The 72,089-nt window shown below is 41.0% G+C and overlaps 1 protein-coding gene across 1 annotated transcript; it reads right to left on the bottom strand.

Annotated features, from left to right (window-relative positions):
- Nucleotides 1-31,709: 31,709 nt before the first annotated feature.
- On the bottom strand, nt 31,710-63,678 carry FGF9 (fibroblast growth factor 9). Its single transcript, XM_032838224.1, has 3 exons — nt 62,572-63,678; nt 53,674-53,777; nt 31,710-32,932 (listed from the first exon to the last, which is right to left on the bottom strand). Exons 1-3 carry the CDS (start codon nt 62,846-62,848, stop codon nt 32,687-32,689), a joined length of 627 nt encoding a protein of 208 aa, XP_032694115.1. The 5' UTR covers nt 62,849-63,678; the 3' UTR covers nt 31,710-32,686.
- Nucleotides 63,679-72,089: the final 8,411 nt, after the last annotated feature.

The raw sequence follows: 72,089 nt of genomic DNA, 5'->3' as shown, positions 1-72,089 counted from the left end.
AAATGGAATTAGGTATTCTGACCATGCTGAAAGATTATAAAGAAATAAATCCAGTCCACTAATTGATTGATCACATTCACACAGATCATTTTTCTTTTTCATGTTGGTTATGTGGATATTATTCATGGCACACAATTTTCAGAAACAACCAAGATGTCAGTATAACCAGAACAAAGCAAAGGCCTTTCGTGTATTAAATAAAAGACTCACAGCAAGTGATTTTTGCCTTAAAGCTCTAATGTTTTTTAACCATTTCAGACCACACTTAGACCAAGATGTAGCCCTTGAACCAAACAATGCTAAAAAGTTACAAGGAAGGTCTTTTGCTGACTGTAGGCATGAGTGCAGCTAGATTGTATGGTAAGATCTAACTAAAAGAGAACAAAATGGTGCCTCAGCTCTCCCCCACCCCAAGACAATGTAATCAGCTTGTGTGCAAAAAGAGCAGTGATGATAGTTAGAGCCCACTTTTAAATCCTAACACTCCAGCTTTGTCACTGTGTGAATCACTTTGAGCAGATCACCCAACCTCTGTACACCTTAGTATCTTCATCTGTACGAATGCAAATAATGAGACCAAACTCCAAGGTTTTTGTGAGGATTAAATAAATAAGGGAATATATTTATGGAACTTGGCATTAAATAGATGTGGAATACAAGAAGCACCTTCCTCCCTCAAGAACAGCCTGTTCCCCTCCTGTCTAGTCCCCACCTGGGACTCTCCCCAGGTAAGTGAGAAGTTTAGAGCAAAACCTACCACAGGTATGTCCTGCTTTCCTCCATACCCCAGTATCTTTATACAGATGAACCCAGATTATTAAGAACATCAAAGCAATATCTCAGTATGACTTCTGCCCCCAGCACTCTCCTGAAACTCCTCAAGAAATTCTAATCTCCAAAGCAAATAGCCTTTGGCTGAGATTCATTTTCCTCCCTTTTTTGGTAACATTTGACACTGGCTGATTTCCATCTTGAAATCCTTTTCTCTTCGGTTTCTATGACATGATACTGCTCTAGGTTTTCTCCTGACTAAATGATACTTTCCCTCCTTTCTGCATTACAGACTCCACTTGTCTTCCGATTCACAAATGTGGGATGCCCCCAGTGTTTCTAGAACTCTCCTCTTTCCAGTCTCTCCACTCTCTCCTACATCAGTCTCATTCATTTCAATGACTTCGACTCTCTCTTTCTAAAATCAAGGCCCAAATCTGTATCTGTGGCTCTGACATGTTTTCCAAACCCTACAGTAGGTGTTGAGTACCCACATATGTACGGAGGCCAGGCAGGAAGTATGAATAACTACACCAGGCTGAAGCTGAGGGAGTGGTGGAGAGCTCATCCTTCATGCTCAACGCAAGCCAATTGTTGTCTTGCAAGAAGGAGGCCCCAGTGATTCCAAATCTCAAGATTTTTTCCAAAAGAAGTCAGAAATGCGGATTTTTTTAATTAGTAGTTAATAATGACTAATTCAACTGTTTTTAAATCGTGCAGATTAACCGAATACAGACCAAAGAAACTGCACCTGAAAGCCAAATGTGGCTCATGAGCCACTAATTTACCATATTATTCTAGATCCACAAATTCAACTACTCATTTTAAACCACTTTTGGAAGCCTTACTGTAACCTCAAATTTAACATATTCAAAAGCTGCCATAATCTTCCCTGAACCAATTTCTCTTATTGGTCTACAGTGCAAATATGGCCAATTCCCTTCTCCCAAGTGCCCAGGTTCTGAAACCTCTGCATCATCTTTGACTCTTTCATCACCTTCCTCTCAACTGACCATCTTTGCTATATCATCTTTGCAATGAGTCTCGAATTTATATCCCCATTTCTATTCCCACCGTTATCATTTATTCTTCACTGCCATGTTGCTACAGACTTCCTGGTGTCCCCACCTTCTGTTTCTGCCCATGTTGATCCATCTACACACTACTGACAGAGTAATTTTCCTAAAATACTCCTTTGTGTGTACCTGCCCTAGTCAAAAGCTTCGCAGCGTCTTAAAACCTCTGCGTTTTAGTATCATCTTCTCCACCTGACACTCAAGATCCCGCATCATCTAGGCCAGATACCACCAGTTGTCCCTGAATATCTGTTCTCTCCTCCTTCTATGGCAATAGAACCCCTGTGTTTTTCTGGGGACATAAACACCTAAAAGAGAGAGTGTATTTCACAGGACCCGTTGCAGCTAGGAGAGACCACACAACTAAGTTCTAGGCAATGAAATGAACATAAAGTCCTATGCAGTCATTTCTGGGAACACTCTCTAAGAGCTAGGACACATATGCCCTCTACCTCCTGCTGCCTTGTCCCTGTCTTTATCCTGATGTCTACAAGATGATGCTGCAATCTTGGACCATCAGCTAAAGGCCCACCCTGCAGAGTAATGAGAGAGAAGAAACATGGGCACCATACCAGCCCTGAGGACTGCTGGACTTTGCATATTTATATCTTGCTAAGCCATTGTTACTTCTGGTTTGCTGCCAGTCTCAACAAAGCCTAATTCTCTCTAAAAGAGATCTCACCTAACAGGCCTCTTCTCACTCCCCTAACTATAGCCTCTCTGTTATTCAAACCCAGCTATCTATTGTCCCCACATGCACACCTACTTCCCTACCCCTCTACCTTTTCTCATTCTATACAAGATTGCTTTTCTCTTGTCGAAATTCAATCCCTCTCAAGACACACCTCGCATCTCATCCTTCACTTCCATAAAATCACTCTTCACCCCCCCAATAGCACATGAATTTTCTCTCTGAATCCTGTCAGCATCATGCTCATTCCTCTCATATTATATTTGCTGCAACACGTGCACACACATGGCTTACCCTGTGCAGATGGAACAGTGAGTCCATGATACAATATGTTTAGTTGAATTGAGAAAAAATCACCCACAAGGAAATGACAAATGGCTCAGAAGTGTGTGTCCTCACAGGTCTTAAGATGATGGGGACAGAGAGGTTTTGCAGATAGGCTCTGTGTACACATCAACTGGGGCTGGTGTTTGATGCCCCAGGTGGACAAACCATCTCCACAACACCTCTTAGAGCCATGTTACCCCCATTTTAAGGACCAAGCAATGGCATCAAATCACCACACTCTCCATGGCATCCCCCTCTGCCTTGCTCCTTCCCTACTAACCCCTGGTCAGGGACAGCCCTGGATGAAACACTTGATTAATGGGCCATTTGACTTTATATCTGATTAGAAGCACATCTGAAAACTTCTGACTCGGGCATAGTCTTTACTGCTCCTAAATTCCACAAACCCTTCTAGATTTTTCTTTTGGAAACTGCCTCTGAGTGACAATAAGAATAGCTTGGCTTGGCAGAGGGTCCTGGTTAGGATTACATGACATATGGCCCTGTTGGATGCAAGCCACACTGTCAGATTATCCAGAGGGCTGGTCTTTATGCCTGTGAGCTCCTTACCTGGGAACCCCCCATTCCCCCTTCTCACTAGATACCTCTGACAATAGATGACATTTGAATATAAACAGCAAAGAGAAGAGTTGGGAAAGACAGAAATATCCTCTGTCTCCAGGCCCCAGGCTACTCTGGAGACAGAGCCTGCCAGGGAGTCAGATGCTCCCTTCCGAAAGAACCTGCCCTCACTTCTCTCCCAGTGACATATGTTCTCTCAGGAGCCGCTCAGCTCTTCAGCAGGGCTGGGCAGGAAGTTTGCACCACCTCCGAAAGGAGAGGCTCCTTTGCCCCTGGCCTCTGTCCTCCCAGCTGCACATTTTAGATTCCCTCAGCACTATGTAGTGCTGAGGGGTGACCACAGACAGGAAGAAAGAAGACCGTGTCCATGTCACAGGCCAGATGCAAGACATGCCAGCACACTGAGGGTGGGCTAAGCCAGGACACAGGAAGGGGAGATTGGTGAAGAGCTGGTCTCCATATGTTAAAAACAAACTTCCCCCTCAGGTGCCGAAGGTCAACTGGCCCACAGCTCTCTCACTCCTCAAAGCAAACCTCTGATCGTGGCCGTGGATTCTGCTGTCACTGCAGACACAGAGCATTTTTCCAGGCACTTTCAAAGGGATTAATGCAGACCAAGACCTTGGCTTGGACCTTGGGTTTGTTTTTTCTTAACCAGTCCTTTGCTTTCGTTATTTTTTTTGTTTCTGTTTTTGTTTTCATGTGCTACTTTAAACTTCTTCCCGGTGTTTATTAACTGATCTCATCTTCTACTTCTTTCTTTTTTTAGTGAGAACAAGAAGCGACTGCTTAAAGTGTCAGATGCCATAGGTTGGTACCTCTGAAATGCCTCAGATCTGGGGTCAGCAAACTTTTCTGCCAAGGACTGGACAGTGAGAGTGCCGAGATTTTGTAGGCCACGGAGTCTGTGCCAAAACTATTTACTGTCACTGTTTTCATGTAAAAGCAGCCTCAGATAGTACAGACACAAATGTGCATGTTTGTTTGCCAGTGAAACTTTATTTACAAAAACAGTCAGCAGGCAGATTTGACCTGTGGGTTGTAGTTTGCTGGCTCCTGCCTTCAATCAGAGCTGATCCAGATATGGAACCCATGAAAAGAGCCAAGTCAGGGAACTAATCTCATCAGCCTTCCAGTCAGGTGCACATTCTTACTCCCAACCTGTTAAGACTTAAGGAACCTCTTTGCTCACATCTGACGCTCTTTGGAACCACATTTTCTGGTCCTCAAGAATCCCCCAGAGCCCAAAGAGTCGGACCATGGACTGAACACTTTCTTTGTCTTCTGTTATCAGCCACCGACCCTGCACATGGCCTCACTTTCCTCTCTACCTGGTGCCAAGCCACAGCTTTCATTTCTGAACCAAGTGCTAATGGGAGCATAAAAGGACAGAGCAACAAAAAAATGTACCTTTGGTGTCATGAAAGAATTTACAAAGGTGACATATGAGCTGGGACTTTGCCAGACAAGGAAGGAAAAAAAGTACATTCCAAGTAGAGGAAAGAAATTACTGAATAGAAAACCAGTACCATAAGATTTTAAGTTTAGAAAGATAAATGGCTTCAATATGGCAGGAAAGAAGATGATGTGGTCCCAGCAAGGAGATGAAACAATGAGCCGTGACAAGATCCCAGGCAAATTAGAAGAAAGATCCCAATGAAGGGAAGGGCAGGAGAGTCAGTGCTATGGACTGAGCAAAAGTTTGTCTTCCCAAAATTCATACATTGAATTTAACCCCCAGTGTGACGGTATTAGGAGACAGGGTGTTTGGGAGGTTATTAGGTCATGAGGGTGGGGTCCTCACGATGGGATTAGTGCCCTTACCGGGAGAGAGGTTAGAGAGCTTGCTTCCTCTCGGCCCCTCCATGTGAAGATCTGGTTCCAAGTTGAGAGGTTGGGCAGTCTGCCAACTAAGGAGAGGACTCTTAGCAGACACCAATCAGAACCTTGATCTTGGACTTTCCTGCCTTCAAAAATGTGAGAAATAAATGGTTATTGTTTAAGCCACCCCATCTATTGTATTTTGTTGTAGCACCCAAACTAAGACAGTTGGAAAGTCACCAGATATGAACAGTTTCTACTATAATTTTAAAAGAATTGAGTGATCAGGGGGAGAGAATAAGAGTTGGTTAGAGTTAAGAACAGATTATCCATAAGAGTAGGCAGTATTTAGGTTAAGATTAAAATTAAGGTTTGGCCTAGAATTAAGGTTATCACTGACTTACTTCCCATTTGAAAACGTGATTTGAAAGATTCTTGTAATCTCATCATAATTCACCAATTCTAAGACATTATTTTTCACGTTTTAAACATCTATTTTTACTCATTTATTTTTCACATCTCTATATTTAGGAGATGTACAAATATTCATGTGTGTCTTGATTTATTTGGCCGTGTATTTATTTCATAACAATAACAGTATATTAAGTAATGGTGGATCTTCCAATAAACAGCATGTGTTCAAAACATAATAGAAAATCAAATTATTCATGTTGGTTCAGAGACAGCAAAACCATCCCTGGTATATACTGTTTGCTCACCATATGTTTAAATCTCACGTCTTAAGCTTTTAAAGACTGTGAAATACTTTCTGGAAGAAAAGCTAATCAAGCTCACTTATGTATTCAGTGCACTGTGTTTTCCGGAGGGACTGAAGAGGGTTAGTAGTTCGGGCAGCAGTGCATAAGGACACATACAAATGAAGGAATAAAAATTGAGATGGCTTCTCAAAAACTGATCATGACATTCTTCAAAAATAAAGGTAAAATAAAACAGAAAATACTACAGCGAGAGGTATGGAAGTTTAATTCAGGAATTTAGCAAACAGGTGAAGTCAGCAAACAAAATAGCTATTTTAAAAACAACTTGTGACTCCTCACCAACCTACTCTATGATTCGAGTTCATTCAAATTGGTCTTTTACGGTGGTTCAAACCGGACTGTGTGAGTTATGTAATAAACAGAGTGTCACGTGAACATGTTAATTGCCTGAATCTGCAAGAGGTCTAGAAATGTTAAAAGGTGCCTAAGCACAAGACAGTAAAATCTCTCTGAACAGGAATTCTGTGTTCCTGTTTCCTGGCCACACATCTAGATGAATGGAACCACCTCCTGATGGGATTCCCCGACTCTGATCCTGCCTGCTCCAAACAGCTTCTTATCTCTGCCACACAGGTTCTTCTGAAGTACCATTTTCACATCTCTGTTGTACTCAAGAACCCCTAATGGCTCCCCAGTGCCTCCCAACTATTGTCCAAACATCTGTGCCTGACTTGTAAGGCCCCTGATCGAGTCTAAATAAACTGCCCCTGGTTCCCACTGGTCCTCTCCTTGTGTCCCCTGCTAACAAAAGCCGAATTCAGCCCCTCCTCTGAGCCTTTCCTAAGATAATATTCTCCCAAACTGGAATGCCCCTTCTAAAACTCCTGCCCACCAAATTCCACTCCTTCATACAGGCTTCCCCGGCTGCAGTCAACAGCCCAGTAAAGGTGCCTGCCATACCCAGATTTCCTCTGTGTGGAAATCTGGGACCCCAATCCTGGTGACACAGCCATCCCCAAGACTCTGCATGGATGACCATTTTCTGCATGACTAAGACCCTTTGGCCAAAGCCAGTTGGATTAGTATGGGCTCCTAATTTAGTGTAAACAGTCAATAGACCAGCCAGTGGCAGATGAGTTTGCCAGGTGCAAAAGCTCTGCTGAAAGAAGGATGAGGAGGTATAGGAAGATCAATGAGATCCCTTCTCCTAGAAATCTGAACAGCTGATAAGGATAGAGAGAGAGAGCTTGGAAGCACAGGAGTGAAAACATCAAGTGGTCAAGTTACATTAACAGTAGAGCCTTAGAGAAGAAGCCAGAATGCCCATCACTGCTAGGCCACAACATTGCCCTGTTACAACAGCAGCCTTGGATCCCATACAATTTCCCAAGTCCCTTTTCAATGGGGCACGTCTAACTCAATTTCCGTCTGCCCTAAGAACACTGTCTGTAGACCTCATCTAGGATTCAGACCACTGCCAGAGATTTCTGGTGCCCACATGTATCCATACATATTTAGGGGAACCTGAATAGGTGTGAAATCCAGAAACAAAAGAACCTAACACACACAGTGACCTCTACCAGCCCCTGTTCTCTGAACACCTGCAGCATTTCTAGCCTGAACCATGTAATTTGGCACTCACTACGGAATGTCTCTCAACGTTACTAATTTTGCATATGCATTAATTTTGTTTCCCAACAGATCAGATACTTCCTCAGGGCAGGGCTCCTGCCTCAAGTTTCTTGCTTCTTTTTTATCTCTCATGTCTTGTATGACCTTGAAAAAGTAATTTAATCTCTCCAAGAATCGGTATTCTCATTTTCAAGATTGGAATGATAACAGTACCTGCTTTAAATTTGATTGTGAGGAATAAAAGAGAACACATCTATAAACTGCTTGGCATAGTGACTGGCACACAATGAACATCCTATTAAGTGCTGATGGAGGAAGTGATGGCAGTAGTGGTTATGCTGGTAATGGTGGTGGTTGTAGCGGTGGTGATCATGGTGGTTGTTGTGATGGTGTTGGTAGTGATAGTGGTCCCAATGGTCGTGGTAGTGATGGTGATGATGGTTATGGTGATGGTCGTGATGGCAATCATAGTTATGGTAGTGATGCTGTTGGTAGTGGTGGTGGGATAGTGGTGGTGGCAGTGATAGTGGCCGTGATGGTGATGATGGTGGTGGAGATGGTGGTGCTGGTGAAGATGATGGATAGAATATATCATACAATTCTAACCACATAGTAGATAATTTGGGGATGTTCACTAATACGTGGGTCATCTGGCAAACCACCGCATGAATATAAAGGACAATAAGAGATAGAGATAAGCAGAAGTGAAAGCCAACATGTGTGAAGTACTTGCTCAGATGTAAAGCACTGTGAAGGGTATATTATCTCATTTATACTTCACAACAACTCACTGGCAGAAATTCTAATTTAAAGATGAGAAAAATTGGAATCAAATAAACTAAATGATTTGCCCAATTTTGCAAAACTAAGTGTGACACTGCCTAGTTCAAGATCTGCGTGACTCCAAAACCACACCTTTTCCACTATCCCATGCTACTGCTCAAACCTTTAAGGAATTAATCAAGGTGGGGGGGAAGCAATATTTTCCAATGCAGTAATAGTTCCAAAATGCAGATTTTGTATTTTCTCAAAAAAGACCATCTTTATGCACACTGCATATATGATTTGCATCTCAATCCCCCCCCATCAGACTCTGTTTTCCATACATACCTGATCAAGGTTTGCATAAGCATTTGAAGAAATAAAGTTAAATTACTTAACTTCACCTTTGACCTGAAAAGGAGAAAAACAAGAGTGAGGTGTCCAAAAGTGACCTTACTGCTGAGAGCAGGCAAGTGACCATTAGGATATACTTCAAGTAAAGATCTTTTCTGAAATGTCCTCAGAGGTTAGTTAATTCCATTTTGAATTAGATTCTGAAAGATCTCTTCTGTCAGGGTCTGTCTTCCTAAGCTTTGTGTCTGATTCCAGTTCCAATAACTCCCAAAGCAACTTTCTGGGCAATGGAGTTGAGGGAGGAGGCAAATGATGACATTTATTGAGTGTATCCTACATGCAGGGACTTAATGGTCACTCATTTATTTCAAGTTCTCAGTGGTCCTAGGCTGTGCCACATTTAGTCAGGATGAGGACACAAGACCCAGACCATGCCTGCCGTGATTTCTCAGTGAGGAACTGCTCAGTAAGTGCTCCTTCCAGGGCTCTGCCACACACCTCAGGTGCTCCAGGCAACACTGTTTGCCCCTCTGCCTCTCTCCCCCATCACCTGAGGCGCTGGTTCCCAGAGCAAAGGCTTGGTGGTCAAACTGGCCCAGGTTGACTCAGATTCAAACCCAGCTGTGCGACCTCTAGCTGGGTGACTTCCCGACACTTACCAATGTCTCTGAGCCTTGGTTCCCTCAGTCTACTTGACAGAATTGTTCTGAGTCCTGACCAGGAGAGTATATAAGTAAGTCTCATGGAACATAGCCCCGCACACACACAGTACCCTCCACACGGCAGCTGCTCCTGCTACCGTTAATTACATCACTAGATTTGCCCCACAAGGCTCTATTTGTGATTTTTTCCCTCTGATTCTTGGTGCTGTCTCCTGACTAAAAGCTACAAACCAACAAAACTGCCATAGGAATACCAAAGCCCATTCTCTCCACCAAGCAACTACTAAGACTGTGAGAAAAAGCTGGCAGGTGATGGTGAAAAGAAAATTAGATATGAGTTAGTAAAGCTGATACAGCAGCAAAAAGGCTAATGTAGTTTTGGGCTTTGTTCCTAATGGTTTCATCAGCAGAGAACAGAGGTAAGTGTCCCTCTCTAATAGCCTTTCTCAAACCCCACTTGGAAAATTACATTAAATTCCAGGCACTTCGATACCATAAAGATATACAAAAGCTGAGGGGAGTTCAGAGAAGAGTAATAAAAATGATGGGGAGGTTGGGAGAATTGATTTACTAGGAAAGATTAAAATAACTAACTATGTACAGCACGTCTGGGTGGTGACTGGTGAGGAGCAAAGGAGAAAACATAGCAGCCTATAAATAATGGAAACATGTAAACACCCGTGGGAAGTTATTTCGCATGGTACGAGGAGGCACAACCTCAAGTAATGAGGGGAAGATAAAGGCAGGGACAATTTATGAAGAATATTAGAAAAAGTTGTGTTGGGTTTTCTGAGGACAGAGAGAGAGGGGGAAGAGAGAGAGAGAGAGAAATTAAAGATACCAAGGGGTCATGTTCCAGTTCAGCGGAAGGAAATCCCACTTTTCGAAATTGTGTTGGTTTCCAGTCTACCCCAAACATCTGCTACCCAAATGTCAATAAAAGGATCATCATTCCCCACTCCCACTGGCCAGGAAACTCAGTGAGAATGGAAATCGGTTTTGCTCAGTGGTGACTTCCCAGCACCCAATGCACTGTCTGTCTTATGGTCATTGTCCCACGAATATTGGCCAAATGCAAGGCTAAATGAATGACCACTCTACAAAAAAAAAAAAAAAAAAAAAAAAAAAAAAAAAAATAGATTGAAATAAAGCCTTTATTACCAAAAATGATATGTAATAATGGTGATGTGAAAGCATCAAAGACCTAGTGGGGTCATGGTTACGGATGGTAGGATATGGAATTTTAGCGTTACAAGAGTCTTTCTATTAAAAGTCTTAGTTTTGATGATTCTCAACTTTTTTTTTATAGAACCAGTTCATGTGTGCATTTAGGGGTTTTATAAATATATGTTTTTATTGATCATTTTTTAATTTACACCTAGGATTTTGTGCAGAATCTCCAGCACAGTAATATATTTCCACCCCTTTCTTTCTGCCATAAAAAATCCTTATTAGAATGCAACTCAATGAGAGTGACATTGTCACATGGGTAACCTTGAAGCCACTCTAATCTATTAAAAACAAAAAAGTAAATAATTCACGGACTGTTTTGAGTAACCCTCCCCTAATGACCCTGTGTGTACTTACTCACAGCCTGCCTCCTCTAGTGGACTTCAGCCTCCATGTGGGCAGGGGTAGCCCAGCTCCAACATAAGTCTGTACATTCTCAGATGCAGGAGTTCATTTTTTGAGTTACTGAATTTTGAATAACAAGATTACATGTTCCGCCACTCATACCTGGTCTGTGTGTCGAGATGCAATAGACAAGATTGTTATTCCAGATTACTACCGTGTTTGTAGATCAGGTGGAGTGTGCCCCAAGTGACCCGATTCACAGCACAGCCAAAACCATAGGAATAGTTCTGTAGATTTGCGGAGCTTACTGCTGCCATCCAGTATGTTATGCTTTTCACAAACAGAGAAATGGAGTCTTCAAGAAGTTAAAAAACTGTGTAGATCAAGCAATGGAGCTAAGATTGAGACCACAGGGGCCACCTGCTGAGCCCCCCCTGCCCACCTACTCCTCTGCTGCCTCCTGAGGATCCCTTCCCATACTCCAGATTTCTCTGTACCAGCTCATCTAACAAAACTACAGAGCACCAGGGTGTGAAGATTTGTGGAGAACGGAGGACTTTCTTTGTCAGTCAAGCCCTTGATGAGTCCAGACAGTCCTTGATGCATAAATTTGTTTCTAAAAAAGTCAACCTCAAAACCTAATGTCTGTCTATGGAATCCCAAGCCCCCCATTAACACCCACAATAAAATGGTAAATATATTCCAGAGAGAAAGCAAAAAGGGGGAGCCATTTTTTCACTTGACTAAGTTAACTTGCTGAATGCTTCACAGGCCCCAGGCACTTCGTAGCCCTGGGGTATACAGAGGTAACCAAGACTCAGGCTTGCCCTGGGAGCCCAGGATACAAAAACAAATGATTTCAATATGATATGCTGTGTGGTCAGTGAAGGGAGGGGTCCTGTCTTGCCGGTAAAGACCTTGAAGGAGCTGATGTCCACAATGAGTCTAAGAATGTGCACAGCAGGGGATCTTGGACACTCCAGGGAGAAGGGAATCATGAACAAAGACATGGAATCAAGAAAATGCCTGGTGCCCTTGGGGAATCATGTCAGGGGCCCTGGGACAGAAGGGGAAGGAAGAGCAAATGTTAGCCTTGAGGAAGTGCAGGGATCCCAGGTGATAGGAAGCTAGGAAATTGTATTGGAATCTGTCCCTTAGGCCAAGGGGACCCATAGAAGTTCCTAAAGTGAAGGGAGCAGTTCAGTGAAATGTAATGGAAAGTGCACAGCGTGGAACCCAAAACGTTCAGATGGAGTTTAACACTTGAGGAGACAAAATCGACCCCAATCTGATCTTAAAGCCACAAAACCTGACCTGCACTGGTCTGAAGCTATGTATAGACTTTATTTTTCCAATTAATGTTGATACATTTTTCTGAACAGTAATATTAAACTTTTGGGACTTGAGGTGCTACCTCAGATCCTGCTGGGGGTGTTACATAATATTTAGTATGTATCACCTTTCAAAAATCTACAACATTCCAAAACCCAGCAGGCCTCTGGGGAGTGGGGTGGCAGACCTATCCCATTCCAGCAGCTCCATGAAGGATGGAGAGGAGGGACTGTGATTTGAGGTGGGGAATCGAGATCAGCTGTTGCGGTATGTTCAAATGATGTAGGGGGAGGGGTGGCATGGTAGAAGGATAGAGGAAAAAGAAATGATTTTGAAAAATGATTTGGAGAGAAGTTAGCAGGATTTGGTGACTGTGAGCAATAGGGTTAGGATAAGGCAGGGACAAAGACTCCAAGTCTTTTGCTGGGTACCCATATGGATGGTGTTGTCACCTTAGAGATGGTATTCACAGGAAGCAGGGCAGGATTAGGAAGAATCATTATAGGTTACATTTGGACACAGTGAGTTTGAAGTACCAGTGAGACATCAAGATAGTCTGACAGGAAGTTGGATATACATGTCAGAAACTCAGGGGAGACGTTTGGCAATGCATGGTGGTAAATTAAAATTTGATAGAGTGATCCCAAGCAGAATTATTTTCCACCTGGCAAGCAGAGGAAGGCAGAGAGCTTCTGTCCAGTCTCTCCAGAAACTCCCTAAAGAAAGGTACAGTTGAGGTACATTTGTCAGGTACAGTTGAGGCAGGTGCAAGAAAGCAGAGAAAAGGCTCTCAAGTTGCCCTAATTGTCTATTCCTCCTGCCTTCCTTGTGTTGGCTTGGTCACGTACAAAGCTTCTTGCTCCCACTGGGCCCCATTAGCACCAAAACACCTCTCCCTATACAACCTCCCCTACTCTCCAATGGTGGTCACTATCCACATCCTCTTTTGTTAATTCCAGAGAGACGAGTTATCATGCAAACAACATGGTAGCAAGCAATTCAAGTACCATTACAAGGCAAAAAAATAGAAACACATTGTTGAGTTTCTCTTCTATTGTTATAGAGGTAGAAGAATGTGGGTTTGTGCCTCTTCTGAAATTGGTGCAATAAACAGTTACAGAATCTTCTGAGCTGACTTTTCATTAAGGATAGATAGATAGATAGATAGATAGATAGATAGATAGATAGTTGATAGATAGATAGATAGATAGATGATAGATAGATAGATGATAGATAGATAGATAGATGATAGATAGATAGATGATAGATAGATAGATAGATAGATGATAGATAGATAGATAGATGATAGATAGATAGATAGATGATAGATAGATAGATAGATAGATAGATAGATAGATAGATAGATAAAATAATAAAACAGTCATATATTCTTCCACCACCACACTTTTCCTAGTGCTGGATTACTTGTATACATATTTTTAGTCTCCTCTAGATAAACACTGAAATGATTTCAAAAATTGTTTGTAAAACACAAGTGTGTCCCTTAGTAATAAACCACTGAATTCCAAACCAGAGAGAATGTATAACAGTGTACCCATCAAACAGTCACCAACAAGGTGGCTTTATTCAAAAATGTAGTTCTGGAGCAGAAGATAAACAATGGAATTGCCAACTGACTGCAAAGTCATTTTCTATGACACAAGTCCTTCCCATTTAATAAACATAGATGGTAGCACAGCAATTTTCTGTTTTTGTCATTAGAATTTGTTACTCATTTCAAATGGTCAGAATTCTGTTGTGGAACACCCACCATGAAGCTGCTAAAAATGAAGAACCTGGTCTTAGATAGAAAAAAAGACAAGATGAAATAAAGGCATTTAGCAATATAGTGTCAATAATATCTCTTGATTTCTCTTTTAACAGCCCAGAGTATGTGGGCTGGATGCTCTATTCCATGAAAGTATTTGAGGAACTAAGTTTTCTTCCTGTCAAACTCTACTATCCCACCAGCCCCCAGGACATTGGGCTTGTATTCCATGATTAAAGTTGAGTCTCAAGGTCCTATGTGTTTCAAATCATGGGAAGAAGAAAGGTGGGAGAATGAGTGTAGCATGTTTGCAGCCCAGGTCCAAAAATGCCATAAATCTCTTCTGCTTGCTTCATGGCTAGAAATTAATTAGGTGGGTCAAACCTAGCTGCAAGGGAGCCTGAGAATTTTGTTCTCAGCTCGGTAGTGATGAACTCAGCTACCCACTAGTTGGGAGAAGGGAAGAATGAACCAGAATCGACAGTGGTCCCCACCTATCTGTGGTTCCCACATCAAGCCCAGTGACAAGGTAAGCCCAGGCAGGCATTGTGTCAGGATTCCTGGACTACCCATAGGCCAGATCTCCTCTGCATGGAGATGAAGTAAATGCATTCAGAAAATTAAACAGAAAGAAGTGGGCATGTGATTGGGGTACATAAAGGGAAAATTAGATCACTGTCTTCTAAGGTGGACTGTCTCTCACTCCCAGTGGAAACAAAACCAAATCAAGTCACTTCACTTCTCTAGCTTACATTTGTTTCAAACTAGAAGAAGGAGGAGGAGGAGGAAAAAAGGAAGGAGAAGGAGAAGAAACTAATGTTGGTGTGTCAGGCACTATTGAAAATACTTTACAAATCCTCATGTCCTTAATCCTGACAAGAACCCTACACCCATAGGGAGAGAAGACCAGACTAAGGCACAAAGAAGTGTGCAATCTTATCCCAGGTTGTAGAGTTGGAAGAAGTAATGGAGATGGGGATTCAAATCCAGGCAACCGCATCACAAAGTTGATATTTTCAAACACCATGCTAAGTGGCTTGGTGGAAAATAGGTATTTAATAAATGTTGAAAATGATACTAATGGCAATTCCACTATTCTTAAAATATCTATCGTCTTGTTAATCTTCCGTCTCCTGATAAATTGCAAATAAGTATTCTTTAAACTGATAATACTCAAATGTGAATTGACACCAGTATGGTTAATATTTCCTTGGGCTCTCAACCTCTTTTTACAAATAAGTAAGCACAAAGTAAGTAAATAAGTAGCACAAAGTAAGCAAATAAGTAGCACATGTGGATTGGAACATGTGATTCTTAAGTCCAGTAGATTCCCATTTTGTGTAGGCATATTTGTACTTCAAGGCACAAAGTGGCCCAGTTTCTAAGACAAAGCATTGCTGATTTATTTACTGTTCACCAAGTGAAAAGTTCTCATTCTAGTTGTAGAAAACAAAATTGAAGCCCTGATTGGGTCTCTTCTCCTTTATATATAACTTGTTTGAAAACCATTAATCCACAACCCAAAGGTCTTGACCTTCATAAGATATAAGATATAAAGATATAATGGGCGCCTGGGTGGCTCAGTGGGTTAAGCCTCTGGCTTCGGCTCAGGGTCCCGTATCGGGCTCTCTGCTCAGCAGGGAGCCTGTTTTCTCTCTCTCTCTCTCTCTCTATGCCTGCCTCTCTGCATACTTGTGATCTCTCTCTCTCTCTTTCAAATAAATAAATAAAATCTTTAAAAATATATATATAAAGATATAAGATATAAAATATCTTAAATATAAGTAGAAAGGATAATTCTGTCATTGGATTACACATATTAATTCTTTCCTTTAATCTCTCACAAACTTCACAGTGAATTCTGGCATTTGCTTCAAATGCTCAGCCCTTTCTAGACAGAAGTAGCTAATCAAATGCGTTTATAATTTGTTCATACATTTGTCACAAAGCCCTTAATATAGTTCTTTGAGTGTGCTCAGAAACATCGGGTGTGGTTCCCAATTTAGCCTCGTGACAAGCTGTCACGTGTTTCTGAGATTAAAAACAGCTAAACAGGAATTTTGAAACTTAACTCCTGTTCTGAACTAAAAATATAGAATTAATGATTACAGAGCATCCCCAAAAAGGTATTCTATATGATATTACATATACACCTTGATTTTTTTGTTGGGTTTTTTGTTTTTTGTTTTTTTGTTTTTTTTTTTTGCTTCCACATCTCTTTTGTTGCATGTTTTAAGTCAAGTCACTCTCTCTTAAAGAACGGTGTGCTGTCTCCACGTGAAGGCTTCATTTAAAACTAGGATGGGGGATGCTTTTAGCCTTCACTCATCAGGAAATGCTCATCCCCAGATTCATCTGCCCCTCTCTGACAGATCACTCCAGTCCAAAACGGTCATCAAGGACAAATACCCTAACTCTCTTTCTCTTTCTCTGAATTCTCCTTTTGCCTGCTATACAGCAAATTTTAGGAGATCTTCCTTGATGGGAAAACAACCAACTATAGTTGTAAGTAAAGTTGTAAGTAAAGTAAAATCCTTTACTTACAGGATTCCCTGATGTGACAGGATCACATTAGTATCAATTATATCCTCTTATCTATGTAATGGCTCTGGAAGGTCGATATTATTTGTAATCATTTCACATTGTTTATATTTTTATTGTGGTGGAGTTGACATAAAATAAACTTCACAAAAGTATATAACTTGATAAGTTTGGCATATTTACACACCCAGTAAATCAAGATCATTAACACATCCATCATTCCAAAAGTCTTCCCATGTCCCTTGGAATTTCTTCCTCCCACCTCTGTCTACTCCTCTCCAGGAAACCACCAATCTACTCTCTATAACTCTAACTCAGATTGAGTTTTGTAGAATTTTACTTAAATGGAATCCTACAGTATGCAGATGCTCCTTTTTGTCTAGCTTCTTTCATTCAGCGCAACTATTTTGAAAGTCATCAATGCTGTAGCATATTTCAGTAATTCATTTGTTTTTATTGTTGGGCAGTATTCCAATGTATAGATAGATGTTCAACAGTTTAGTCACTCACCTGCAGTGTCCATTTGGGTTTTTTTCCAGTTTTTTGGCTATTATTTAAAAATCTGCATATCTTTATGAACAAATGCTTCTATTTCTATTGGATGCATATGTTGGAATGGAATAGCTGCCTCATACAGTAAATATATTTTTAATGTTTTAAGAAAATGACAAAATGTTTTCCAAAGAGATTGTAAAATTTTATATACACCAGCTGTGAATGAGAGTTCCAGTTCCTCCAAATCCTCACCAACACTTAGTATGGTCATTTTTTTTTTTAATTTTAGCCATTTTAATAGGTATGTAATGGTGTCTATCTCATTCTTGTTTTATTTTGCATTTCCCTAGTAAGCAAATATGTCAAGTATCTTCATGTATTTATTTGCCATTCATAAATTGTTTGGTGAAGTGTCTACTCAAATATTTTGCCCATTTTCTTGAGTTTTGATAGTTATATTCTGGATATAAGTCTCTGGACATACAAGTCGAGACATACTTTGCAAATACTTCTGCCAGACTGACTTTTTTCATTCTCTTAATAGTATCTTTGAAAGAAATTGTGCTCTTACTGTGTTGTATCTGAGAAATCTTTACCTAATATCACAAATATCTTTTCCCTTATTTAATTCTAGGAGTTTTATATTTTTTTTGTTTGATGTTTTAGGTCTATGATCCATTTTGAATTAATGTCTGTATGCAAGATGTGAATTTAATTTTTTGCGTATGGATATCCTATTTTTCCACACCATTTGTTGAAAAGCTGTCTTTCTCCACTGAATTTCCCTTGCATCTTTGTCAAAAATTAACTGTCCATGCTGACAAGATGTGGAGCAACAGGAACTCTCATTCATCACTAGTGGGAATGCAAAATAGTACACACTTTGGAAGACAGTTTGACAGCTTCTTACAAAACTAAACATACTTTTACCATATGGCCCAGCTATTGCAATCCTTGGTATTTTCCCAAAAGAGTTGAAAACTTACATCCAACCAAAAACGTGCACCTGGATATTTATAGCAGCTTTTTCATTTTTTCAGTTTTTGCCAAAACTTGGAAGCAGTCGAGATGTCCTTCAGTAGCTAAATGGATAAACTGTGGTACATCTAAGCAAAGGAATAACATTCAGTGCTAAAAAGAAGTGACTATCAAGCCATAGAAAGACATGGAAACTTCAGTGCACAGTGTTTAGTGAAAGCAGCTCATCCAAAAGCGCTATAGGTTGTATGATTCAAGTTACAACATTCTGGAAAAAGTAAAAGTATGGAGACAGTAAAAACATCAATGGTTGCCAGGGGTTTGAGAGGAGGAGGGATAAATTAGAAAAGCACAGATGGATTAGGGGGCAGTGAAAATGCTCTGTGTGGTAACATAATGATAAATACATGCCATTATACATTTGTTCAAACCCATTAAATGTACAACAACAAGAATGAACTGTAATGTAATATTTGGACTTTGATTATGAAGTGTAATATATGGACTTTGATTATGAAGTTTCATCAGTTGTAACAAATGTACAACTCTTACGAGAGATGTTTATAATGGGGAAGGCTATGCATATGTGCAGACAAGAAATACATGGGAAATCTCTGAAACTTCCCCTCAGTTTCATTGTAAACCTAAAATTGCTCTTAAAAGGGCTTAATTTTTTAAAGAGAATATAGTTAAAAATAATGAATATAGCATGTCAAATCTCTTTTTCAGTGATCTTGTTGCTAACATACATTTTCTTTATGGGTATTCGTTTTCTGAGATAAAATAGAGAGTAATAAATAATAACTTTTCTTAAAATTAGGTGTCTACTTATGTATGGTCTATTTATAGACTCTGTATTCTATTCTATAGCTCTATTTATCTTTTTGCCAATTCCAGTCCTAACTACTGTAGCTTTATAAGACTTGAGTTCAAATAGTGTCCGTCCTCCAACTTTGTTCCTTTTCAGAGTTGTTTTGGCTATTCCAGATCCTCTGCATTTCCATACAAATTTTAGATTCAAATTGTTTATTTCTAAAAATTTTTTTTAATTTAAAAAAAAAAGCCTGAGATATTTTGATTGGGATTGCCTTAGATCAAGATATCAATATGCAAAAAATTTACATCTTAACAATTCATAAATATGGTATATCTTTCCATTTATCTAGACCTTCTTTCATTTATCTAGATCCTGTTTTATAATTTGCAGTGAATTGATCTTAACTATCTTTTGTCATATTTGCCCCTAAATTTTTTTATCCTGTTAAATGTTATTTTATTTCAATATCTGATTATCCATTAGGAATTTATAGAAATACAATTGATTTTTTTGTATATTGATTCTGCATTCTACACCCTGGTTAAATTAATTTTTTTAAGTCTAGTAGCTTTTCTGTGGATGTCATCAAAATTTCTACATAGATAGGGGTGCCTGGGTGGCTCAGTGGGTTGGGGCCTCTGCCTTTGACTTGGGTTGTGGTCCCAGAGTCAGGGGGTCGAGCCCCACGTAGGGCTCTCTGCTCAGAGGGGAGCCTGCTTCCCCCCGCCCCGTCTGCCTCTCTGCCTGCTTGTGATCTCTGCCTGTCAAATAAATAAGTAAAATCTTAAAAAAAAAAATTCTACATAGATAATCATGTCATACTGAAAAAAGATAGTTTTACTTCTTACTTTCCAATCTGGATAACTTGCATTTCTTTTTCTTGCCTTATGACTCTGGCTAGGATCTCTAACACAGTGTTGGTTAGAAGTGGTTGGACTGGACATCTTTGTCTTCTTCCTGAATTTTGAAGTAAAGCAGTCAATCTTTCATAAGTATGATGTTTATGTAGTTTCCTTGTATACCTTTTATCAAATTGAGGAACTTTATTTCTATTCCTAATTTGCTAAGGATTTTATCAGGAATGATTTTATTTTTGCCAAATGCTTTTTCTGGTGTTTATTAAGATGATGATGTTGTCTTTTTTAGTTTGGTAATAAGATGAATTAAATTGATTTTTACTTGGTAAATCAACTATATATTCTTGGGATAAGTTTCACTTGGACATGATTTATGACCCATTTTATATATTGTTGAATTCAGTTTGCTAAAATTATGTTTAGAACGTGTATGTCTATGTTCATAAGGGATATTTTCTGTCATTTTCTCCTCTTGTCATGACTTTTCTGGATTAATAATAAAACAAATTTTAAACTAATTGCTTTACTTCAATTTTCTGAGCTTACCTTAAAATTGTTATTTCTTTTTCCTTAAGTTTGGTAGAATTTACCAGTGATGCCTCTGAGCCCACAGTTTTATTTGTGGGAAGTTTTTTAACTACTAACATAAATTTAATTATTAATCAAATAATGAATATTAATATATTACCATAGTTATATTTAATATTGATTTATTATATTATTTAATTTTAAATATTATATTAAATATTAATATAAGTAGGGTTACTCATGTTATCCGCTGCTTCTTGAGTCAGCTTTGTTATTTGGTAGTTTACATTTTCCAAGGAATTTGTCCATTAAATCTAAATTGTTTAATTTATTCAACATCAAACATCAGCGTCAATTATTTCTAATATTCCCTTATCTTACTTTAACATCTGTAGAATCTGTGGCAATGTCACCTCTTCCTTTCGATATCTATAAATTTGTGTTTTCTTCCCCCCCCACCATCAATTTGGCTACAGACATATTTTTATTAATCTTGTGAAAAAAACAGCTTCAGGTTTTATTGATTTTTTCCTATTGTTTTTTATATTTTCTATTTCATCAGTTTCTGTTCCAATCTTCATCTTTCCTTTCCTCTATGTACTTTAGGTTTATTTCCTCTTATTGTTCTAGTTTCTTAAGGATGGAAGTTGAGATCATTGATTTGAGAACTTTCTTCTTTTCTAATATAGGAAGTTAATGCTATAAATTTCCCCCTAAGTATTAATTTAGCAGTATTCCTCTCTTTTTGATATGTTGTATTTTAATTTGTATTCATTTCAAACCACTTTACAGTTTCACTTCTAGTTTCTTCTTCAAAACAGAGTTATTAGGGTGAGTGGGTGGCTCAGTCAGTTAAGAGTCTGCCTTAGGCTCAGGTTATGATCCCAGGGTCCTGGGATTGAGCCCCACGTCAGTCTCTCTGCTCAGCAAGCCTGCTTCTCCCTCTCCGTCTGCCTGCTGCTCCCCCTGTTGTGCTCACTCTCACTCTCTCTCTCTTTCTCTGTCAAATAAATAAATAAAATCTAGAACAAACAAACAAAATAGGGTTATTTAGTAGCATGTTATTTAGTTTTCAATAGTTGGGGATCATCCAGAGATTTTTCAACTAGTTGAAATCTATTGTGATTAGAGAACATACTTTGTATGACTTAAATTTATTGAGATTAGGGGCACCTGGGTGGCTCAGTCGTAAGTGTCTGCCTTTGGCTCAGGTCATGATCCTAGCATTCTGGGTTCGAGACCTGCAGTGGGCTCCCTGCTCTGTGGGAAGGCTGCTTCTCCCTCTCCCACTCCCCCTGCTTGTGTTCCCTCTCTCTGTGTGTCTCTCTCTCTGTTAAATAAATAAAATCTTTTTTTTAATTTATTGGAATTATTTTTATGGCTCAAATTATCTTCATAAATAATCCTTGTGCACTTCAAAAGGATATATACTCTGCTTTGGGGGTCGGGGGGAGTGTTCTATAAATGTCAATTAGGTCAAACTGATTGGTAGTTTTGCTTAAATATTCTGTATCCTGAATGATTTTCTGTCTACTTGTTCTATCAATTATTTAAGAAAGTTATGGAAATCTCAAATTACGATTGTGAATTTGGCTATTTCTCCTTGCAGTTTTGTTGCATTTCATTTCATGTATGTTGAAGTCTTGTTAGGTACACGAAAATTTTGGATTTTTACGTTCCCTTGATGAAGAGACTAGTTTATCTTCACGAGATGAACTTCTTTACCCTTGCTATCATTCTTTGCAGTGAAATCAGGCTTGTTTGACATTAAGATACCTTCTCCTGCTTTCTTCTGTAGGATGTCAGCATGGTATATTTTTCCATCTTTTACTTCTTATTTTTCCATCTTCTTACTTTTAATCCATCTGTGTCTTTAAAGTTCGTTTCTTATAAGTAGTATACAGCTGAATTTTGCTTTTTTAAAATCCAGTCTATCTCTGGAGATGTTTACACCATTTATGTTTAATGTGATTATTAGTATGGATGGGTTCAAACCTATCATCTCGTTATAACTCTTTTTTATTATTTTAGTGATTAATTTAGACTTTTATACCATGTATCTTTAACTTATTGTGGTATTATACCCCTTCATGGATATATAATATAAGAACCTTACAATAATATATTTCAGTTTATATCCTTCCAGGTTTATGTCACGCATCTCACTTTTACATATGTGATAAACCCTATAGTACATCATTATTATTTTTGTTTAAGCAGCCAATTATCTTTTAAAGAGATTTAAATATGAAAAATCTCACATATTTGCCCATGTAGTTATTTCTAGTGCTTTTCATGCCATGGTATAGATCTATATTTCCCTGTGATATCTTTTTTCTTCTGCCTGAAGGATTTTAAGATTTTAGAATGTTTAACATTAACAAGCCATATTAACAATTTAGTATTTCTTATAGTATGGATCAGCAGATGATAAATTCTTTCAGCTTTTGCATGTCAGAAAAAATCTTAACTTCACCTTTGTTTTTTGAAATACATTGCTGCTGGGTATATAATTCTTGTTCAATAGATTTGTTCTTTCAGTACTTTAAAGATGTTACTCCACTGTCTTATTGCTTACATTTTCTCTGAAAAGAAATCTGTGATCCTTAACTTTGTTCCTCTGTAGGTAATATGATTTTTTTTTAAATTGGTTGTCTTTAAGATTTTTCTCTTGCCACTAGTTGTTTGCAATTTGGTTATTATGTGCCTTGGTGCAGTGTTTTCGTTTTTGTTTTCACATTTATTTTGCTTTAGGTTCATAAAACATCTTGGATCTTTGTGCTTGTAGTTTTTATCACACTTAGAAACTTTCTGGCCATAATATATTCAGGTATATTTTTGTCCTCTCCCCCCTTTCTTTTGAGGACTCCAATTATATGTATATTAAGCTGCTTTAAGTTATCCCACAGCTCACTGATGCTCTATTCAATATTTTTTAATTCCCTTCTCCATCCTCCTTTTAGATAGTTTCTATTGCTCTAATTTTGAGTACACACATCTTTTATTTTGCAATGTCTAGCCTGCCATTAATCCCATCTGATGTATTTTTCATATCACACATTGAAATTTTTATCTCTAGAAGTCACGTTTTAATCCTGTGTTGCACCAACCCTGTCCCAAAATTCTTTTAAAATACAGAATATAGTTATAATAGCTATTTCAATTTATTTTTCTTTTATTCTAAAATATTTGTTAGTTCCACATCAGGTTGAATTGAATGGGTTTGGTTTTTTTTTCCTTTTCATTATGGGTTGTATTTTCCTGTTCATTTGGATGTCTGGTAATTTTAATTGGATGGCAAACACTGTGTACTTTATCTTGCTGGATGCCAGATACCTTTAAGTCTATAAATTTTATTGAGCCTTGTTCTGGGGTAAAGTAGGCTTAAAATAGTTTGATCCTTTTTGGTCTTTATGTATGTTAGATGTGGGGTCCCTGGGTGCTTTTGTCTCAGGTCTTGATGTCCAGGTCCTGGGATCCAGCCTTGCCTTAGGCTCCCCACTCCCTCCCTTCTGCTCCTCCCCCTACTCATGCTCTCTCTGTCTTTCTCTCTCTCCCTCTCTCTCTCAAATAAATGGAATCTTTTTAAAAAATACATTAAGTGAAAATAAATAAAATACTTTAGGTGGGACTGCAACAGTATTTAGTCTGCAGCTCATTATTCTTCACAACTGAGGCAAGACCCTTCAGTGAACACTACACAGTGCTCTATGAATCTTGAGGTTTTCTAGTTTGGCTGGTAGGAAGAGTCACTATTCTTTGTAAGCTCCAAATACTCTTACCTGTCATCCTTGAGGGTGGTCCTTTCTCAATCCTCAGGTTATTTCCCTATACTCAGGTACTGATCAGTGTACAGGCCCTTTCTAGAGGACAGTAACTAATCGAATGTATTTATAAATTGGTCATATATTTGTCACATGCTCCTTAATATAGTTCCTTGAGTGTGCTCAGAACCATTGGGTGTGGTTCCCAAATAAGATAGCCTCATGACAAGCCATCACATGTTTCTGAGATAAAAACAGTCACACAAGAATTTTGGAAACTTAACTGCTGTTCTAAACTAAAAATATAGACTAATCATTATAAAACATGCCAACAAGTTATGCTAAATGACATCATATTAACTTTATGCTTGTTTTATTTTTCAGAGACATTTTTTAATTCAAAGTCAAACCAAGAAGGAATTCCTCTGGGAACAATTTTAAGCACCCAGTTGAATGAAAACCAAAAGAAGATCTCCAAATGTCTTAAGTCCATTATTTAAAGTACCTGCTTTAAAGAGATGGTATTCTGCTTCAAACCACATCCTAGTCCTCTTCTCCAAGAAGAAGTGATATTTTATATAAGAAGAAAAACTTATGACAATTAGTTTAACACAATTTTATAAGGGGTAGGCATAAGCCAAGTGAGTCGACAAATAGTCATATTGTATATGAAAACAAATTTTAACAAGCCTGTTTTTATTTTCATAATCCCTAGAATATAGTATATATCAATAATTGCTTGCTGCATAAATTAATGAGTTTCAATGAAAAGTTCCCTTCCTTCAAATTTTGGTCAGGCTCTAAATCATCCATTGGATATTATATAGACATACTGAAAAATCATGGGTTTATCTAAGAATAAAACTCAATCATTGAATAATTTTTAAGTTTATTAAAAATAAAAGCACCAAAGATGGTATGACACAAAAAATAAATAAATAGAATAAATAAATAAAAGCACCATGACTTAAATAAATAAAATAAATAAGAGACAATAAAAAAATAAATAAAAGACATAAATAAAAGAGCCATGACTACAAAAAATAACTTTTAGTTATTCAAATCACAGTAATGCTTTCATTATTTCCATTTTATTTTTAGTTTTCCTACAATCTGAGCTTCTCCTACTTCAAAAAAAAAAAATATATATGACCCAAGTTTCTATACTAACCAGCTAATTAGGATGTAGCACAACTAATCTGAGATTCAGTTCAGCCATTTCAAGGTACTGATGCATTTGAGAACACATTTAGGACCACATGGAACACAGAATAGGGCCATGGCTCATGGATATGAGCTAGATGTGACTAAACTGTATTTTCAGGCAGGTTAATTCCCTTCCTTCAACACAAAGCATTGTTAAAATAATGCAACTCTCCCACATGATATCGATATATTTTTAAAAAATTAGCATTTTGCATCTGGAACCAAATGAAAGCTCTGAGATGAGCATAGTAGCATTCAGCCTTCTTGCTTAAAAATATTCCAGGAGGAAGAAACAGGAACCATATATACAGGCACATTCGAGTCACCACAAAATTTAAAGTTGCTTTTCTGATGCAGATCATCAAAAGAAATAGCCTGATTTCTAAGTTTTCACCCATTTACCCAAGAGTCATTTATAACTTGAATCTATCTCACTTCAGATATCAGGTGAATGGCAGCATCAGTTATAAATGCCCTGCTCTTAGATCTTATCCAACCAGGGATAGTTATGATGTTATCTCCTGAAGGGTGGAATTTCTCTCCTTGCCAATAATGGCCTGCTTTGGGTACTCCTCTAATTCAATTAGCCCTCATTTGCTAAGCCAAATTTGGGATCACAAACCTCTCCTGGGAAAATTCCAAAGACCATCCATCACATTCTGTCAGTTCTACTTATTCCGTACCATGTACCTAAACATGTGTACTCTTTAAGTGTTGGAATAGGGAGAAGGAGAGCCAAGAGCATGGGAAGTCACGCTATAACAGAAAAGGAAATCGAAGCAAGCAACACGGAAATGAGAAGCCGATTAACTACAGATTTGTAATTCTGATAAAGACAAACAATGAAAGATGTATAATTTCATCTCTCTGCTATTAAAGCTATGGTTATATGACCACTTATATTTCAGTGAGGTGAATTCTGTGGGAAATAAAGTATTTTACAAAGCTCTGAAAGTTCTTTTAGCGTCACTGAATTCTGGTACCCTTAAAAGACCTCACAAATCTGGGTGCCTGGGTGACTCAGTGGTTAAAGCCTCTGCCTTCAGCTCAGGTCATGATCTCAGGGTCCTGGGATTGAGCCCCGCATCAGGCTCCCTGCTCAGTGGGGAGTCTGCTTCTCCTTCTCCCGCTCCCCCTGCTTGTGTTCCATCTCTCACTGCTTCTCTCTGTCAATTAAATAAATGAAATCTTAAAAAAAAAAAAAAAAAAGACCTCACAAATCTACAACTGATAAACTTCTAGAATTCTATTGCCTGTTCCTTTGGATTTTCCTAAAGAAGGAAAAAATGAAACAGTGTTCTGGTTTTGGCTTTTCTTTGAAATGAAATCCATTTACTGTCAAGAAGGAGCTTATCTCCTGAGAGAATCTGTATCATCAAATCTGAGAATACTCTTAAAATGCTTTAAACAATAGGATTTGAATGGGATTGCCTCTGAGTTTTAATATATTAGTGTAAACTGACATAGCTGAAGAAAATGAAGTTCATGGAAAATTGGCAGTGTTGTCCTAATTGCCTTATAATGTGGACATTCCAGTCCTACAGTATCTTAAACAAATACTGTATGTTTGTATAATCATTGACATAGAATCTAGCCTGGTATTTAGGATTAGAATGTCTGTTTTCCCCCCTATCATATCCTCAACACTGTTCCATGTTATAGAGCAGTTGTTCAATACATATTTATTGAAAGAATGAAGTGCATATTTTAAAAATTATGTTATAGGAACACTGGGGTGGCACAGTCAGTTAAGCGGTGGACTCTTAGTTTTGGCTCAGGTCCTGATATCAGGATCCGGAATCAAGTCCTGGGTGGGACCCCACACTCAGCAGGGAGTCTACTTGAGATTTTCTCTCTCTCTTTCCCTCAGCCCCTCCCCACCCTGTTCTCTCTCTCTCAAATAAATCTTTTTTTAAAAAAATATGTTATACGGTACCTCTTTTATTATCCTATATATCCTATATACTATTCTACATATCCTATTATCCTATATTTTCATTGCTATTATGTTATGGATTTTGCCTGGGATGTAAGGCAAATGTGAGGAGGAAAACCTAAGTGAGTAACATTAACAAAAACGAAGAGCCACCTTCCTCTGGATAGAAACTGACAGTAACCACCAAAAGAGCATTCAGAGCATGGCCTCAGAAAGTACCGGGGCCACAGAGCTGATCCAATCAAAAACTGATTCTGGTCATCTCCATGAACCAATGCCCCTTCACAAGGGGTTGGAGACCCTCCAAGACCAATCAGCCAATCAGCCAGCACTTTTTAATATCATCAGGCTGAGTAAGTCACAGGTATCCAGGAGACACCAGTAAAAGATGCGATGAGTCCAAATTCTCCAAGGACAAAGCACTTTTTCGACCCAATTAGAATGCCAGTGACTACAACTGTCTTCTCTGTACCTCCTATCATCTCTCGCATTTCACCTTAGACATCACCAGCCGTAAGTCTGTACTGAGCACATTATGCCCCCAAAGCCCCGGTACCTTCCTTACCACGTCTTCATCCAATATACAAGGAGGCGTTTGTTGAAATTCTGTGGGTGCCATCAGGAATTGGGTCTATTTATTGCTGATGCCAGCTCCAGACAATAAAACGAAGGAAGGGGATGGGGAGGTAAGGAAGGAAAAGAAAAATAGAGAGGGAGGGAAAGAGACTGTGGTCAACCATAAAAAGATGTTTAGAGTATGGATTCCTTCTGAAAGAAGAGTTATAATTCTAATATTGGCACAGACTAGGTAAAGCCCTCTTTTCATTAGTCAGAAACAAAAATTTCACAAAGCTGTCATTTACCCTGTCCATATGCATACACTAGAAGCCAGAGGCAACAGACAGGTGGAGCTTACAGAATGTTTCGCAATAGCCCACAAAATGGTTAGGAAAAAGCCTGCATGAATGTTTTTGAAAATAAGTGTCTCCAAGCTGGCCCATGAACACCGTCAACATTGCTTGTCCTTCCCCTGCATAAGGATGGCAGGACTAAGTGTTCAGCTTTGAAGGTCCTCATTAAGCTTTTTAACTCTTTAGTTCCCAGTACCAGGTGTTCCTGGCTAAGTCCACTAATAACAATGAGAATCATAACCAAGAATGAATATATCTTCAGAAGGCACAGAAAAAAATAAAAAAAGAGCTTGTTCCAAGTGCAGTTTGCCAAAGGTTATTGAGATATTTGGTATGCCTACAACTTTTTTCAACTAAGTTTTAAAAATGGTTTCCAAGATGTCAGATGGAATGTAATTGGTGGGTAATAACAACTCAAAGAATCTTCTTTGACCATAACCAAAATAACAAAGAGACCTCACTCTGGTGTTTCATTTGCCTCCCTGGTAGCCGTCACAATAATCATCCAACCTTAGAGCCAAGTGTCTCTCAGCCTGATGACTAAGTCAACATAGAAGCAAGAGGGAGCATACACATGAAGAATACTCATTTTCACTTTCCTTCCAATGAAAATGAAACAAGAGGTTATTTCTTATTTCCACATGTGTCTGTCTGGTGAAGAAAATGTTACATCAAAAAAAATTCTTGTAGATGATGGATGTTAACTAAAGTTATTGTGGTGATGTAAGTAAAATCCTTACGCAGTACACCTTAAACTTAGACAATGGATGCATATCCATTTTATCTTACTAAAACTTGGGATCCAGTTCCCTACAGACCTAAGAAAAAGCAGTCACCAAAGCACACTGTAGGTGCTGTTTATTCTCATAATCCCTCCCCATTCCACTTTTACCAATAAAATATCAATTCTAAAATGTGAAACGTCTATGGAGGAACCCCCAGGGCATTATGTTACATATACAGCACACGTATACATGCACACACCTGAGGGGGCCGGGTGGTCACACATCTTTGGAATCCATCTGGCCTATTTCCCCACCCCCGCGACTTCATTGCTCTTTCGTGCAAGTGACCACAGACAGTAGATCTAAATTCAGCACATGTGAAGGTCAAATGATGCAGCAAACAGAATTTGACCTCAAACAATATGCCTTTGTCCTTTCACCCATCCCCAAAAATGTGTGCATACAGAGTTTTGCTTGCTGCGAGTTCATAAATCTTTATCCCAGATTACTCGTTTCTTCATCTAATGCTTACAGAAAAGAAAAGACATCTGGATATGTTTGTTCCTCCCTCTCCAGCCCCCACACCCCCCCATCCCCTCAACACACACGCAACAGCTGTAAGAGCAAGGAGAGCATGTTTTTAAAATTCCATTGGTTCATGTAGGCACATAATGTGAAGCAGCTCCAAAATGGACATCAAGTAAAAAATACCAGTTTTCAAAAGTCTGTAATTATGTATTTACACAAATCACATAATCCTGTATGTATTTACATACAATTACAGATTATCAAGTAAATAACACAATGTTGTAGTGTTAATGAGATGAAATAGAAGGAAAACACCATAAACTAAAGCCATTCATTTATCTACAACACAGGACCTGGCAGGACAGGTTCCCCAACACTGACCTAGTATGTCCTTCACACTGCCTGGGGACATTCACATGACAGATGGGAGGGTGGTTCAGTCCGTGCCCGCTAAGTCTCTGACCAAGGTGCAAGTGCTGGCACCAATAAGATAGTGGTTTGGCTATCTGAGCATCTGTTTGTGAAAACTGGAACCACCCATTCCACAGTGGCTCGGAGCTGCCATCCAATGGGCTTTGGGTCTCTGATGACAAGAACTGGATGCAAACCCACTCGCTCTAATGCCCAACAGGACAATCCCCAGCCAAAACCCTGAGCCAACTACTCTCCCAGAACACTTATTTACATAAATTGCATAAGTCAATATTTATTTATTTACAGACCATTACAGTTTATTGTATCCATTGCCAAAAGCATATAACATTTTGTTTTTCTTTAAAAAAAATTTAAAAAGAAAAGAAAAAGAAAAGGGTACCCAAACAAATAAGTCCAAAAGTAGACGTTAAAGTAGCATTTTCTAGGAATGCATGGAGATTTTAATCTTTTTCGCAAACCAGTTGCTTTCGTCTAGGCCGATTATCTAGCATCTCATGCTACTTTAAGATTACTTTTGGCTACCTCCTAAAACCAATTACTTCAGTGCTAAGTATTGTACCTATGACATCCTAGAAACTTGCTTCTTCCCTGTGGTCAGATATTTAATGTTTTCAGCCAAAAATAGCAAATGCTTTTTGGAAAAACTAAAGCCTGATTATGTGCATATTTCAGCAGCAGCAAAGGGTTAAGTAATAAATAAAAAATACTACATCTTGGAATTAAATGCAATTTCTGTTTTGAAAGAGAAAAAAAACAAGAAAATAAATGAAGAGGACATTCTGAGTTTATCATAAATCAACTATTTTACATTGCTTCTGTCCCCTCCCCCCAAATATTTCTTAATTCCAAACGTTAGACTTAGTTTTTCCTTAATGCACATCAGCAGGAGGGCTTTGCTACATATTCAAACTTTGACTATAGAAGGGCCACATGTGCTCATGGCAATAAGTCATGCGCTTCTACTTCAAAACAGCTTTAACTCAACAGTGACATATTTTTATTTTTCATAAAGAATGTGCATCAGAGCAAAACAAAGTTGGAATATTAAATTTTAAAATTAGTTACATAAATCCTAACACATTTTTTAACTGTCACTTTCAATTTCCCAACATAACTGGCTAGAAAGTGTTATATGTGGTATGAGAATTTGTTATAAATTCCTTTTTCTTAAATATTGCTTTAAGAATTTGGCTCTTTTCTCCTTAGTATATAGTAAGAAATAGTCTTCCTTGCTCAAGGGCAAGTTCCAAAATTATTGCTACTAAAGAAATATGTATTCGTATGCTTTTCAGCATAAAATGTTATAAAAGCCTTGTAAAAGATATTCTATATAGTAACCTCCCCTCTAAAAAAAATTGAGTGCTGTGAGGACCATTTTTAAAAACAAAACACAGTCAACAGGTATAATATTTTCCCCCCTCATTGTCATTACTGATGAAGATGTATTAGTCTCGTTTTGCAAGTTTTACGTGAAGGGTGCTATTTATTCCCATGTATTATGATGGTTCACACCAAAAGCAATTTTCTATAAAAGATGTTACAATGACCCCTATGATGCTTGTATAATGTCATATTTGATAGCCAAGTATACAAATTAAAAGTCTCCAAGAATGATCCTGTTTAATCTGACTCTTGTCCCTTAAAAAAAAAAAATTTTTTTTTTAAATCTGTGCTACAGAAGCTCTTCTTTTTTTTTTTTTTTCTTTTTGAGGATTCTAAATCAGTATAATGTTTGATGTGAGTCCTGTTGTCCTGGAGGCCAACTAAAATAAAAGCATAGTTAATTGTTCAGCTTTGGTATATTCTGCAGTAGGTTTAAACACGTAGGATATATGCCAACCCTTGTATTTTCCAACCGTGAAGTTACAATGATGGAATAAGTCACTTATGAGAGAGGAAATATTACAGACACAGAATAAAAGTTTGAGACCCAGTTTTTCTTTAATCCTCTGGGATAAGCTATGAAACAAGCAGTCTGAAGAGTGAATACTCAGTGTCATGAATGATGTGCGTAAGTTTACAATAATACGGGCACAAAAGAGATTGTCGCCTTTAGTACATTAGGGTCATTAGAATTTCTCATATCCATGCACCGTTATATTTACTTGCATGAATTTACCACAGGTTCGTAGCGGACTTTGCCATTTAATGCTTACAGAGCCTAAAGCTTCCAAAATGCCTATCTGGCCTGTACATATTTCATTAAAAATAAACTCTATATAATAAATAAATATATAAAATAAATAAAATGTTGCCTTTGGAATTTCTATAAATAAATTTAACTTTTTTTTCCTTTTTTTTTTCCTTTTTTTTTTTTTATTTTTTTTTTTTTTTTAAACTAAGAGGTCTTTGCTTTAAATTCACCGGGATGGCACCCGTGAGCATGAACTGAAAAAGTCCTTTAAGTAAGACTGCACCCTCCATGCCTTTGAAAATGCAGCGTACCCTTGCGCAGGCCACCAGCCAAAATCCTGATGAGTCGAAGTATGGCAGCTGTGCTGATACAAAATGAAGTACAACTGATCAAAAATGTAAAAGCGCGTCTAAATCCCAGCATGCATCAGGCCGCGGTCCCCTCTGCTTCTGCTTCTCTCTTCCAACTCCCCTGCTACTCATCCACGCACACACTCACACCCCCGCTCAGTCTCCCTTTCGTCCTCTCACAATAAATCAAGCAAGTGGGCAGCGGCGGTCCTCCAGGAGGACAAGCCTGTTTAAGTGCAGAACAAAATCAGCATGTTCTCATCCAAGCCTCCATCGTACATTATGCATGCGGCAAAGTTTGGCAACAGTGGAGCTGGTGTGATGACACAGCTAATCAATTAAGAACCCACCGCGTGAAACCTTTATAGTGGTTACTTTTTTAAGGGCTCAAGTGAAGAAATTGTCTTTGTCAACTTTGGCTTAGAATATCCTTATATAGTTCGGGTACTTTGTCAGGGTCCACTGGTCTAGGTAAAAAATGTGTGAATTTCTGGTGCCGTTTAGTCCTCGTTCCTTCTCTTGGGGTCCCGTCTTTATTTAATGCAACATAGTATCGCCTTCCAGTGTCCACGTGTTTATATAGATTTGAAGAGTACGTGTTATACCAGTTTTCTTCAAACTGTTCTCTGAATACACACTCTTGGGTTAGTTTTTCCTGTTAAAACAGACAAACAAACAAGTAAGTATTTTGGCAAAATACCTGCTTTCTGTATTTAAAGCAATATTTAATCATGACATAATAGAACTCTGGTGAGAAAACACTGATTTTAATCCATTTTAACCATTGTGGTGTACTTGCAAAAGTGCCTGACTGTATAAATTTAACTACATGCTAATTGCTTTTCATGCTGACTGAAGTGCAAAAGATTCCAAACATTTTCTAGTTAGATTTTTTTTTTCATATGCCCATTATTTGAACGAGCCAAACAAGGGACGACCAATGCTATGAGTTGTTCTCATTTTTACAGCAGCAATTAGGATGGCGAGCATCCTGCCAGGGAGAGCCTTAGCCGAAGCCAAAAGTTCAGACAACTGCCTCATCTTTAATGTATGCTTTATAAAGTACTTGCAGTGTAGACCAGCATGCTCAGCATTAGCACTGAGGTTGGTTATCTTCTGCCCTCTGAAGCAGGAGAGTTTACTTACCACTCCATAAGAGTGCTTTTCAAACTTCAGGGTTAAGGAAGAATCACCTGGGATGCTTCTTTAAAATGCAAATTTGCAATCTCCAACCCTTTAAAATTCTGATCCAGAAAGTCTGGAAATATGCATTTTTAACAGGCCCTTGGGGGAATTCTGATGCAGTTAATCCACGGTCCACATTTCAAGATAGAATGTTTTCTATGTGACTGAGTCTTCCTGAATACAAAGAAGTAAAAACAATTGTTGTTGCCCTCCTACTTCCTTTAATTTAGACAGAAAGAGCCCCCCAACTTAAAAAGCCACATTCTTGGGCACACAGCTACCAACAGAAAAGCTGTACTTATTCCTACACTCAAAGTTAGAAGTTTCCACATTTTTACAAATGTATTACACCTCTCCCTCCACCTGAGCTTTATAAAACTCTAGGTCCCATTTAACCCCACGACCTAGGGCTCCTGCAGTCATGTGTCTCATGGACAGTAGTCGTGACCAGAATCAACAGACAGCTTATATCCCCAAAACAAGAGCACACCCAAGTCACAAATGCTATCTATCCTCTGAAGAAGAAACAAGGCAACGGGATTGAATGGCCTCTGCTCTACTTACCACTGGACCGTAACTTTTCAAATCAATACCTTCCTTGATGGTACTTTTAAAAAATGAACATATAATGACCTTTAAAAATATTCCCCTTGCTCTTGCCCCTCTGGCTCCTTACATAAATAAGAAAACAAACCAAAAACAACACATGTCCATGCACAGACTTAAAACAGCAGAACGGATAAGGGCATTTGACGTTTTTCCCTTTCTGACATTCAGACCCAGAAGACAGCAAACTAGACATCACCAAAATACAGATGTCCTTTTTCACTGCACACACCTGAGACACAATTTAGTACACTGAGTTCATAGAGGGCAGCTGGGCAGAATCCATCATGTCCTTGCGATGGAGTAAATCAAGAGAGCAAAGGGAGGAAAGGAGAGAATTTGACAAAATCAACAGTCCAATGTGAGGCCGGCTCCCCTACTTCTTTCATGAACTAAAACACCCACTCCAAAGCACACAGCGCTTGCCGGCACCTCCTCTTCCAAGCCCCGAAAGGGTTTGTGACACAATATTACCTCACTGGACAAGTTTTTCTTAAATCAAACAGGGCAAAGCCAAAAGGAAAAGCAACGCGTCTGTCAAGGACAGAAACGATGGGGAAATTTTGGAATGCCGATGTTGGGTTTGCAGGGACAAAATGAATTGTGGGGAGTGAGAAATCATGCGGGGCATCCTCCTCAGCTGGATTACCCATTGGGGTGCCAGGAGAAGCTCCACCCTCAGAAGGAGGGGGTGAGCAGTGGCCAGACAGCCCCTCACCTCACTCCACATGGAAACCTAGAGGCTCATTCTTCTGAGAAAACACAACCTCTACCCTCCCTTGCGCTGGAGGACGAGGCTGCATGTGATTTCTCTTTCATCTCCATTAAGACTGACGAAATAAAAATAGTGTGTTAAAGACATTACCAGCTATTTTAGTCGTTACTTCCATCTGTGTAATAAATATTCTCCTCACAGACAAGATTATTCCTGGCTAAAAATGTCTGGTTTGGGTTTGCTGTGATTAAGTAAATTTTCCAAACAAATTGTGTTTTTGTTTTTGTTTTTTTACCTAATAAAATGGACCAGCATACGGAACTGCATGCTGAACCTTTAGTTCCTCAAAAAACATGAAAAACTAACTCAAATGAAGCTTTCTTTTTCTCAGCAGGAAATTGTATCACCTGACAGACATTTCACTTAAAAGATAGAACACTTCTGTCTCCTTTTGGAACCATGAGTTATGTACTAGTCCTGTTTGCTTTATAGAACTATCACACCTATAGTAAAATGGACTTTGTTGGATTAGAAACACAGACATGTCACCTCAGCAGAAAACAGGTAGTTTGCACGTAAGTGAAGAGCCCAGCCATGGCGTCGAAGGCCCACGCAGATTCCAGCTTTGCCCTTCACTAGCTGTGGGACATTTACGACTACGTACTTAACCTGTACAAGCCTCAGTAACTTCAACTTTAAAGCAGGTTAGTATCTTGAGAGAGGGCTATTACAAATATGCAGTCAATGAACATGCTTGGCACAGATGAAGCCCTCCATAAACAATGGTGGTTGTTGACATTATGTTAACATCATAACCTCTCACAACAGGGAGGAACTTTGGAAAAGAGCTAATACAACTTCTCCTGTTAAATACATGGGACAGCAGGACCCAGATGTGAAATGCCTTGCCCCTGGTCTGTACCACAGGATCTCTTTATTATGGGAATAAAGCCACTTGAGCAAGAAGTTTCTAGGAGCCCTACTGGAGGCCCTGCATTCTGGAGACCAGTTCCTTCTGGGATTTTTTGCTTTTCTCTAAGCACTGTGACTCCTCCAGCCCGGCTCCTGGTGCTATTTCCAAAGGGCCAGGCACTACAGAGGGCCGAGCAAGGGAAAGGCAAGGGCTCACAGACTACGCTAGTGAATTACATGGAGTAGCTGTTACTCTAAGACTCATATATGCTTCCTTACTTCTTTACCTTAACATGTAAATGTAATTTTTAGAAAACAATATTCGCTTTGCAGGAGGACTACGTAGAAATTATAAACAAAATTCTACAGTGGTAGGGACATCACAATCTAGCAAGGGAACACATTTGGTTTCAGAATTTATGAAAAGATTCTCATTGTATACGTTCTGAGAGGTTGGGGTTTTTTTTAGTTTATTTTAAAAAAAAAAAACTTTTTAAAGAAAAGTTATAAGTGAAGAAACTGAACTAGCCTTCTCACTGCTCAGAAAACACTGCTCTATTTTCCCTAGCAGGCTCTTACAGCATTTTTTTATATACACATAATAGAACTTTCTAGGCAACCCAGAAAAATGAAGTGAATTATTCCATTTAAAACAGTATTATCTATAGCCAGCACTTTTTGTGATGGTTAAGAGTTCAATTGCCTCCTACACAGAAGGGTTGTCTGACTTCAGTTAACAAGTTAAATGAAATTGTGCAGACATTACATTGAAAAAGCGTTGGTACATTTCAGCTCCTGTAATTATAACACAATTAGTATAATGCCACTCAGATAAACTGATGTACTTCAAAAATTAAAATGATCATTAAGAATTAAAGACCCTGTTCCTTTTTTATGCCATGTATATGCTTTTAAATAATTTCTTCCTCTTATTGGGGATTACATTCATGTGTGACTTCTGTTTTTAGACAGACAGATAAAATAGCAAGATTTACAGAATTGCTCTCTTTATGATTGCACTTTAGAACTCAGTGACAAAATACTTAGTCGAGGTGACTATACTTTATATTTGTACCTCGCAGTGATTTTTCTAAATTAAAAATAAGCAAACGAGTGTAAATTGGGACAGCAAAAACATATTAGCCTGTATTCTTCTTTATATGCAGAGGAGGAAAAAAAACTCCTGCCTTCCAATCAACTCTACACTTTAGAATTATAGAACTCAGATGTTTTAAAACTCACCACATGTTTCCAATGCAGACAGTTTATAGAGTATTCCACTATAAAGTGATCAATTCTTGTTTTATTGTATTTCCATGTTTTAATTTTTTTTTAGATTATTTAACTATAGCTGTTTATGGCATACCTATCTTTGAACTGTTGGATTATATCACTAGGCTTGGGTGGAGAATGTGGATTTAATTCAGAAGTCCACTAAAGTCCATGCTTTGGAACAAAATCTGGTGAATGTTAGCAACTATGGAAACCTCTTTTCATTTTATATCATCAAATTCTAAGCAGTGGGAAAAACTGAAATTAAAACTTCAAAACTTTTACGATTCCTATTAAAACCAAAGAATGAGATAATAATGTGAAAATTACAGCACACCCTTGAGAATGCTTAGGAATGTTATAAGACGTAAACTCATATAGATACCACTTTAAAATATTAGACAATTGGAAAATATGTAATCCACATAGGACTTATTATGCCCAATTCATATCTATACCCACTTAAAAACTGAAATCAGAATTTTTCAAAATGTGAGGCTCAACAGTTCTCATGGAAAACATATAAGCTTATGTCATGCTATCATTTTAAAACATGATTTCCATATTTATATGCATATAAAAATAGATTTATGTTTACATATTTATAAACCTATTTATAAATATATATGGTGTAGCTTTAACCACCACCCAAAATGGTTGCATTTATTCAACTCAATGGGTCACTTAAACTAGTTGCACAAACTAGCCTAACCCATAAATTCGAGGTCAGCGACTCTACAGAAACCAACTTGATAGTAGAGTTTCCAAACATTCTGCAAGTTAATGATTTGATGTAATCCCTCATTCTCATATCTCCCATTTATTACAGTCATGGTATTAAACCTCCTTCAACCACAATTACTCGTACAGATGTACTCTTCCTCATTAATAATCTGGCAGTAAAGACTTAATGGGAGTTGTTGCAAGGATCGGGGTGATTAAATATAATGACTAAAGGACCATTAATAAGAAGCCAGGTCTTTTAACTCTTCTCTCCTGGGAGAAGTCCCCAAATAGACAGAAAGCAACAAACACAGAGGAGAATAGGCAAGAGGGCACTATTTCTTATTTTATTAGACTCCAGTTCAGAGCCAACCCCCTTGTGCCCTTGATACGGCTCACCGTAAGCCCCCCTCTTTCAAAACCTCTTTCAAATTCCCACTATTCCAGATGGGCCTGCTTTCATATCCATGATCCTGGAATTGTGGAAACAACTGAAACAGTTGTGTCTGGCCAATGTAAGCAAAATGAAGCAAGGAGGCAGGCAATTTTTCTTTCGGTCTCATCAAAATGTAGAGAATATTAAAAATTCTGACATTTCTCTCCACTCCTTCCCTCACCAAACACTAAACAAAACAAACACAAATGACCTTCTCTCCAGAAGCAGCTTACTTGGGCAGTTGGGGGTTCAAAGGTTGAGGCCCATCTGAATCCGGGGGCACACGGACACTTTCTATGCTATGCATTCCCCATCCTGTGGTACCAGCAAAGCTGAACCTGCCACAGACAGGCTATTCAATTCAGGTGCCTTCCTTAGAATCTGCCTCTAGATATGGATATTTGTTTAGCAAATTATATTAGCTCATCAATTTGTAATTCATTTCCAGAGATGTAGTCCCACAGGGGAAAGAAAACCATGCTCCTGGTGCACGAGGATTCAAATTCGAGAAGTCCAGTATTCGCTTTAAGAAACATCGTTGCTTGTGTCCCTATGTGGACAATTAAATGTGGCACATTTAATGCTTCCACTGAGACCCTGACAGGAAAAATTCATGAAACTTCTTTTAGGATCTCAGAACAACATTGTAAAAAGAAATCACATGTAACATTTCTTACCCTACAGTATGATCTGGTAAGAGTAGCAGGCCATTCAGTGACCACTTAAAAAATACATCAAAGACCTGCAAACGCTGAAGAAAACTCCCGGTGCATAGCTCCTAGCGGTCTTAGCTCCAGAGGGAAGAGCCCAGAGCAGAGGGAAGGCCCTGGAAGAATCTGACTGACACACAATAACAGAAACCCCTAAAGCTGAACAGCTGGGAGGAGAAATTAAGGAAATAAGGGATCCAAAAAGACAAAGGCAATTGAATCCAACTACTTTGTTTCCAAGATAACCATCACAATATATACCTTAGGGAGTGGGAAAAGAAAAATGTGCCAGAGGTTTTCTATGATAGACAAAATGGGTTAAATTAAGAACTTGGTTTGTAGAAATAAAATTAAAAGAAATCAAAAAATGAACCAATACAATGACAGTAGAAGCCCAAAGATTATTTCTGAAGAACTAAAAGATTTGTAGAATTTCCTTATGTAAAGGAATGCTGAACTTCCACAAACACAGACACACACTCTGGGAATGGGGTGGGAGGGCAGGTTGATTAATAATCCTGGGCCTCAATTTCCTTTCTGTAAAATGAGGGAACTGGACTAAGACATTTCTAAGGTCTCTTTGGGGCTAAGATTCTAGTGATTCAGTGTTGGAACCTCAAAATGGGAAAAGCAGAGCTATCCACAAGAACTCTGGAAGGACATATTGAACAGGAAACGGAAAAAGAAACTGTTGTGGAGGAAAATAGGGAAAGAAACTAAATAAAATGTGCTGCATCAGTTGCCCACTGCAGAGAGGGTGGGGACAGCTGATCAGAAATGCAGACTGAATTAATGCTTCCAGAAGCAGCCAAGGGAATGAGATTGCTATTTCAAGGAAGAAATGAGGACAAGGAAGAAGACATCCCTTTGGCACAAGGTGCCCTTCTCTCTTCTCCCTGGGAGACCATTAGAATGATCCTGTCTGGAAGGGGTCTTGCCTACTTTGTCCTTAAACTTTGGAGCCTGCCACTGTCCTCTTTGCCATGTTGGCCACCAGAAACATGGCTCATTAATGAATGCTTGCCTGACCCACAAACCATACATCATAAGTTCTCCCTTGGAGAATTTACTTGAGAGGAAAAACCAAGTCTTGCAAGAAAACAAACTCAAACCCAATGGGAAAGCTGACACATGCATAGGGTAGACAAAATGCAACCTCAAAGATAAATAATACCAAACTCTTTAACTTCTCAACACCCCCCTCCAGCCAATGCTTGGGGGCCCTACAGCCCCATCACCACCCAATACCCACAGAGAAACCCTACATAAAATAAAATCATAAGGGAGATAAAGCCTGCCTCTGGCATCCCCCTTACTTCTTGGGTCCCCAGCTCCTAGCTCCAACCATACTCATGCCAGCCCAGATTTCTCTAGAACCAAACTTTTCCTCCCACCCCTGACTTTGTGACATATAAATGGCCCTGCTCTCTTAAAAAGTAACCAGTGTTGCTGTCTTTTCCTCTTTGCAACACAAAGGTGACTGTGTCTAACTCTCTCAGGGCCCTTCTCTCTGCTAGAGTGGAATAACCAACTTCCAAGAGTAATCAGAGCTAATACCATCAACTAATAATTCCATTGCTCCAAAACAAAATTCATACGCTCACATAGATCCTTTTTTAAAACTGTGCTTTAATCCTGAAAAACCAGTTCCAGTGGTAGACATTTCAGGTGCTGTGATAGCCTGGTGAATCCACTAATATGTGAACATAGGAAAAAAAAAAAAAAAAGAATTACAATAATACAAAAGTAAATGAAATCCCAAAGAAAGAAACTTCTTTAACTATGTGGATAAAATAACAGTGAGCTACATATAAAAATAAAGTATCTAAAATTAATCTTGATTAATCTTGATTAATCAATTAATCTTGATAGGCAAGGCTTTATGGTTAACACTTCAAAGAATGATTCCAGGGATGCAGGAATGAAGGAGATTTATATCTATTTTCATAGACTTCATCATACATCTTCGTTCCAGAATTCAAACTTGGCGAGAAACACGTTTTCTGTGCATCTCACATCCAGTCAGGTGTCTGAGAGGCTGCACAGGGGCAGCGTTCCTCACACTCATCCATGAGGAATGCTAAGGGGACAAGCTTGTGCTAACGAGCCACTGGGAGCCAAGCAGTGCGCTGGCTGTTTTATGGGCTTCGTCTCCTCTAATCCTCACAGCAATGCTGTGATGTGGCTGTCATTAGCCCTGTTTCACAATTGCGGCTCAGCAAGTCTGAGTAGCCTGCCCAAGGTCGCACAGCGAGTGAGTGAGCCACAGAGCTGGGATGCAAATAAGCCTTGTGTTTCCACTACTCTGTGCTTTGCCTCCAGCTTCAAACCTTTCCAAGTGCAAGTATAGGCTTCAGTATTTCACCAAAACACTGCAAACTGGAAATCAACTTGAAAGATAATGAAAAAGAATACATGCCACATTGACACAACCAAGAGAAAAACTATATGAAACACAGCAATTCGTGTGGAAAAAAGGAAGGAGGGATGAAATCTAGGGCCAAGTGTGGACAGAATTACATTGAGAACATACAATGCAGCATGGCAGCTAAACGGGTAAAAATCATTCAATGCAAAGCAATCACATCATGCACCCCAGGGAAAGGGATGCCTTTGGTATGACCTTGGCAAGTCTGTTCTTGGAATACTGCATTGAGCTTTGAGAGCTTCATTACAAGGGAAAAAGCAAATGATGGAGATTTCCATGAATTCCAGTACACACCAAAAAAGGAGTAAGAAAAGAGGGGATCAACTCATGTCAGGATTTTAAGCATTTATAAAGAGGACAAAGACAGCTCTGTGTATGTCTCTCCCACTTAACGCCATAACCTTCTAATCCTGAAGGGGAGGCCTCGGCAGAAAGGGTGTCAGGAAAACAGACATTTTTCTCGGCCACCTGTTTGTACACCGCTGAGGTGTACCGGTCAAAACTGAGAAATGATGTCTCTGCATAAGTACACGTCAGTCCCCGGCATGGGGGAGGCAAGAGGGAGGAGGTGCCGGGCCACCACTGTAGCTGCCTTCAGGGTAGTGGCTCCTCCTTGCCTCCAGCGGGGCCAGCTTTCTTTGTAGGGCTCAAGGGCACCTCCCATGCCATGGCTGAAGACAGTGACCAGAAAAGACCTTCCAATGTCAGCAGTGTAGCCTCGGGCAGCAGGTGGGAGAAACAGAAACAGAAGCAGAGACAGGACCACAGCAGGGGGACCAGAATTAAAGATAACAAATCAGGATATATCCAGCAGCCACCATGTTTCTGAGCCCAGCCGCAAAGCTGCCTTCACACAACACTTCCTCTCCTCAAGACACCTGCCTATTTTTCTCCATCTCGTCTGTGAATAATCCTGGAGTTCTCTCCTGTCTTGGAATTAAGCTCTCTCCTCTAACTTCTCTGAACCCTTTTTGTACATAATTCTATCATACCAAATTATAATTCTTGGTTTGTATATCTGCCACCCCCAACAAAATTGCAAGTTCTAAGGACCAGTTCTAAGCTGGGAAGAGGAAGCATCATTTGCATTTGTATGTAGAATTGATCTCATTATTGGCGATAGTTCTGTTCTCTAAAGTCACCATGAACATTGAAGTCAAGAATATGGATGCACTGCTCATAAGAGAAACACCGGGTCAGGTTCCATGCAAGTCAGTCATAACACTTTCATCAAACCATCAAGAAATAAGCTTGTTTTTTGTGGGTTTCTATTTAAGTTAATGTTGTAGATTAATTAACAGTGAACTCATAGCCAACAGCACTGTGGCTCACGCTCACACAAGACTCTCTCACTAATCTAGTGTGCTCCATAAGACCCATCACAGCCATCTTGCATTTGGAAACACCAGATAGCGCTTCAGTGCTATGCCTGGGGGGCATTTTAAACAAAAAGCACACAGAAAAAGCACAAAAAGGGAAAACGTGGCACTAAATAGATCCCCCAAAGGACATTTGTTTATAGTGTGAGCTGAAGAAAGAGAACAGAGAGCATCACCCAGCAAGACCTCTGCTGGAAATGTGCCCATCCGGCCATTCCCTTCTGCTTTCCCTTGAATGTCTGTAGATGACCGCGCAAGTGTCACTATTAATGACTTAGAGTCACAAGCAAATTTGTAAGGACACGAATTTGCAAATATACAATCTGCAAATAATGAGGAGCAAGTGAATTTCAGGACCAGCATGTATTAGTAGTGGGTGGTGCCAGTGGTGTTTGTTGGCTCTACAAAAGCCAGCAGGGAAGACTGAGGGAGTAAGTGAGGGTGTGAGCAAGTGAGGGTGTGAGTGAGTGAGTGAGGGTATGTGCGAGTAAATGGAGGAGTGAGTCAGTGGCGAACAAGTGAGGGTATGAACGAGTGAGAGTGTGAGTATGTGAGTATGTGAATGAGAATGTGAGCAAGTATGTGAGTGAGGGTAAAAGTGAGGTTTGAGTGAAGGAAGGTGTCAGCAAGTGAGTGTGTGAACAAGTGAGCCTGAGTGAGAATATGTGTGAGTGTGTGAGTAAAGGTGTAAGCCAGTGAAGATGTGGCAGAGTAAGGGTGTCAGTGAGTGTGTCAGTGAGTGTGCAGGCAAGTCGGTAAGGATGTGAGTGAGCACAGGTGTGAACAAGTAAGTGAAGATGTGAGTGAGTATGTGAGCAAGGGTGTAAGCGAGTGAAGGTTTGAGCAAAGGAAGTTGCAAGCAAGTGAGTGTATGAACAAGTGAGTCTGAGTGCGGATGTGTGTGTGTATGTGACTGAAGGTGTGAGACAGTGAGGGTGTGAGTGAGTAAGTGACTGTATAGGCAAGTGGGTGAGGATGAGTGAGTACAGGTGTGAGCAAGTGACTGAGTATGAGAGCAAGTGAGGATGTAAGCAAGTAAAAGTATGAGCAAGTGAGTGTGTGAGTGAAGGCATGAGCCAGCGAAGGTGTGAGGGAGTGAGTCTATAAGTGAGGATATGAGTGAGTGTGTGAGTGAGGGTGCAAGCAAGTGAGTGGGAGCGTGAGTGAAGATGTGAGCAAACTGAGCGAGTGTGTGAATGAATGAAGCATGAGCTGGTGAAGGTGTGAGGGTCTGAGTGTGTAAGTGAGTAAGGATGTGAGTGAGTGAAGGTGTGAGGGCATGAGCAAGTGAGGGTGTGAGTATGTGTCTGAGTGAGTAAGCAAAATGTGGGAGTGAACATGTGAATGAGTGAGACTGACCCAACTCTGATCAGCCTGTCTGGCATCACTAATTCAAGGAACCGGAGGAGACTGATACACTTAAAAGAGAAGCAGGAGGCTCTACGATTCAGAACCTGTCTGTGCAACAGGCTCCAGTGAGGAGGAGCTCAGGTCCCGTGACCAACAATCCATTCTGACGCGAGAGGTGATGCTGGAGAGGCGAGACGGAGGATGCTGCAAGGTAAAGTAGCAGCTAAGTGAGGCGTGGAAGAAGCAGGGGGTGCCTGGAGGGGGTCAGCTCGTGCCTGTAGTCCCCAGTGTTTATTTTCTCTTGGTGTTCCTCACACTGCCCAGTTTACAAATTAAACAGATTTCATGTGTGCAGGGAGGCTCAGGACAAAAAAACCATTAGTCAGCATTGCCAGTCAACTACTTAAGTAAGATATCCATTGCACAGATATGCTGTTCTTTTCAAATGTATATATGAACTACTCTGTAACAAATGCATTTTTCAATGTTAATGAATTCACCTACGTTTTGTCATAATTTTTTTTTTCAATGAAAAGACACAAGCATAGGGGCCCCTGGGTGGCTCAGTTGGTTAAGCCCTCTGACTCCTGATTTCAGCTCAGGTCTTGATCTCATCATTATGAGATCGAGCCCCACCCAGGCCTCCCTGCTTGAGATTATCTCTCTCTCTCTCCCTCTCCCTCTGCCAGTACCACCCACCACCTCATGTGCTCTCTCTCTCTCTCAAATAAATAAATTTATAAAAAAAAAAAAAAAATGGTGGGGGGCGGGTATTCCTGGGTGGCTCCTTTGGCTAAGTGTCTGCCTTCAGCTCAGGTCATGATCTCAGGGTTCTGGGATTGAGTCCCGCATCCGGCTCTTTGCTCAGTGGAGAGCCTGGTTCTCCATCTCTCTCTGCTGCTCCCCCTGCTTCTTCTCTCTCATACTCTGACAAATAAATAAATAAAATCTTTTAAAAAGAAAAAAAGGCACAAGCACAATTACCATCCTGTGTGACTCCCTAACACTTTCTATCAAAAAGGGAACCTTACACACAAAATGATCAGGAACCACTCTGGTCTGTCCTCTAATCTTCAGAAATTAGGTGCTTAGGAGCCAGGATCCTCAGGAAAAGAAGGAAGGAAGGAAGGAAGGAAGGAAGGAAGGAAGGGAGGGAGGGAGGGAGGGAGGGAGGGAGGGAGGGAGGGGGAGAGAGAGAAAGAAAGATGGAGAGAGAAAGAAACAGGTGATCTGGGATCCCACTGACAATATATTCATACTTTCAACATGTCGTAAGTGCCAACTGCATGCATGGCACTGTTTTAAGTACTGACAGTTCCACAGGAAACAAAGGTAACCACATCCCTGCCTCCACAGAGCTACCCTTTAGGAAATGAAATTCCAGTAGGGACACGGAAGAACCAGAGCCAGTGGAGGCTCTGCCCCAAGAAACAGTCACACTCTGAAGCTTTCTTCACCAGACTCCTCCAGCAGACCCTGAGACAGCAGTGTAGAGCAGGGAATAAGAGTAAAACCAAGGTCAGGAAGACAGAAGAGATCTTGTGTGAAGTCTGCACCTGTCATGAGGAAGATTCTACTCCGAGACTCCTAAGCCTGAACAAAGACCATGACTGAGCATGTTGCCTGGTACCCAGAACCTCCTCCTCCAGAAGAAAGGAGAGCCATCTCCTGAGCTATTAATGACTAAAACCAAATCCTTTCCAAGGCCTTTAAAGTCTCCAGACCTGTGTTCTGTGACTTTGATCATTACTGAGGTGGGAAGTCTTAAACATGTCTCAATAAATCAGTAAAGCTAATCCACGAAACAACTAAAATTAAACTTATACTTAACTAAAATTAAATAAACAAATAGATATATTTGTTAAAAGATGATTTTTCCATGAACTTATGGCCATTGGTACAGATGCCAAGGAAACAAGGCAACCACAAAATAAAAACTAGGCTATTAGAAAGGGGAAAAAAGTTCCAAAAATCATATCTGTAAAGGAAATACTAAATCCTTCTCTGACACATGGTTAATTCTGGTAAAATTATTTTGTATTCACAAAAATGGATGGCAACTCTTATGCATATACATCAGACAAAGTTTATTCACTCACCTATGCTCAAATCACAAATTTACCTACATTCAAATTACACTAGGTGACCTTGAAAAAGCCACTAAGCCACTAAACCGTCACTCTCCCATCTCTAAAACAAGGACAGTGTATGAACTAAATCAAATAATAGAGAAGATGTTCCTCTGAGGTGCTGCCCTCTTTATCACTGAAGAGTTATTACTCGATCCTTTGAAAATTGGCAATGTACATATGCAGTAGAAGACAATGCTCTATTTCCCAAAACATCAGTTTAAAACCACCTATTTCCAGAACATGCTGCTATCAAGTGGATTACTAAACAAATGTCCCTTTTCATTTCCTTTATATGAATTACATGCTTTGGAGACTATCTACAGGACATGCCTAAACATCTACCACCAAAGTAATCTGAAACTGACAAACCCCAGTGACAAATTGCTAAGTCTAGCGGTGCCTTGCCATGTAGTACAGTATTCCATTCCACAAACAACACTAGTTTATCGTGCTTGCTCAAAAGCTCTCACAAGTGCCGATGCAGAATGCCCAATGGAGACAAGAAGGCCTCCACTCCACTGCCGGCCTCAAGCTGCCTCTCCAGCATACCACTAAGCCTCCTTGCTGGACTTCACACCTACTGGGATAGGATATTTTCAAAACTGGCATCTGCAGACCCTAGAAGACATAGGACTTTAATTTGGAGAACTGCAAGTTTTCTATATAAATGTTTTCACTTGGTCATTCCACCTCATGAGAAAGTAAAGGGACTGTTTTAAGGCTATTCTGGACACTCCAGATGACCACCTGTAACCAGACAGTGGCGCCCAGAATGCAATTGTGCTGAGTAGTGCTATCCTGTGCTACTTTCACCATCAGAGTTAATAGGAAAAGAAAAAAACATACCTAGCCCATCATCTAGTCTCCCAAGAATTAGAATAGGAAGGCTGGGCTGGGAGGTGGGGGTGGTGGTAGGGGTATAACTATCCTCCCGAGGTGCTCCAAGGAACAGGTGGGCTTAGCTCAAAAAAGCTTCAGGGCCACACTGACAGTGAAGCAGTGTCTTAGCCTCAGACGGACAACATCTTCTGTCATACTAAATCAATTGTGCCAATCTGGATTCTATTGGTCTTAGAGTTTAGTGCAAATTTTAACATTAATATGTTTTGAATTGAAGTTGCTAAAAAGTATAAGAAGTTCGTGTCAATTCCTATTCAAATGACATAGTCACGATCATTTAAATCAGTATGAGTTTCTAAGGATCTTAGATACTTTATTGTTTCCTCTTAAAGAGACTGATACATTCCTTTACTCTGTGACAGGTATCTCCCCATCTCTACCCCACACCATGGAGACACCTTGAAAGGGAAATTCTTTGACTCGCATACCTCTAACCCAGTAGAGACAACTGCTGAGACCACTGTATTTTTTTTTAAAGTTGATGTGCATAGGAAACACGGTCAAAAATCCATCATACCTTGTTATTACATGGATTCATATAAACCAGGACCCAGTTGTGTCTCTGGAAACATAATAACCAAATCTACTAGGAAACACATGTTTTATAAGCATCTCCACCAGAATGATGGTCAGGCTCCAAAGCACTAGTCTGAGGGCTGCAAGAACCAGGCATGAGTCACACTCTGCCATCTACAAGGCCTGGGTCTTTAAATAAGGAAGAAGAGGACTCTGTCAGTAGGCAACCACATCCTAGGTAGTGCTGTTGACACACGGTGCCCAGATACAGCAAGGCTCTGCATCCAAGTGGGTAGTGACAGGCCAGAGAGCTGGCTCAGCAAACACTGACCATATGCCAACTGCACAGAACGTGTACTGCTGGGCCTTTAAAAAACAGAAAGATTATAAAGACAGAGAATCTGATGCCTAGAAATTTAATATAGTGGAAAAGACCAACAGGAATTAAAATTCTAGACAGAAAAAAAGTAAGTGCTATAAAAGGGATACAAACCCGAAATCTGCACGTCATCTTTTTGTATCACTTTTATAGATTCTATGCTCTGCTTTCCTGTATCATTATGATTTTAATGATTATGCTACCTTCTTTTAATGAAAAGGTAAAATAGCTTTCACTAAATGGCAAGCTTCTTGAAGGAGATTGTTTTCATGGCACTCTTTTTGAAAGAGATATTTATTATAGTCAATTACTCTTGATGCTTTAATGTATCTTGATAACGGGAGCACCTGGGTGGCTCAGTTGGTTAAGTGTCTGCCTTCAGCTCAGGTCAAGATCCCAGGGTCCTGGGGTTGAGTCCTGCATCGGGCTCCCAGCTCAGTGGGGAGCCTGCTTCTCCCTCTGCCTGCTGCTCCCCCTGCTTGTATGCTCTCTCTCTCTGACAAATCAATAAAATCTTTTTAAAAAAAATAAACACAATATCTTGGTAACATTCAGGTAAGTTAGATGAAGATGCTAAAAGTAACTATCCAAGCCTTACTTCCAGTCTCCTTGATAAGAACAAAAGTGACAAAGGTAAACTAATACTCTAATAAATTCGAGTTCTCTGGCCAAGTATGTGTGTGTGTATGCGTGTGTGTGTGCGCGTACGGTCTAATACCCTCTCTATGACTCAGGCAGAATATTCTAATCTTTACATTTGAAAGCTCATGAGCCTGAACTTGTCTGCCCTACCTTTTCTGAGACACCTATTCATCCCTCAAGATCCAGCTTAAATATTACCACCCAATTTCCTCAAGCAGTTATTTAAACGCAGTTTTGGACCCCAAGATATTTGTGTGTTTCTCTAATGTAGTACACTTCACATTGCACTGAGTTATTTATAAATATATTTCTCCTACCAAATTTTGAGATCTTTGTTGCACTGTTAAGCACTCAGCACAGTGCTAGGCACATAGTGGGTATAAATGTTTGTGAATGAATGAGCAAATGAAGGAATTAATGCATGGGTGAATTAACACATGAATGTGAGAACTGAACCCCATCCAGAGCCAGAATTTTTCAGGTTGTCCTTCAACCGTATCATGATACGCGTTAGCAATAATGTTTTTCCTATTGCCGCATTCTAACAGGGTACCAGAATTCCATGCATTTTTCTGAAGAAATATGACCCCATTCACCTCTGGCCTTTTAGATACATTCCTAACATAAACTTGTAAACAAAAAATTATGTACATGAAAAAAATTTATCCCAGAATACATTTTAAATTAATATTTGCTATATTTTGCTTTACCTTTTGAGGGGAAATCTGTTATTTCCCCAGATCTTCTATTTACCTTCTTTCATAATAAGATTAGTTTTTCTCAAGGTTTCCCCAACGTTTAGAAACTTCTCCACTTTAGTTTACTGAGCTTTATGCAACTTCATATAGATAAAAATTCTTTAAGCTACAATTTTTAGTGTACAGTTGACCCTTGAACAGCACAGGGATTAGGGGCACTGACCCCTTGCACAGTCAAAAATCTGTATAGAACTTTTGACTGCCCCCAAACTGAGCTATTAATAGTCTACTGTTACCTAGAAACCTTCCCAACACATAGATGATTAACACATATTTTGTATGCTATATGGGTTACATACTATAGTCTGAACAATAAAGCTAGCTAGAGAAAAAACAATGTTAAGAAAATCACAAGGAAGAGAAAATACACTTACAGTACTGTACTGTATTTATTGGAAAAAAAGAAAAACCCTGCCTGGAAGTGGGCCCACACAATTCAAATACATGTTGTTCGAAGGTCAATTGTAATTAATAACAGAATCATCGCCGGTTTCTTTTCTTTCCTCCTCCCAGTCTCATCACATTGAAAATATAATGTTTTGGTCACTCCTCATGTCCACTGCCACACCAAATACGATGGAAAATGTGATTTTTAGCCATAGGGGAGCAGAGATCTCACCTTCATTCCCCTTTCCTGCCTTAGGTACATGCAAAAGGAAAACCATCTGGCTGCCCGGAAAGCTTTCTTCCCAGCTCTGTACACAAGAAGCAAAAAGATCTTCCTCCGTAAACATTTTGTGTACACAGAAAATATCATGCATGAGGCAGACAAGACTCAGGAGGAAAGCCTAAAAAATCCAAAGCATGAATTCCTGAGATCCAGAGTAGGAAAAGACACTCCAGACCTCGAAGTCAAGCTACTCATCTCAGAGATGAGGAGAATCAGGGCCCAGCACCTCACTAGTGGCAGAGACAGAGCAAGAGCTCAAGTCTCCTGACCTGTAGTCATGCATTCACCCCTACACTATCGCTTTCCAGCCCCAGACCCAGCTCCAGCCCCCTTGGGTGGGACACACCACGAATGGCATAATCACAGTCCAACTCAGCATGGGAATGGAAGAGGCAGATTCTCCCTTCCAGCGGAGTTCTCAGTACCCCTGAAGACACAAGCAGATCCAGTGAGGTCCACATCCATGTGTTTCATGAAGCATCAGAGAAAGTCACAATGCTTAGCTCATTTTAATCCAACAAGTGTTTATTGAGCACCTACCACGTGCAGAAGCAGGCAAAGTGGCTGGTGAAAAGTACTGAATGCTAGGCTAAAGTATTCAGGCATTCGCCCTCAAAGGCAAGCACTTGAAGGGATCTGCACTGAGAAGTGACGCTCATATGTGAGTTTGGAAAGGTAATTCTCCCATGAGTGTGGAGAATGGACCGGAGAAGGGAGAAGCTGGATGCAGAGAAGCCATATGCTGAGATAACTCTTCCACAAAGGAAATCACAATTTGCAAAAGCCCTCCTTATTATACTTTCCTCTGAGCAGTTTCCAAGCCTGAATATACTCTTTACATGAGTAAAGAGTATTTCTCAAGCACAGGAAGAAATGGAGGACTTTTCTTAGACTCGTCCCTTTGCCTAGCTGGTGTTCCATGATCGGGTCATCAGCGAGCCATGTTGGTTTGCAGCCATGTAGTAGTGGAGGACGGACACGTCCTCCCAGCCTCACACTCTGTGTGTGCTCAAAAAGCCCTACATGAGGCAGTTGGGTTTCCCAGAAAACATGCCAAGATGTTCTCCCAACTCTGCCACCTGGACATCACTTTAGGCAGTACCCTCACTGATATTCATTGGGTCTACATTCAGGTTACCTTCTAGAGCCTGCACTCTTTTCTCAGCCTGTGCTGCAGACGGGGGCACACAAAGGCAGGAGGGCAGCCAGAGGAGAGAAGAGATGAGCAAGAAGCCACGGGAAGAGTCCAGACAGGGAGATGAGGCTCGGCTGGACAACAAGCATAGATGCCACTGTGCTGAATAAAAGTTCCACTGCTCTCCTTGTCAACCAATAAACTGCAGGAGGCTGTCATGTTGGCGATTTTATCTCAAAGCCTGGTCCTCTCTCTCTGGGAGGAGAGTACTCTACAGGGACATACAAGGTGGCCCATGGGGTGGGGAATAAAAATGGCCTCTGTGTTTACTCATTTGTCACCTTTTAAAATGTTTACCTTAATATGAGTTTTATAAAGTAAAATAATTTCTATGAACTATATTTCATATGTAGAATCTTTAAGTAATTTAATATACAGTGTTGAGATTCATACTCAAAAAAATTGTTTTGGTGGTGGCATGTGATCAAAAAAGTCTGGAGACCATGATGAGAAAATTGTTTTGGTGGTGGCATGTGATCAAAAGAGTCTGGAGACCATGATGAGAAACCATGGAACTTTTCACCCACTAAAGGTTGGATTGTACCCTATACACTAGAAGCAGTTTATCAAGTTCAACTGTGACCAACTTAATTTAATCCATAAGTTAAATCTCCATATACCTAAAACTGAAAAAAATTGAGGGTGACAAAAGGAGAACATCATTTAATGTTTTAAAAGTGTGAAAGCCAGGGCACCTAGGGGGTGCCCTTAACTGACAGTTAAGCATCTGACTCGTGATTTCAGCTCAGGTCATGATCTCAGGGTCGTGAGGTTGGGCTCCGTGCTAGATGTGGAGCCTGTTTAAGATCTCTCCCTCTCGGGGCGCCTAGGTGGCTCAGAGGGTTGAGCCTCTGCCTTCGGCTAAGGTCGTGGTCCCGGGGTCCGGGGATTGACTCCCGCATCGGGCTCTCTGCTCGGCGGGAGCCTGCTTCTTTCTCTCCCTCTGCCTGTCATTTCCTCTGTTTGTGCTCTCTCTCTCTGGCAAATAAATAAATAAAATCTTAAAAAAAAAAAAAAAAAGATATCTCCCTCTCCTCTACCTCTTCCTCCTCCCTCTTTAATAATAATAATAATATAGCTTCTATCTTTGCACTTAAAAGTTCTGACAAAGATAATTTAGGCAATAAATAACTTTTATAAACCACAAACTGTGTTTAAAATGCTAAACCAAATCTTACACTTAAAAACATATTTTTAAATAATCTATTATCTCAATGAAGCACTTTTTCTAAAAAGACTAACAAATCAACCAATCTAGATTCAAATTTTACCAAGGCAGAAAAACCATTCTTACACCATTAAAAATGGTGTGTTTTATATTCAAATTACATAGGCCATTTTTTTGTCATATGGAGTGTTTGAGCAAAAATTTTATACTATTCCAACCTTTGTGTGTGTGTGTGTGTATGTGTGTGTGTGTGTACACACATATATATATTTACTAACAGGTGGATAGCAAAGGAGTAGATCTAGAAAATGTCTCTCCTAACTATATATGAAAATGCCCTTTATTTCTGTCTCTAAGTCTGCATTTTCTTTTAATTTTCAATTTTTTATAGATTCTATCAAAGTTCTCCTATGTAGAGAGAACATGGATTAAATTCTTATTTGGCTACCAATATTGGCAAGGAAAAACTAAAGTTTGATTTCACTAGGAGCCTTTTGTTGAAAACTCAAGTTAGTCTATAGTAACTAATAATCTATGATTCACAGGCATACATTTAGCAAAAATGTATCAAGTTCCTACTGTCTAACATGCACTGTGTTTTAGAAACTTAGCACAAGTAGAGATAACAAAGATGTAAAGTGAGTACCCTTCTCTCAAAGCAGAAGAAGGAACTCTGTCTCATTCACTGAGCACATGGAAAAGCACCTGGCACCTGCTAGGCTATAATAAACACTTCTTCACTGCCTCCTTCAAGTTGCTTACAACCCAAAAGAGATGGGAAGTGAGACACGCAAAAGAAAAAGAAAGAAAGAAAGACACAATACTTGCAAATAATTATAATATTTTTATATTCTTATTCACATACAAGAATATCTGACAATAATTTCCATCTCCCTCTTCTCTCTACATAATCAAAGTCTTATGTAGCTCAGAGAAAGGGTTTATACTCACTGCACGGTGGTCTATTTCTAGTTTTAATTACACTGCTTTACAAAGCTTAGAAGATAATTTCAATTCATTTCAAAAATAACTTCCATTCAATACAAGAAGATGGGATTTTTCACACTTGTGAGTTTTTTATTTACTTGATAATGAAAACTGTTTGGCACATAAATAAAGCATTTTCTCAGAAACTCTGATCAAGTGAAGATCCAGGGCTGATATCTATAAATAAAAACAAAATGGTTTTTCTCAAAAAGCAAAAACTTACACTCTCTCCAAACAGACTCAGTTTCATTTCTAGATATTTATAATCTAGAGAAAATTCAGTTCAAATCAAATGTGAAGCTAAAGGTTGGCAAAGACTCTCCCGGTACTTACTGATCCATACAGCTCCCCCTTCTCATTCATCCCGAGGTAGAGTCCACTGTCCACGCCTCGAATGCTGACCAGGCCCACTGCTATACTGATAAATTCCAGAATGCCTGTGAGACAAATGGCAGAGGGCAAAAGACAGGTCAGAGCACAGAACAATTCCTTAGTCTCAGCATCCCTAGGACTTTTTGAGAAGACACTGAGCCCAATTCCCAACTTGGATAATCTCACACTCATTAAAGAAGTTTCTCCTCTTAAAACCACTTCCTAAAAGAACTGATTTTTCAGCTAAACTCTGTAATAATGATACAAAAGTACTTACCAACACAACATATAACAAAACATTTTAAAAATGAAAAAGCTAGGACTTACAGATACCCTAAGAAGCAATATGACAGATAAACTAAAATGCATTTCTAATTAACCTAATAAGAGTACAACTTAAGAAAAAAAAAACAAGTATTTGTGTATGGGCTTATATTGGAAAATATTCTAATGAGAGAATGGTCTTCTGTCCCTTAAAACAAGAGTGCCAGGTATTAACCAAATACCTGATTGGTTTATATGGAAAAATAAACCAAGATAAATTTATCATATAACGTTATTAAGCTCCATCTGGAAAATGAAAATAGCCTACACACATCCCAAATATTTCTGCTTGAACAAAGTATTGATTTTTGCTGTACTTATCTAACCTCAAAGAGCTAGTTAAGCAATTAAGATAACATAATATTGGGGGGGGGGGGGGGGGAATACTGATACCAAAAGTGCTCTTGATTTAAAATAGGCATGGAAGACTATATCTTAAAATCAAACTAACACAGTGATTTTCTTTTTCCCCCTCTTCTTTCCCCTTGCTTACCCCACTAAGAATAATAGCACCTAAGCTGGGTATAAATCCAGAATTTTATGGCTATTTAACAGCAGTTTAAATTTCCCTAACCATAGTGATGATTACCCCACTGTATATTTGGGACGATGCTAGCATTACTTGCGCTTAGCCATTTGCTCAAGTTTGTTGTAAAGTGCTACACTTTATGTAGACCTTGAGTTAACATGTACCAAATACTAACTTCTTGTTTTAAAAATACTTTCAAATATTGAAAAATTCACTTATATTTAAGAGTTTAGAAAGAAAAAAAAAACTGAGGATAACAGTATGCTATAGGCAGTCTCATGTGACTAATAAAAAAGCACTTACATGGATTTTTAAACAATTAATTTTGCAACTTTCACAAAATACTCTGTAGCAATCAGAAGAAGACATGCACTACATAAATCTGATGAAGCAAAGGGTTTCAAAGGTGACGTAAAAAAAGAGAGATTTCTTATAAAGGGGTATTCTTAATTCTTTGGTAAGCACAAAATGTAACAAATATCTTATGTTTACATTTTATAGAATATCACATATATTCACATGTGAAACTATTTTCATAAAATGGGAAATAGCATATGGAAAAAATATAAAGAGAAATTACAAATTGCATTTTGGATCTGATAATCTGTGACTCTGTATTGGAAGATGTATCTAAAAGCAGCTAGTTTGGGGCACCTGGGTGGCTCAGTTGGTTGAGCATCTGCCTTTGGCTTGGGTCATGATCCCAGGGTCTTGGGATCCAGCCCCAGGTTAGGCTCCCAGCTCAGCGGGGAGTCTGCTTCTCCCTCTCCCTCTGCCCCTCCCTTCTGTTCATGCTCTCTTGCACATGCACGCTCTCCCTCTCTAAATAAATAAATAAAATCTTTTTAAAAAGTAAAAATTAAAAAAATTAAAAGCAGCTAGTTTATTACTAGTTTATTACTAGCCTTCCCTACCTCACAAAGCAAATGGAAAGATAGATAAGGAGATATCTCCATGAGATTTATTTCACATGAGATGCCCTCCCTTATTGATGCAATTATTTCAATTCACTGTACTATTTCCAATTCTTATGATTAAAAAATAACTTGTATTGTGGCATTCTATTACCATTAGGAGCCATATGCATATGAACCTCTTCTTAGCTACCTGAAAACACACCACAATATAAGTCATAGTGATCCTGAAATCAGTGTAAGGAATTCATCAATGTCCAATTTTCCTTATAAAATGAATGACAGGACATATTTTGCCCCCATTGAGGTCTGACCACTTTAATATCCCATGTCAAGGGGGAAGAGTTTAATCACAAAACTAAAAGACACTTGCATCTCCGGACACGGTCTTTGATGACCTCTTGGTTTTCCCTAACCAGAAGGCAGCTTGAAAAACTAATCATGAATATTCATCATCATCGCCCATCAGGCCCCAAAACAACAGGGGCCTGTGATCCTACAAAACCATCTGACTAGCTTGTCTTCAGAACAGCAAGAAGACTATCAATAAACCACAACAATGACAATCCTAATAGCTTGAACACTTGAGCATTGAGTCTGTGCCAAACGAGAGGCCTTCTTTCAGTCAATCCTCAGAACAACGCTCAGCATTACAATATGTCCATCTCCAGCTCACAAATGGGGACACTGAGGTTTTAAAACGTTAAACAACTTGCCCTCAAGCAATGAGACACCAAAGCCTGGATCCTTACTGATTATGTACTTTTATCACTGTTTTTACCTTTTTTTCACTGTGTCTGTGATTTCTGTACCATGTTTATATGTTCATTCCTTTACTAGTGACTAGATGTTACCCAGATCAGACTCCACAGACCCAGTGAGCAGGCAGAGAAAATAAAGAGCAGGTACGTTCCTGGGACTGTGCTCTCTCATCATGCCGAGTTTGGGAAGGTGGGCATATGTTATGTATGTGGACTATTTACCAAATTGTTTATGTACACAGAGTTAACATCTAAGTACTGAAATTGTTATTATATGTTTCAGAAATGAAAGTATTAAATACCTGTCTTGTTTCTTTTTCTGGCAACAACAAGATAGCTGTTAATTCATATGCACTGACTTATTTGAACAACAAACTATTATTGAGTGACCATTATAAGCCAAGAAACATGCCATTTGTTAAATATACAAAGATGAATAAGATATAGCCAAAGCCCTATATCCTCAAAGTACTTACCATCTAGTGGAAGGAAAGACAAATAGATAAATAAAACAATGTGATAAAGGCAGTGAGAGGAGATGCTTAGGGTACGGTCACATAGGCTTAGGAAAAGGAGTCAGAGGGGGCCTCCTGAAAGTGAAACAAGTTTCTGAGGGGCTCTCCCTATGAAAAGGAACTACCTATGTAGTGACCCCAGGTGGAAAAGATTTCATTATCTCTCACCACCATCCATATCTCTGTAGCTCCTTGGAAATCAGAGACCTCAAAAGAACAGCCCAGCCTTTTTGAGGTCACCTCAGTGATCCAAGGGCAAGCAGAACACTTGAATGTGTGAGTCACAGCATTCCCCCACACACAGGGAGAACACCAATGTTGTAAGGTCAGAAAGACCTGGCAAAGCCTGGCAACAAGATCCCCAACGCCCAGGTTGGAATCCTTAACATTCCTGGTACCATCTTGCCCACAAGAAACTCTATAACCTCCACCAAGTCAACCAACCTCTCTCTGGGCCTAAGCCAAGCAAGTGCTTCCAACCATACTCACTTGAGTACAGCCCACTCCCCAGGTTATCTGTTAGCGTGAATGTGCAGTACAGAGGCCTGGTGGAGCCATAGCAACCCAGGAGGAGGCATCTGTGTAGAAACATTTCAATGTTTCAATGTTTAACAGGAGAGGAAGGTTAAGAAGGGAAGAGCAAGGAAGAAAAAAAAAAAAAAAAGACTGGAAGAGAGGGAGGGAGAGAATGGTGGAATTGTGCCTAATGTTAAAACTATGACCCTCACATGCGTGCCATGGTGGGCTGTCTCTCCTCTTCTGCAGACACAACCAAGACATCCTCAGTTCAAAAGGGCCATAGTCATGGGTAGTGATGAAGTGACAGGGGAAGCACAGGGTCAGTGGCTAGTGGCATTTGCCTCTTCTCTTTCATAGCAACCAACAGTTCCTTTGAGGATGTGTTCACTGGGCTCGAGGGGGTCTGATGGGGTCTGAGGTCATCTCTGGTCCACAAGAGTCCAGGACAGTTTCTGGGACCCCTTTAGGAAAATGACCACACCAGACTTCATCCTTGCTCCAGACTTGCTAGGTATTAGTGGTCAGCCCAGAGCTCTGTTCAAATGGACCATTAAACCAAAGCTGGCCAGCTCCCAAGAGCCCCTCTGCACTGAGCCTCACCTCCAAGTGAGCCTCCATAATAAGGCCAGCCATGGCAAATGGGAGGACAGGCAGAAGCTGCTCCACTCTGGCCCATGCTAAACAACCCTCTAGCCTAAAAGCCCCCAACACTTAACAGAGCTGCATTCTTTAGAGGGCAAGAATGTATGCAAGCTGTGGAGAGAGGCATGACATGAAGCTTTCGAAAATAGATTAACCCCCCTCCCTACAGAGCTCCCCACTCACCCAGAGAATCCCACACCAGGGCTGCCAAATCAATCATCTCAAAGCTAGGGACAGAGTAGGTCTGAGTCTGTGGCAACTTGAGCAGATCTCAGAGTTTCCTTAGGAAATGACTGACTAAAGGGGAGTTTACAACTCCAGTTTTTCAAGAATCTAAACCCATCCAGAAAATAACACCTTACATAGGAAGTCTTTCCCTTAGTGAGATATTGAAGAGGAAACCCCAGGTCATACTTATCTAGGGTCCTGATGAATTTGGCCTTTCAGAGCCACCACCACTCCAGGCCAAAAGGCATAGCAACAAAGAAGCAAGCCATCTTTCCACAAAGTCAAGTGGTCAGTCCACTCAGGTTTCCTTGTGCCAAGTAAAATAGTGGATCAGGACCAACGCTCACTTTTTTATTATTTTGCATTACCATTTCCTCCATTGATTTTCTGCTCACTTGTTTCTAACAAGTTTCTCTTTAAAGAGAAAAAAATTATATATATATATATATATATATATATATATATATATATATGAAATGAAACCTCTCACTCCCCCAGACTATTACAGACATACAATTCCTCGTTCCTTTTCTCCATGCTCAACCTTATCGCCACACCACCACCCCCAAAGGAAAAAACAAAGGGCTCTCTCAAGGTCCCACCTAAGTTGTCACTGCCGCAGCTCCTGCTGGGACAACAGTAATATTTCCCCCGCCCCCATGTCCTCTGCACTGCCGCTGCTGTGTCACCGTCAAGCTTGCCAGCAGCTGCAGTCACCTGCGGCTGCATGGGGGTGGCAAAAATCATTTTCCAGCACGTTTCCTTCTGCCGGGTCACTGCACGTAGAAATGCACCTTCTATTTTAATCAAGGTGTAAACCTACCCCCATTCCCTACCTACAGCTACTCTTTTCTAGAGAATCTAAGAGAAAAAGGTGAAAACAAAGTCCCCTGAAGGGAGCCGGGATGAAGAGAGGGAGGCTGCAGATAAGGGAGGGAGGAGGGCAGAAGGAAAGGCTGCAGGGAGCTAGCTGGAGCGCCAGGTGTGGCGAGCTGCCGCAGCCCCACGGCCCCCACCCGAAGCCCGCTGGCTTCCCGGCCCTCCCCTCGCACTCCCCGCCGGGTCCTAGCGCCGACGAGCCCAGCCCTCCTTCCGGGCGGGGCTAAGAAAGCAGGGGTAGGAGGCTCCCAGCACTCGCACCTCGCTGCAGAGGTTGCTAATATTGGGACCTGCCGCAGCGGTAGCAGCGGGAGACCGCGGCACTGCTGTCACCCCGGGGGCCGCTTCTCTCTGCAACCGGATGAAAGACTTAAATAACCCTCCTGCCTCACCCTCCTTCCCCACCCCCACTGCGCACAGCCACCCACTCAGCTCCATCCAAACGAGGGTGAGTGGCACAGCGGAGCACCAGGAGCGCCCTTCCCCCCGCAGCCAGTTCCCGGACGACCCCCGAGCTCGCCTGTTCGTTGACCCTTCCCCCAACCCGGGCCAGGGCTCTCCTCCCCTCCCACACGCACTGCCCCTACCAACCCAGCCAGCAGTGCCTAGCGAGTCTAAGGAGTAGACATGTCACTTCCTTGGCGACACCTTTCTCCAACCTCCAGGATTGGGGGTGGGGTAGGGGGTGACGACGTCTAGTTTTTGTTTTATGATCTCTATTCAGCTGCTGACCAGCAGTCCTTGTCCGCTGACCCCAGAACTCGCCTCTTGGGTTCTCTCCATCCTCGTGGTTCCCATAATACCAGCCTTGAATCCTCACTCTCCCCAGTGGCACTTACTGGATTTCTAATGACTGCATTCAGCAAACATCTTACCCTAAAGGTGACTGCATTTAAAAAAAAAAAAAAAAAAAAAAAAGAAAGAAAGAAAGAAAGAGGAAAAAAAGCCCGTAGGGGGCGGGGGACGTGTAGGAACCCCAACTGGAACATCCCATAATCTCTCCACGCCGGGGCCCAGTCGGGCTGCGCCGGGGTTCGGAGGCGCTCTCTCCAAGGCAGGGCTCGACTAAATGCACCACAATGAAGCTGCCCCGGCCTTGTAGCGGTCTACCCCGCTACGCTCCCTCCTCCACACCCCCTGGCCCAGAGGCCGGGGCCCAAGCCCGGGCGCTGAAACGCAGGCCCACGGGCCGCGAGCTCTGCTCCCCGAACGCCGTTAACAATAGCTCACCGCCCCCTCCGCCCGCCTCCGCGGCCCTTTGTCCCCCCCAACCCCCACCCCTTCCCCTGTGGCTCCGGCCTTGTCGGCGGGGGCCCCCCGACCCACCTCCCGGGCACAGCGGAGCCATCGACTCTCCGAGACCTGGCTGCGTGCTTCAGAAGAGGGAAATGGGTCCGAGATAGCACTGGGGAGGTCAGGGGTACGACCTCCAGCCTGTCCTCCATCCCCGCCACCAACTCTCCCGCCGCTGTGCGCGCCTCCGGCGGTTCCCACACCACAAACAACCGCGCTGCCCGGGGCGGCGGCTGTCAGCCCCGCCGGACCCACACTCACACACAAAGAGGAAGCGAAGGAACTAAACTTGGGCAAAAAAAAATCTCATTCCCTAAACACGGCGAGAAGTGTGTCAGCCCCAGCCCGTCGCCCCCGGACACAAGGAGTCCCTGCAGCACCAAAGGGCGCACTCCAGCCGGTTAGAAAGGGGGACGGAAACAGAGCGTGTTTAGGACCGCGCGGAGCTGGCCCGGCGGCCGCCCAGTGCGCCCGGGGGCCCGGGCTGCCGACTCCGCACCTGCCGGCTGGGAGCGCGGGAGGACTGGGGCTCCCGCCGCCAGGCGCACCTAGGCCGCCAGCCCACGCCACTAACCATACGTGCCTGAGCGGTGCAGACGTCCAGCGGGTGCCCGCTGCGGCCCCGTGCACAATCGGCTGTCCCACCCACGGCCGCCCACTGCCTGTTGTTCGGATACTGAACGCTAGGCACTGTAGCAGCCCTTAAAGCGGCCAGATAGAACAGCACTTCTAGTAAAGTTTAGTCCTCGCTTTGCAACAACCAGAGCTGAGTTTATTTCGGGGAGGTGGGGAGTGCCGTTATATTTCAACTCAATAATTGCAAAGCAAATTGACAGCTTTGCCTTTTCTTTTCTTTTTTTTTTTTTTAGCAGAGCGGAGACTGCCAGAAATTTACACTAGTGGGTTCAGCCTGGGGCTTGGGCTCGTGGTAAGCAAAGGAAGAAAATCCTGGGCCTCGTGTATCTGGGACCATCCCCATTCCAGGCCTGAATCTTCCTCACCTTCTGGCATCATATACAGCCCCACGAGCCTAAACAGATAGTTTAGGCTGTGTTCAACATCTGGCATTAAAGCATGAGGAAGAAAAATCACCACAGGACTTTGTTTTTTACGACCTAGTTTAAGTGTTGTCAGGTGGGTTCACTGAGAAGTTAACTCCTTCCAACAGTCTGGTTGTCCAACTGGCGCTTTCCTTTTGGTAAGTAAGGAAAACCCCCGAAAGTCCCTCGATCGGTATTGTGCTCGCTGACACTGTGCTGCTGGGCTCAGGATGGCCCCCGCAGGCACGTGTGTGCAGGCACTAAAGTGAGCAGAGTCACCAGCACTCGGGTCTGCAGTCCTCAATGCTGAGTCACAAGTACCCTCCTTGGGAAATGAAATCCTCGGAATGCCCTTTAAAATTAGCTCACAGCTTTTGCACGCGCGCGCACACTCACACCAAAGAGCCACCCAGGAAACCCACACAGGGCTGCACAATATAGAAATATGGAGCATCGGTAATAACTTGATAGCTGCAAGGACAAACGTCCCTGGTGAGCGTTCTGCCCTTTCCTAAGTCATTTTCCCCCAGCGCCTCTGCCTCTGCTGCTCTAGGAGTCTAAAATTTTACTTTAGTCCTCCCAACAGAACAATCAGTCAGCCACCTTCGCCTACGGGATTTTCAGACCCTCGCGGTGGGAATAAACAATACGCTTAATTTACAATTCAGGCAGTATACTTATTAGAAGAAAAAGAGTAGGAGCAAAAACTTCATTGGGGCACAAGATGTAAACCACTGCTTTCAGCAAAATGCATTTTCAAGTTCTCGGTAGTTAATGATTAAAGCTTTAAACTCGTGGAATCAGTCCATTCAAAAGAAACTTCCTAAACCCGATCTTCCCGAGTATCTGATGCAAAAGAACTAGAGACTTTTGTTATATTTATAAATCATGCCCTCTTTTCAAAAAAGTCGCGGGGGGGGCTTTCAATGTAGACTTGCATCAGTGCCAGCGGCAGATCTGCAATTACCGAGGCTTTTTCTTTTTTCTTTCTTTTTTTTATCTTTTCTTTTTCTTTCCTTTTTTTTTTCTTTTTTCCTTTCTTTCTTTTTTTCTTTTCTTTTCTTTCTTTCTTTTTTTTTTTTTTTTTTAAGCTAGCAAGACAGAGACAGAGTGACAAGTCCCCTTCCCGCATCCCCCGCCCGGCCACCACCTTCTTGGTAGTTATGACCCGAACATGTCATCGCACGGACACTAAAGGGTTAATGGTATACCTACCAAATCGGCTGTGGTCTTTCCTGGTTCCCTGGATAGTACCATTGGGGAAGATTTCTAAGTGAAATCCAGTCCTGCAGTATAGCTGCCTCCGCCTGAGAATCCCCTTTAAATGATCCAAGTCCGTGACTGCGGGTCCCCTGGGAAGCCCCCCTGCTTCGGACTGACCCAGGTGGTCACTTAACAAAACCGGACTGTCCACCGGCAACACCGGCACATTCCCAAACGGTACCGCGTCCTGCACACCGAAATAGTTCCCAACTTCACCTAAGGGAGCCATCAGAGGACTCGGCTTTTGGAGCACAGGAATAAACAATAATGACGGTATCAACCCAGAAGATATTAGGCGAGGTATATCCAACTCCCCTCCCTTACTGCAGTTGCAGAGAGAGAGAGAGAAAAAAGGGGGGGTTCTTTTCTTCAATCCATTAAATGCATAAATAAAAGTAATCTGCTGTTTCACTGGCACAGGTTCAAGGTCAAAGCACTGATAGTCTAAGAAACCACCACTTTATACTCACACACTGACATATTGATAAACATATCTATGTATCTCTATAGATAGATCCCCAGCTCTTAGCAGGCAGGAAGGTCTTCATCCCATCCGACCGTAATAAGGAAAAAAAATCCGTAGTTTCTCCATTTGGTTTGAGATCAGAATGACCATAGCAACTTAAATGCCTAGGCGTTATTATAGGGATTTTTAAGATGCACGGGCTACGTCAGAATTTACGGATCCCGACTCCAGGAAGGCATGCGCTGTTTTTACTCTAACCGACTCTGCAGACATCAGCACGAATCCTTCAAGGGGGAAAAAAAAAAAAAATCTCACGTTGGCGGCGGCGACAAAATCTCCCCTTCTGGTCCCCCCTCCAAAAATAATAATTATTTTAAAAAAACAAAAAGAAGAAAAAACTTTAGGCGTCCAAAGCTAGTATCCAGAATTCTCCAGAGTCTCGGCAGATGTCCATTGGCTTAGAACGAGTGGCGAGCGGCGAGCGAGGAGAGCCACGACCGCGAGCTCGCGTGCCGCCCTGGCTGCCGCGAACAGGTGTTGCCGCGCCGGCTCGCGGAGCGTTGTAGCCGGGCGGAGCGCTCCTCCTGCGCAGCCCCCGCCGGCGCGCAGAGTGGCGCAGGCAGCGGCATTGGGTTGGGTTTAAGGTAGCGCCGCGGACGCCCGGGCTCCCCGCGGTCCTAGCGCCCGCCTCACCGAGCGCGCGGCTCTGCCGCAGGCCCGGCGCAGCGTGCCAGAGCACGAGACTTCTGGGGGACAGCCGCGATACACTTGCTTTACAAAGAAAGATGCATGGAGAGAGGCAGGAGGCAGAAGCCCTGAGTGTCCCGCGGAACTGAATCTGGTAACCTAAAATCTTGCTCGATACATTGATGGAGGTTCAGACTACAATTGGCAAACTAGTTTTCACAAGGACTCTGTAATTTGAAGTGCATTATAAAATAAAACTTAGTTGAAAGAGTTGGAGGGAAGTGGGCTTGATTCAGTGAGCTTGAATGGATACGGCAGTTTCTCTTTCATTCTTCTGCCAGACACACACAGAAGCGCAAACTGTACTGCAGGTAAGCCGGATGGATGTGAACCAGCGTGTGTGCGTGTGTGTGTGTCCTGTGTGTGTGTGTCTGCATCTCTCTTTCTCTGCATCTCTCTCTTTCTCTCTCTCTCTCTCACACACACACACACACACACACACACACAGGACACACACACACTCACGCGCGCACGCACGCACGCAAACCCAGAGGCAGATGTGGCCACCGTTTTGTTCCGGGCTTCCTGATGGCATCCGTTGGTGCTATGCTTAGGTCCAGCCCCGCCGCCTGGGTCCCGGCCGCCGCGGTGCAGTCGGCAGGGGGGGCGCCAGAGAACCGCCACTGTCCCCGAGTTCGACTAGCGCGCGCATCTTTGGAGAGTCGGGGTGGAGAAGAGTGCGCCAGTGGGCTCTCTCTTTCCCCCAACCACGCTAATTAGGGAGAGCTGTGCCACTCCTCGCTGTTTCAGCCTGTTTCGCTGTTGGGGAAGCGAAAGAGGAGTTCCAGTGTCTCCCCCACCATGGTCTGAAGCCAATCGCAGAGCGGGAGAGTGGGCGCAGGGCGTGTGGGTGGGGGGGGCGCCCTGGGGCCCGCCGCCTCTCCTTCCTGCTCTGCCTCGCCGGGCCGCAAGTGGAAGCCTGAGCTCCGAAGACCAGGCTCGGCTTTCTCCTCGCGGCCGGCTGCCTTCGCGCCCAGCCACAGGCCGGGACAAAGAAATCCTCCACCCCGAGCCTCCAGGCGCCCCACCGGGCCAGGCTGGCGCAAAATCCCGGAGGCTGTGCGCTCTGTGTCCGGGACAGCCCGCAGGCGCCGGGATCCCCTGAGCGGCGCCCTCATCGCCCCGGGTGCCCAACACCCAGGAGCGCACACATTAGCCCCGCAGCCCGCCCGCGGGCCCCTTTCTTCCTGGCTTCTCTTTGTTCACATTGTCTTAGAAATGGCCCGACTCTCGGGTCAAAATGGTGAAAGTTGCCGAGACTTGAGCACATCTCCAGACTGCAGGACATGCGAGTGGGAAGCAAAGTGGAAGCAGAGACAGGAGCCCTGTGGTGGGAAAGGGAACCAGCCTTTTGGGGTAGTGGGAGAGGGAGAGCCTCAGTAGTCGGCTAAAGGCTGGAGGTGAAGAACAGGGGTTGGCCCCACAAGGGAAGAAAGGGTTTCTCCCGAAGACGAAAGGGAGTCATGAATTTGCAGATATCTCGGGCGCAGGACGTGCCGGCGACCTGGAGCGACAACCTTCCCCTGCCCCCGGGGCGGAAGGCGTGCTTGGACCCCAGCAAAGAGGAAGGAGAGGGGCGAGGTGGTCCTCCCTTCTTGCCATTCCCACACCCCTTTGCCGCAGTCCCAGGTCATTGGGTGTCCGCGGGCTGACTCCGTGCGTCGTGCTTACGTGTTTATGAAGCACCAGAGCCCTGCCCTGTGGTATTTACAGCAGTCACATCGACGGTGGGCTTTAACGTTAACTGCTGAGTGGCAGATACAAGAAGCCCGGGAGGAAGTGTCACTTCTCATAAACCACCCGAGTAGCTGGCATTAATCACGGAGGCAGCCAGTAGCGCTGGGTTAAGCCTGGGTGTCCCTGGACCACTCCGGTACAGAGTGCCGGGTGGATTACTTTTTTATAAAACCTGATAACGAGAAACAGGCGGACCGGGAGGGATGGAGAAAGGGAGACGCTAGATAAGGGAAGACACGAGCAGCACGTGGACATTTCCACTGAAGACAGGACTGGGACAATTTCCACCAGCTGTCTCCAACCACATTCTTTCGGTCTGAATTTAGATTGTGAGCCAATGAGCAAAGACCATTTCCGCTTCCGAATCCCGCAGCCTCGTGACTGTCACTTTAAAAAGGATGCAGCAGTGGGAGAGCGGGTTAAGTAGCTGATACCGCACTTTCCCAGTTAGAAGCAGCCTGCCTACTCAAGCATCTCTTTTCTACTGCAGTGAATTTCATCCACATTTCATCCGCATCCCTAACTCTACCTGCAGGAAGCTTTTGCTGCTTCCTTGCCCCCTGAACTTGCCCCGCAGGTTTCTCCCTTCTTCTGTTTGGTCCTGTTTTCCTATTACAGAAATGCAAACAATGTCCCTCCTTTCATTGATCACATCCCGTTTTCTCCAGAACTCTCTCCACTGGCTCTGTCTGGCTGATTTCCTCAAGATTCCCTTCCTGATCTGCCATGATCGTGAGCTCCTATGTCCACGCCTGTATGTATGTTTTACAAGTCGTCTCCAATTAGTACATAGATGTTAAGCTCCAAGAGGAATGAGGCCTTGCTTTCTAGACACGTGGTGTAATTGGCTTAATAACACCTGCCTTGGAAGATTGTTGTTAGGAATAAAAGGAAAAATGCACATAAAACAGGCAGCACACAATAGCCACTTTAGACATAGTAGCTATTATTAAGCTGATCCTAACATAGTTCCCCCTAGAATTCTGCCCATGAGATATTCAGCAAACACTAATACTCATTTCAATCCTGATGCTCTCTCAGTCTCTCTCCTTAAAATATTTTAATCCCTCTGGTTTTCTCCTCTTCCAGTTTGTCATCTGTCTTTTCTGCTGATAATTTAGTGCTTAGACCCAAATAGGCATCATTATGAGGTAAATGAAGAGAGATATGAAGAGGAATGAGCTCTAGAATAGGGGTCAGCAATCCCAAACCAGCTTCTCTAACCCTCCCCACATCACCACAGTCTGCTCCCTATGATTACCAATACCCCTTCACAGGCCCCGGGTGAGTGGCTGTAAATATGGGTTCATGATACATGTATGTAAAAATGGCCGGTAAGCTATGAAGTACCTACAAATTTAAGGTGACCACTGGACAAAAGTTCTCTCTGTCTACTTCTACTGCTTTGTTCATTAACATGTGTCTCCTTTGATTTCTTTGGACCCCCCAAATGCATCACCAAGGAATACTTTCATTCCTTTCCTACAACAATAAAGGTATAACTGGGCCTCCACCCTTCCATCTCCATTTCCCCCATTCTCCTCACCTCACTCTACAGCCCTTTGGTTTGGGAACTGTGGTGAGTGTGGAGTGAAGAGGAGTGTTTGGGAAGGTTGAAGTCTGCTCCTAGTCTGATCCCATGGACTACATCTAAGCTTCAATGGTCAAGAATTCTGGTAAGAGGACAGAACTATCGTAGTCAACATGTATTGACTCCTTTGCTATGTTCCAGACAATCTACTAAGTGCTTTTGTGCCTTATCTTTTTAATTTTCAAAACTGCCTTATGAAATTGGTACTATTATTATCCCATTTTACACATGAGAAAACTGACTTATAAAGATTAAATAAGGGGCACCTGGGTGGCTCAGTTGGTTAAGTGTCCAACTCTTGATTTCAGCTCCTGTCATGATCTCAGGGTCATGAGACTAAAGCCCAAGTCCGGTTCCATGCTGAGAGTGGGGGCTGCTTGAGATTCTCTCTTTCCCTCTCCCTCTGCCCTTCCCCACCACACTCACACTCACTCGCTCTCTCTTTCTCCCTCCCGCTCTAAAAAAAAATATGTATATATATATATATATATATATATAGAGAGAGAGAGAGAGAGAGAGAGAGAGTAGCATGCTTTTTGCTACAGTGTCAATAAATGATGGAATCAAATTCACATACTTCAGACCTCCATTATGCACACTGCCTTCTATTATAATAGACAATACTTTTAAATTTTTATAAATGACATGTTTCCATAAAATAAATATATAGAAGCAAATAGCTTATATACATATATGAATAACCAGTTAAAAGACATAATGAAAGACTAAAGACCTTAGTTACAATAGGGGTGAGGGAAAGAAAAATAAATTCCTAGGAATATAATTAACAAAAATGGGCAAGATCTAGATGAAGAAATACATTTAAAGTTCTCTAGGGACACAAAAGTAGACTTGAACAAACAAAGGCATACAGTGCTCTTAGATTTTAAAAAAAAAAACCTCGATTTCCTAAATATGTAATCATTCCTAAATTAATCCGAATACTTAAACCTGATGCTAAAGTTAATATAGAAAATTAAATTTAAGTTGACAGATAAATGTTTGAAATTGACAAGAAAAATTGGAGAGTAACTAGCCACATAATATTTTTAAATATTTTTAAGCTATAATACTCAAAGAAGTGTTTTCATATGAATTATTCAAATTAGCATATGAATAAGGAGATAAAGCAATAACATAGACTAGAAATCACAGAAATAGACCTAAATTCATAGTATAATTTAATACATGATAAGCAATCATGGGTGGGAGGATGGGGGGTTGGGGGACAGTGGTCAGGGAGTGAACTACTAAGTGAATGGTTTTGCAACAACTGAATAGACAACTGGGAAAAAAATAAGTGGTATCTGTTCCTCATACTTTACATGAGGATAAAACCTAAATGAAGCAAATATTTCAATATTTAAAAAATTAAGTACTAAAAGAAACAAGGAAGAAATCCTTTATAATCTCAGTAGTGAAGTTCTTACTAATTGTATCACAGAACCCAAATGCCTAAAAGGGAATAATGACAAATTCTACCACATACAAAACAAAACACTTGTTTAATTGCATGGAGGGAAAACACAAATTCAGAAGATAAATGACAAAATGGAAAAAGTGTGCATCTCGTATCAAGATAAATAACTCATTTCCATAATATATAAAGAGCTCATATAAATCAATAAGAAAACTATGATTTCTGTTTTCCAGTCTGACATGTAAAAACTTGGAAGTCACTCCACACAACAAGAAGAAAGTTAGACAAACTAAGACTAACAACTATTCTTAGATCCCTCAAAGAATTCAGGTCATAGGACAAGCTGCTGCTGTGAAAACCGAAGAGACAGATAGAGATAGAGAATCACCCCTTACTGGAGCAGAAGCCCATATCTGGAACCAGTATCAGTAGGAACACTAAACTATAGTTCATGAATTAATTCCTGGGGAGTCAGTTTGGACAAGTATGAGAGTTAAAAATTCAGAAAAGGCCTAGTGTTAGAAGGGCCCCTATGCTTTCCTGAGTTGTACCTCCAGGAGTTCTACTACATTCTCACAGATCTGAAAAAAATTCCTTCCTGCTTCTTTCAGGGGAAGGGAAAAAAATAGCCATTTTAAAATATGTCTGGAGTTCTCTGTTCTCCTTAACAAAGCCTACTCTCAAAGGAAGATATTTTGCCAGCACCTAACAAAACTTGACGAAGGGAAATATCCACTCCAACCCCCTCCAGACTTCACTGTGGGGAAAAGGAAATACCCAGCTGGTGCTTTCTAAAAGACAGGGACCTAGTCATTGGAGTATAGAACACTTCCCCCATCCCTACATCTTACCAGGACATCCAAAAGGCTCCTGTATAATAAGAGGGATTAGAGCTAAAAGAACTGCAAGACTCAGACCCTATTTTAGAAATCTCTAGGGAAACCCGAAGACAACAAGGGAAACAAAAACAGGGACACCAAAAGAAATTTTAGCCCCTGACCCAGAGCTACTGCAAACAATAACAACACCCTAACTCCACACCAGATAAATATAAAATCTCCTCTAAAGGCTTGTCTACCTAAGTAAATTTTACTGGGTACACCATATCCAGCTTTCAACAAAAAATTATATGACATACCATAGGTTTTTTCACACCAGGAATTTGAAATAACTATGATTAATAAGTTAAGGGCTCTAGTGAACAAAGAGGATAACATGCAAGAACAGATAGGTAATGTAAGCAGAGAGAAGAAGACTAAAGGAAAGAATCTAAAGGAAATATGATAAATCCAAAACACAGCAAAAGAAATGAAGAAGGCCTTTGATGGGTCATCAGTGGATGGAATATAGCCAAGGAAAGAACCAGTGAGCTTGGAACATATGTCAATAGAAATTTCTCAAATTAAAGTGCAAAGATAAATAAAAGAAAGAAAAAAATGGGACAGAATATCCAAGAACTATGAGAAAATTATAAAAGTAGCATATACATTATGGGAATAAGAGAAGGAGAAGAAAAGAGAGGAAAAAAAAAAACAGAAGAAATACTTGATAACATTGAAGAATTTTCCAAAATTAATGACAGACTCTAAGCCACAGATCTGGGAAGGTCAGAGAATACCAAGTAGGGTAAATACAAAAAATCTACAGTGTATCTCATATTCAATACATATTCCATCTCTGCAATGTAAACAAAGACAAAGAGAAAATCTTGGAAAAGGCTACAGAGGGGAAGGAAATCTCTCTTGTAGAGGAACAAGGGTAAGAACTACATTGGACTTCTCTTCAGAAATCATGCAAGCAAGAAGAAAGTGGAATAAGATATTTAAAGTGCTGGGGGAAAAAAACAAAAATACTAACAATAGAATAAAATAGTTTACAGAAAATATGAATGGTTTTTAAATATTAATAAATATGCTCAACTCCATTTGTAATAAAAGAAATGCAAAAAACTGCAGATATACCATTTCCTACCTATGAATTTGACAAATTTTAAAAAATAATATAAAACACTGTTAGAGTTTGGAGAATTCAGATGCTCTCATACATTACTGTGGAGATGAAACTGACACAGCCTTTAAGAAGGGCACTTTTGGTAATACCTACTTATAAATCACAAATACACAGATCCTTTGATTCAGCCATCTCCCTTCTGGAAATTTTTCTTCACTATCTATGTACCCATGTACAAAATCATGTGTGCAGAAGATTCCTTACTGTAGCACTCTTTGTAGAGCCAAAAGAGTAGAAACAGCCCATGTGTCCATCAAGAACGACTGGTGACGTAAATTTTTTTCCCTCATGTTTTTTTTATTTTTATTTATCTTTATTTTATTAACATATAATGAATTATTTGTTTCAGGGGTACACAGGTCCTTCTCCCATGTCCATCACACAGCACCCCAATCCTCCCACCATCCTCCACTCTAGCAACCCTCATGGTTACATGAATTTAAATAAATTCACCAAATAGAATCTTAAGCAGCTTCGTAAGTTAGGAAGCTGTTTGTATACTCCTAAGGACTAATCTCAAAGGATATTGTTAAGCAGAAAAAATACAATCCAGAACAGTTTATATGTTATGGTATCACTCATGTCCTAAAGGGAAAACTTTCGTATTTATAAATGTAAGTAATATCTCTGGAAATACATACAAGAAACAAGGACAGTAGCTTCGAATGTCTTCAAGAAAAGGAATTGTATAGAGGACAATGGATAGGAGGGAGTATTTTCACTATATACACTTTCTTACCATTTCGAACCACATGAATATAGTGTTTATTTACAAAAACATAAGAACAGTTTAACTTTTTAAAGGCATTACCTCTTCTTCTTTGTAAGGAATGGACATGCAGTGCCTAATGCAAAGATCTTGAAGGGAACTGCAGAAAATGTGATCAGGGACCACTTTCCTCCACACAATCCAGGTGCATGAATTAACACATCTCTGAAAATATAATCGAATCAAATCCTTTCCTTCTCTTTCAGCATACTTCTTGTGTTTCCTTAGCAGTGTTCAGCATTTTTCCTGTTCCTTTTACCTTTCTGCCTCTCCTTGTTTCTCCAGCTTAAAACATAGCTGATAAAGTCCTGGGACTTTCTTCACTTATAATTGTTCTAATGTTGGATCACATTGCTGATTCAAAAATGCACTACCTTCCACTCCAAGTTCATTCTCATAGCCAGTGAAGCAGGCCAAGTTCCTAATATGACCTTTCCCCTCCTTGTTTGCCTCTCCAGTCCTGTTTCTTTCCACTTTCCTTTTTGTCACTCCAGCATAACCCATTTTAACTTTTTTTTCTCTTCCATTTCTCTACTTTTAGAATATAGATTGGGTATTAATAACAAAACCGATAATATTTATCACTCAATACATGCAAAGAACTTCACATATACTATTCCATTTGAACCGATTACACTACAAATTGACATTATTACCTCTACTTGTTCAGGTTGAGAAAACTAAGGCTTAGCAGGGTTAAGACACTTGACCAGAGTCACACAGCAAGGGA

This window comes from Lontra canadensis, unplaced genomic scaffold, assembly GCF_010015895.1.
Source record: "Lontra canadensis isolate GAN:19392208 unplaced genomic scaffold, GSC_riverotter_1.0 scaffold103, whole genome shotgun sequence".
NCBI lineage: Eukaryota > Metazoa > Chordata > Mammalia > Carnivora > Mustelidae > Lontra > Lontra canadensis.
Note: the sequence above shows the minus strand (reverse complement) of the source record. Positions and strands in the feature narration are given on the sequence as shown.

What these genes read in the sequence shown, in the direction of transcription:
- FGF9 (XM_032838224.1), bottom strand. Translation starts at nt 62,848, where the DNA reads ATGGCTCCCTTAGGTGAAGTTGGGAACTATTTCGGTGTGCAGGACGCG. An exon ending in GAAAGACCACAGCCGATTTG is followed by an intron (nt 53,778 to 62,571) that starts GTAGGTATACCA and finishes TTTGTCTCACAG; the next exon opens with GCATTCTGGAATTTATCAGT. An exon ending in AGGGGGAGCTGTATGGATCA is followed by an intron (nt 32,933 to 53,673) that starts GTAAGTACCGGG and finishes CTGTTTTAACAG; the next exon opens with GAAAAACTAACCCAAGAGTG.